The 72,089-nt window shown below is 36.4% G+C and overlaps 4 protein-coding genes across 6 annotated transcripts; 3 read left to right on the top strand and 1 right to left on the bottom strand.

The window, feature by feature from the left end:
* The first annotated feature begins 6,272 nt into the window (after positions 1 to 6,272).
* LOC140817876 (uncharacterized) lies at positions 6,273 to 7,046 on the top strand. The gene is made up of 2 exons (XM_073177670.1): positions 6,273 to 6,783; positions 6,874 to 7,046. Exons 1-2 carry the CDS (start codon positions 6,273 to 6,275, stop codon positions 7,044 to 7,046), a joined length of 684 nt encoding a protein of 227 aa, XP_073033771.1.
* A 19,502-nt stretch (positions 7,047 to 26,548) lies between these two features.
* LOC140817790 (uncharacterized) lies at positions 26,549 to 31,449 on the top strand. Of its 3 annotated transcripts, none has more exons than XM_073177576.1 (9): positions 26,549 to 26,757; positions 27,592 to 27,760; positions 28,437 to 28,489; positions 28,777 to 28,864; positions 28,974 to 29,731; positions 29,991 to 30,431; positions 30,522 to 30,578; positions 30,801 to 30,993; positions 31,088 to 31,449. In XM_073177576.1, exons 2-9 carry the CDS (start codon positions 27,595 to 27,597, stop codon positions 31,123 to 31,125), a joined length of 1,794 nt encoding a protein of 597 aa, XP_073033677.1. In that variant the 5' UTR covers positions 26,549 to 26,757; positions 27,592 to 27,594; the 3' UTR covers positions 31,126 to 31,449. The 3 variants fall into 3 exon arrangements, with proteins under 3 accessions (XP_073033677.1, XP_073033678.1, XP_073033676.1); XM_073177577.1 differs by having other exon boundaries at positions 26,549 to 26,740; positions 29,040 to 29,731; XM_073177575.1 differs by having other exon boundaries at positions 26,550 to 26,740.
* Positions 31,450 to 32,043: 594 nt separating this feature from the next.
* LOC140817877 (uncharacterized) lies at positions 32,044 to 34,395 on the bottom strand. The gene is made up of 5 exons (XM_073177672.1): positions 33,544 to 34,395; positions 32,877 to 33,423; positions 32,588 to 32,792; positions 32,368 to 32,507; positions 32,044 to 32,183 (listed from the first exon to the last, which is right to left on the bottom strand). The coding sequence occupies exons 1-5, from the start codon at positions 34,393 to 34,395 to the stop codon at positions 32,044 to 32,046; spliced, it is 1,884 nt and encodes a 627-aa protein (XP_073033773.1).
* Positions 34,396 to 63,600: 29,205 nt separating this feature from the next.
* On the top strand, positions 63,601 to 64,026 carry LOC140817878 (uncharacterized). Its single transcript, XM_073177673.1, has one exon. The coding sequence runs from the start codon at positions 63,601 to 63,603 to the stop codon at positions 64,024 to 64,026; it is 426 nt and encodes a 141-aa protein (XP_073033774.1).
* Positions 64,027 to 72,089: the final 8,063 nt, after the last annotated feature.

A 72,089-nucleotide genomic window follows, 5' to 3' on the forward strand; every position in this document is an offset into this window, starting at 1 on the left:
ATAGTACACTCTGGCTATCTGTCAGTCTGTGAATAATATATGAAAAAGGTCATGGTATATTCTGCCATAAGTACAAATTCAATCAAAATTCACAATCTGCTATAGTCTACTTCTACATTCTGGTCAATCTGACCATTTCTTTGACCTCGATCTCTGTCATCTGGTCATGTTTGTACGTCATCTTGTATAAACTAATAGGTATAGATTGAACAATCTGTCAATCACAATCATATCATATCACAATCTGGAAAGTATTACAGTGATCTTATTACGACATTCATCGAAATATACTTCCCATGTCTAGTCAACAATATACAAATTCTGTAATAAATCTTCTGATTTCTATCTTTCTGTCTTCATTTATTGGTGATTCAGAAATTTCAGTACAAATTCTGCCAACATTTCAGTATAATCCTATCATAACTGATTTAATCTGTCTATATCAAACTATCTGTTCGAATATCATACATTCACAGTCACCAACTGAAAACTGAATCCACTACTGTGCGTTTCTGACACTGTCTGTCCTTTCAAATTCAAACTATTTGATATAAACAAATCAGTTAATAATCTAAATGAAAGGAAAAAAATACATACCTGGTATTCGTTTCCGACTATCGATATCCATTTTTGCTGTACAATTCTGAAACATTTGACATCACCAGATACTCATTTTCATACAGTACGAATCACATATCTGTCACTCTGATCGATGCTCTGCTCTGATTATTGAAATCTAGTTCTGAACATTCTGATCATATTTCTGAATCACTGAAATTCTCGAATTCAACTCTGATTCGGATGGAACTATATATAATCTCAACGGTTCACAATGATCTATATCAAATACGGCTGTAGAAATATAACAATATTCAGGCAAACACAAAACAACAATCGTATATGATAATCTGTCAATTCGGACCAAAAATAAATTTCTGACATTTCTGACATTTCTGAAATTTCTGATCTTTCTGATATCGGTATCATTCTCAGCCACTGATCATAATCTCAACTGTGTCAAAATCAATCGGTATACTAACTTCAGGTATCGCATATTCTGAATACAATTTGTTTCAAGCAAAATTCATATCTGAAAAATTCATGTATACAATAATCACAGTTCTCAGAATATTCAATACAATTTTCAATTGTTTGATTCAATCGATCAGATTCTGCGAATATATCAAGATATCATAGATATAACGAGCATGAAATTATCAGAATATCTTTGAACATATTGAAACATGCCAAAGAGAAACACTAAATCATATGTAACTCCTGGTCAGTACTCTTCTACTGATCTTTCAATTCTTTTAATTCATTCTGTATCATTCTGTATATTCAATGTCATTCTGTGCTGGATTCTAAAGCACAAACAGTACCTGATCTCAATTCAATTTTGGAATCTATCTTTCTGATATAAATCAATTCTGAAATCTTATCTGGCAACATCAGCCAACTCGTATATCATTGGCAAATCTGCCAATGTTAGGCTCGATTTCAGTAGGTCTACTGAATACGTAAGGATACCATCTGTTCCTTTTTGTAACAATCGAGTTATAACCATACAGATATCAAAGGGATTCTGAATCTAGAATCCTTACCGTGGAATCTCCACTCAGCCATATCCGGTCTAAATCTTATATTATCCTGAAAGAAATCTATAATAGTTCTGTACTTGTTTAGCATATTAATATCAATGATGCGGTCAAATCTGAAAACACAAGTACATCATAATCTAACTCGATCTCATTCTTCTTTTACCGTAGTATAAAATATTTCACAACAGTATCTGATATCAACATTTCCCCCAAAAGGTAAGGAATCAATACTACAGTACAAACAGATCCACTAGATACAGCATATTTCAATGCAACTCAATTAAAGATAATCGTAAGAAATACATTAGTATATATCAATACATATACAGTCTAATCATAAAAGAACAGTAGCTGCCACTATATCATCAAGTGTCTCTTGGGTCTGTTCCTCGATCACTACCACCATATGGTCCTGTTTCCTGAACTCTTCGGGACCCTTTCTGTGGACAAACTCTAGCAAAGTGTCCCGGCTGTCGGCAGATACGACAACTACCAGTAACTCCCTGGCCTTGCTCCGTGGAATGTCTTCCTCCGCAAGTTCTGCAATACGCTCCAGTATAACTCGGACTAGAACCACTGGAGCTAGATGAACCACTCAGTCCGCTCCCCGACTTCTTAAACTGTTTCTTTCGAGTTTTCAGCAAATCTTGCTTTCCACTCGTGCTGCCGCGATCGAATCGAAGAGGGGATTGCTGTGTCTGGGGTTGCATCGCACACACCCTTTCTATTTGTCTAATCAGACTCGCCTCCGCTCTCTTCGCTCTACTCAAGGAATTAGCAAAATGGTACGGTCGCTGTATATTCATCAATGCAACTATCTCTGAATTCAATCCTCTGAAGAACTGATTCGCTATAGCTTCATCATTCCCAACTACATGAGGAGCAAAACGCAGTAAAGTAGAGAATTTAGCAACATATCCTTCAATATTCAGTTGGCCTTGGCTCAAATTCTCAAACTCTGCTTTCTTGTCCTCTAGGTACGAAACTGAGAAAAATCTTCGATAAAATTCAGTTCTGAATATTTCCCACGAAATCACCGTACCTCTCTGTTCTAACATTCTTTTACTTGTAATCCACGAACTCCTGGCGGCTTCTCGTAACTGGTTAGGCACCATTTTAACTCTCTGTTCATCTGTACAATCAAGTAAATCAAACAGTATTTCTATGTCATCAAACCAGTTCTCACAATCTTCAGACGTCTCGATACCACTCAGAATCGGCGGCTGCAATAACTGAAACTCTTTCAACTTTGTTTCCATCTGAGTCTCTGATACATCTATCTGTTCAGTCGAAGTACTACCCCTTTCTGGAATTCTCCGTGGAGGTATATCTGCTTATCAAAACATTAGTACCCAAATACTACAAATCTGTTCCAATCTTTCTCTGATCATCTTACTGCTGATCAAGAATCAAATCTGATTCATACTCAATAATACATATTACCAATCCAATTCAAATAATTAGATAACATGTATTTCAAAGCAGTAAAGCATAATCTCATGCTAGCACACACAATGTAAGTCAACATTAAAATAAATCTCATGCTTGCAATCACATGCAAGGAAAGAAAACTCAATCTACCCCGCTCATTCTCTTCTATCTCAGTCTAAAGAATCTATCGCTCTGATATCACCTGTTGTGGGGACCCGGACGCTAATCATTGCCTTAATCATCTTTGGGATTTAATTATCAATTAAGATAAACAAGGTTTAAATTTTTTTTTTTTAAAATGCGGAAGGTAATGGAATCAAATTATTATACAAACCAGTATAATAATACAAATCTTGTACAACATACATCTAGTTCAAACTAGTCTAAGGTTCAATTACTAGTTTCAAGTATTAAACCAGGTCTAAAATAAGTCCGGAATCACCACTCTAAACTCGTCTTCTCTCATCATCTTCTTGACCCCGATCTTGTCCCACCTGTTGTCATGCACACATACAAACAAGACAACAGCCGGATAACTCCGGTGAGAATAAATCCCAGTATAAACAATGTATACATGCAATTAACTGAATTAATATAAAAGCATGGATTATATCTTCGTACATGTATCAAAATCGAACATGTATCAATACTAATCTGTAAATAAAACATGAATCGTAATCTCCGAAACATAAAACAATACTGATCTGTAAATCAATTCTAGTCTCAATATCTAAGACTCGACTCAACTCTCATTCTAATCTAGGGATCCCGGTGAATAAGAATGTAACAATTCTCCCACCTATCTCTTACGTTCGCGGTGGTTGTAATTGATACGTTCCTATTTACGGACTTGGCCCTTGCTATATCGAATATCTATGATAAGAGTGACTCTACTCATAATCACATCGATATGACCAAACGTCCGGTGTCTTGGAGTATCTACCAAGACTATGCCTATTCTGACAATGTGCAATGGGTCAGTGACGGCTCTCTCCTAGTCTGGCCTCTCTGTCAGTGACTCTTACTCAATAGCTCTCTGCTTTTTACTTTCTAATTCAATAGAATAAACATAATCATTAAAACATAAAGGTATAAAAACAATACCATACAAGTATGTGGTTTAGGGAAACTCGAGTATAATCTAATTCAAGTCGATCTCCCAATAAACATCAATTTATACATTTGTATTCTCGATCTGATGAAGACGAAGTCTCGTATCCAAATCTGTCCATATCCACATCTGATAATGACAATCATATAAATACCATATAAGTATATAACTCAATTCAAGACCTGTTCTGATCAATACTCAAATCGGTATATAAACTTATCCATATCTGAACAAGGTACAATCTAATTCATATCAAAGATATCACGATACAATCGAAATCATTACTGAATCTGATCAATCTCAATCAATACTGAATCTGATCAATATCAATCTACTGATGTTTTGACAGCATAACAATACAGTCTTGATACCCCGTCAATCTCAACATCACAGATATAATACCAGAACTCATAATCAGTATCAATACAATTCATAATCTAAATAATAACACAATTCTGATATAGAATCTCAACTAAATCAACTCTGAAATTCATAACAATTTCATAAACAGTCTATTCTTTAATCTGATTTCAGTTATACAATGTCTATTGTAGCAGAAACATCATATCTGATTCATATTCAATTCTGGCAATATCATAAATTCAACTCATGTCTAAACGTAACCAAACTTACGTCCAGTTGTAGCTTGCGTCGATAGGAACTCGGTGCTGAAGTCGGATTCAAAATCAGACAGACGGATTTGGCGTAACATTCAATTTTTCCCTCGGAAGAACTTGGAGCTTCTCCCTTCGTTTCCTTTTCTTTCTCCCTTCATTCTGATGGAATTTCGCATGCTGATATATATATATATATATATATATATATATATATATATATATATATACACACACACACACATGTTGCATGATACAAGGGCAAGTGGCATTGTGCATGTTCTGCACATTGCGCGCATATGCGCCGGTAGCTCGCACCAGCATTTTGCCTGCTCGCGCATATGCGCCATTTACGTCACGCATATGCGTCGATCATTCTGTCCAACCCGTGCATGTGCGCCGATCCGATTCTTCACACATAATGTGATTTCTTCTTTCGGCTCTCCCGATCTGATCCATTTCGTTTATAATCATCTCGATTAATGCATAAATCATTTCAGATTAATCTCAGATTACCGTAACAAAATTTCGGGCCTTACAATTGTAGCCCCTACATTGCAAGGAATTGTGAATCCCCTTGCCAATGCCATACAACCACCACCTGAACCACAACCCCGTGGAATTAAGTACCATTACGAATCTCTCAGGAGGAACCTAGTTCCGACCTTCGATGGAAACCCAGACCCAGAAGTCAGTCACAACTGGCTTAAAAACGTCGAATCACAACTACACTTACTGGAGGTACCTGAAGAATTGAGAGTAGAAGTTGTAGCACAGTTTCTAGAGGATCGAGCTAGGAAGTGGTGGGAGACTGTGTCATCATCTTTGACGGAAGTGGAGGAAATCACATGGCAGATTTTTAAGAAAGAATTTCTGAAGCAATACTATCCGGCCGAGTTTCGTCTACAAACTGAATGAATTTGAAAATTTCAGACAGTCACCGGACATGACGGTAATGGAATACACGTCGAGATTTAATGATTTGGGAATTTATGTCCCCACAATTATGTCCGACGAAACCATGAAGATGCATCGTTTCAAAAATGGACTCAACAGCCGAATTCAGTCGCCACTGGCAGTATTCAAACCTAGTAGTTTTGCAGACTTCATGGGAGCCGCATTGAGCGCAGAAACTGATATCAAGAGGCGTGAGGATGAAAACAAGAACAAAAGGCCGATGATCAATCAATCTATTCAGAACGGTCCCAAGTTTAAGAAAACAAACTACTCAGAGGGTCTTTCAAAGGGAGTTCTGGCAATACTGGCAATAGAGAAGGGAAGTGGTGTGACACCTGTAAACAGTATCATATCGGAGAATGCTATCAGAAGTCAGGGGCATGTTTTAACTGCGGAAAAGTGGGCCATCGAATTAGAGATTGTCCAGACAACAAGGACAAAGTAACAAGGCCTAGAAAACAACAAGAAAACAAGACTAATGCTCGGGTCTATGCAATAACCCAAGAGGAAGCCGATAACAGCAATGAAGTGGCGGCAGGTACCAGCTTACTCAATAAAATGCCTGCATATACTTTGTTTGATTGTGGTGCCACACATTCATTTGTGTCTAGAAGATTTGCCAAAAAGTTTAAACTTGTGCATGATATTCTTGGTGAACCGTTAAGAGTAGCAACACCTGCCAGCAAAACAATTGAAACCCAAAAAGTGTATCGAAATTGTGAAATTTTTATCAATGAACAAACTTTTGAAGTGGAATTAATTCAACTCAATATGGTTGAGTTTGACATTATCCTCGGAATGGACTGGTTAGCTAAAAACCATGTCATTGTGGACTGTCAAAAGAAAGAAATTAGACTTCATACTCCTACTAAAGAAGAAGTTTTATTTCACGGGAAATCCAAAGAAAGAAAATTCCTACTGTCAGCTTCGCAAGCCTGGAAGGCTGTAAAGGGAGGAGAAGAAATTTACCTGGCAGTAATCAATGAAGTCAAAGAAGAAGAAGTCCCAAAGTTGGAAGAAATCCCAATTGTTCAAGAATTTCCAGATGTTTTTCCTGAGGAACTACCGGGTGAAATACCCGATAGAGAAATAGAATTTGAAATCAATTTGGTCCCTGGTGCTGCACCAATATCAAAGGCACCATACCGAATGGCTCCAGCTGAATTAAAGGAGTTAAAGGAGCAACTCCAAGAATTGTTGGACAAGAAGCAGATCCGCCCTAGTGCATCTCCGTGGGGAGCCCTAGTGCTTTTCATAAAGAAAAAGGACGGAAGCATGAGGCTATGTATAAGCCAAGGTCTTCTCAAAACTAGATCTGGTTACCATCAGTAGAAGGTCAAAGCGGAAGACATCCCTAAAACTGCTTTCAGGACAAGATATGGACATTACGAATTCACAGTAATGCCTTTTGGTCTAACAAATGCTCCTGCAGCATTCTTGGACCTGATGAATCGGGTATTCAAACCATACCTCGACAAGTTCGTGGTTGTCTTCATAGATGATATCCTGGTGTACTCACCAAGTGAAGAAGAGCACAAAGAACATCTGTGTCTCACTTTGCAGACACAACGGGAGAAGGAACTATATGCCGAATTCAAGAAGTGTGAATTTTGGTTGAAAAGTGTGGCGTTTCTAGGTCATATAATTTCTGAATATGGGGTGTCAGTAGACCCTAAGAAGGTGGAAGCAATCAAGGATTGGCCACAACCAAAGACAGTGACTGAAGTAAGAAGTTTTCTGGGATTAGCAGGCTACTATAGAAAATTTGTGGAAGGATTTTCTTCAATAGCCATTCCACTCACCAAAATTACTCAGAAAAATTCGAAATTCATTTGGAATGAAGCTTGTGAAAAGAGTTTTGAAACCCTGAAGACAAAACTCGCATCCACACCAGTACTCATTCTTCCCGAGGATGGTAAGAATTTCACTGTATACAGTGACGCATCAAAGGAAGGATTGGGGTGTGTGCTTATGAAAGAGGGTCAGGTAATTTCTTATGCCTCATGGCAATTGAAACCACATGATCAGAATTACCCCACTCATGACTTGGAGTTAGCCGCAGTAGTATTTGCACTTAAAATCTAGAGGTACTATCTTTATGGGGTAAAATGAGAAATTTTTACTGATCACCACAGCCTCAAGTACATTTTCACTCCAAAGGAATTAAACATGAGACAAAGAAGATGGATGGAACTTCTCAAAGACTATGACCTATCAATCAATTACCATCCGGGTAAGGCAAATAAAGTGGCAGATGCGCTGAGTCGAAGGAACCCTGGGAAGGTGAACTTAAGTTCCCTATCAGTGAAACCAAATCTCCGAGAGACCATCAAGTTGAAGCAGAGTCAAGACATTTCCATCCTGAGAATTAAAGAACAAATCCAAGGAGGAAAAGTTCCAGAATTTCAAATTGATAAAGATGGTATTCTTTGGATGAAAGGACGATTGTATGTACCAAACATCGATGGAATTCGAGAAGAGGTAATGGCCGAGGCACATAAATCAAGATTTTCAGTACACCCGAGAAGCACCAAAATGTACAGGGATCTGAAGAATAATTACTGGTGGAATGGAATGAAGAAGGACGTAGCTGTTTTCGTTGCAAAGTGTCTAACCTATCAACAAGTCAAGGCAGAGCATCAGCGGCCTGGGGGACTTCTGCAACCATTATAAATACCCGAGTGGAAGTGGGATAACATCTCTATGGACTTTGTAGTCGGGTTGCCAAGATCGAGACAGGGTCACGATGGGATTTGGGTCATCATTGACAGGCTGACCAAGTCTGCCCATTTCTTGCCAGTACGGATGAATTATAATCTGGAGAAATTAGCCGCTTTGTATATGGACAACATAGTGAGGCTACATGGAGTCCCGGCAAGTATATTGTCTGATAGAGACCCAAGATTTGTATCAAGATTTTGGAAGGGTTTCCAAAAGGCTATGGGAACCAGGATTACTCTCAGTACAGCCTATCATCCTCAGACTGATGGCCAAACTGAGAGGACAATTCAGACCCTTGAAGACATGTTGAGGGCATGTGCATTGGATTTTCATGGAAATTGGAGTGAGCAGTTACCGTTGATAGAGTTTGCATACAATAACAGCTACCACAGTAGCATCGAAATGGCTCCGTACGAGGCACTGTATGGTCGAAAATGTAGATCGCCCTTATACTGGGATGACGTCGGAGAAAAATCTTTTACCGGGCCAGAGCTCATTCAAATAACTGTTGATAAAGTGGCCATAATCAAAGAAAGACTCAAGGCAGCTCAGGACAGACAAAAGATTTGGGCTGATTTGAAAAGAAGACCATTGGAGCTCGAGATCGGAGAAAAGGCTTATGTCAAGGTCTCACCAAGGAAAAGAGTGGTACGGTTCAGTAAATCTGGGAAGTTAAATCCAAGGTATGTGGGACCGTTCGAGATACTGGAGAAGGTGGGAACTTTATCTTATCGACTGGCTTTACCACCTGAGATGTCCAGAGTACATAATGTTTTCCACATCTCACAACTACAGAAATATGTCCCGGACTCGAGCCATGTACTTAAAGTTACACCACTGATGATCGAAGGTAATCGGAATGAGGAACTCAAATATGAAGAAGTCCCTACCCGAATAGTGGACTCAAAAGACCAGGTGTTGAGAAATCGGACAATACCTTATATCAAGGTACAGTGGTCAAATCATACCGAAAGAGAGGCCACTTGGGAACTTGAAGAAAAGATGCGCTCTCAATACCCTTATTTATTCAACAATTCAAGCTGATCCAAGTTTCGAGGACGAAACTTTCAATAAGGAGGGAGGGATGTGAGAACCCGAAAATTTCGACCAAAGCAAATCAAGTAAGTAATATAAAAATTACTTAAAATAAGTTCAGCAATTCTCGTTTCAACTAAACAACTTGAATAATAACTGGGAGAAGAGAGAGACACTACTGCAGATAATGACTCAACAGGCAATGAATGCATCAAGGCAAATCGCTCAGATATGAATGTATGTGATGTACCAGTATCTATCAATACATATGCAGGATAACTAGAAATAAAACAGTTACCTACCACAACATCGTCTGGTGCTTCTTGAGCCTGCTCCTCAGTCAAAGCGAACACTCTGGCCTGCTATCTAGGAGGCTGGCTAACTGTCTGGCTTCCTCCTGGCCTCGGCTGTGACTGGGCTGGTGCTGGCTGGAAGGAGTGAACTGCAGATGGTCGTCTACCAATCTGAGCTACTGATCCAGATGACTCGTGTGGGGACCCGGACACTAATCTTTTCCTTATTCTTCTTTGGGATTTAATTATCAGTTCTGATAAACAGGGTCTAAAAATTTTTCTTTTTAAAATATAAATGCGGAAGGTGATGGAATCTAAATAATATACATCTCAGTATCAAATACATTTCAGTGTCCGGAATCACCACGCTATCTAGTCCAGCCTCTTTCTCATCTTGACCCTGATCCAGCCCCACCTGTTGTCATGCACACATACAAAACAAGACAACAGCCGGATAACTCCGGTGAGAATAAATCCCAGTATAAACCATGGTAAACATGCATATACATAAAGTAAATCATGAAATATTCTATCATGAATATAATTCAAATCAATAGATTTCATAATCTATTAAACTTAATCAAGATAAGCATGCAACTCGAATCAGATAAACATGCTACCCAAATCAAATCATAAAAACATGCTATCATGACTGAAAGCAATAACAATGGGTTCCATAATCTATGAACCCAATTCATATACGCATGCAGTTCTAATCAAATCATATCTAGACTTGACTCAACTATAACTCTAGGGATCCCGGTGTGAATAAGACGTCGCTGGCTGTCACCTACCCAACCACTCGGGGTGACTGTACGTCTTATTCCTAGACTTCGGTTTGAGCTGTATCGACGGCTGGCAATAGGAATAATGGCTACTCCTACGCTGAGATACACCGAACATCTAGAGAATTGACAATGACTGTCAAAGACTCTCCTATCTTAGCTGCAATGAATATCAATCTGTAAACAAAGCATAATCATATTCATATCTGAATATGGCAATAATCTCATACTTTTGAATAAAATGCTAAAATCAAAGCATAAACATATCAAAGTATAAAGAACAGTCTAGTATGTGATTTTGTTGGGAAACTCAAATGAAATCTGATTTGAGTTGTAGCTTCCCAAATATCACATGAATTATACCTTTGTCGTCTCGGTCTGACGAAGACGAAGTCTTTTATTCAAATCTGTCCATATCAATCTGAAATGATAATATTGAATACACTGTATCAGTGAATAACTCAATATACAATCTGTTCTGATCAATACTCAATTCAGTATACAATCTGATTAATATCTGAACCAGATACAATCTGAGTCATATCAATAATATCACAATCTAATCGAAATCATATCTGAATCTGATCAATCTAACTCAACTGATGTTTCGACAGTATACTAATACAATCTGAATAACCCCGTCAGTCTGAACATCACATATATAATACTGGAACTCATAATCTGTGTCAATACAATTCATACTCTGAATACTAACACAATCCTGATATAGAATCTCAGTCAATATCTTTCAAAAATCATAACAATTACAGAAACAATCTGTTCTTTAATCTGACTTCAATTCTATAATGTCTACGGTAGCAGAAACACCATATCTGAATCATATTCAAATCTGACAATATCATAAATTCAAATCTTGTTTAAACGTAACAAAACTTACGTCCAGATGAAGCCTGCTCTGACAGGAACACAGTACTGTGTTCGGATTCTAAAACAGACGAATGAATCTTGCTAAATCGCAATTTAAACTACAATAGAACTTGGAGGGTTTCTAAGGAATTCTCGTTCCTTTTGCTGGAATTCTGAAGAATACACTATATATATAATATATATATACATCACAAGTGGCATGCTAGAGAAACGTGGATGCTTTACAAATTGCATGCGTCGCGCATATGCGCGCATTGTCTCGGCGCATATGCGCCCAAGGTTCTGGTCTCGCCGCGCATATGCGCGCTACTCTCCCGCGCATATGCGCCCGAGCCACTGGACGTGTCGCGTATATGAGCGCAGTCAAGTCGCGCATATGCGCGAAGGGTTCGGTCTTGCTCGCGCATATCTCGCGCACCTCAACGCGCATGTGCGCCCTTCCTTCTTTACACACACAATATCAAATCGTCTTTTGACTTCCCGGTCCACTTCGTTCCGTCTACAATCATATTAATTATCATCAAGAAATTATAATAATCCTCATCAAATCATTTCGGATTAACAAGATATATTTCTCGGGCCTTACAACTCGACACCCTGTGACCTCTGAGTATCTCTCTTGAGACAAACTCGAGCAAAATGTCCCTGCTGTCTACAAATACGGCAAGTGCCAAACATTCCTCGGCACTGCTTTGTGGAATTTTTCCCTCCACAAGTGTTGCAGTAAGGTCCTGTATAACTCTGGCCCTGACCGGTCTGTCTCGAGCCACTATAACTAGATGAACCGCTTCCAGATCTCTTGAACTGTTTCCCTTTAGCTTTCAGGAATTCTTTCTTTCCACCAGTGCTGCTGCCACTCTCAAATTGGGGGAGGTGGTTGCTGTGGTCTTGGTGCTGGTGGCACAAACAAAGCTTCTCTCTGTCTCATCAGACTGGCTTCGGCTCCCTTAGCTATATCCAAAGCATCGGTAAAATTATTCGGTCTCCCGGTATTCACCAAGGTAAAGATTTACGGATTCAGGCCATTAATGAACTGATCAGCAAAGGCTTCGTCATTCTCGGCCACATGTGGAGCAAATTTTAGCAGTGTAGAGAACTTGGCCACATATTCCTCGATGTTCAGCTGACCCTGTCTCAAGTTTGCAAATTCTGCTCCCTTATCCTTCTTGTACGACATTGGAAAGAATCTCTGATAAAACTCAGTTCTAAATACATTCCAGGTAATAATTGTACCTCGATGTTCCAATGCCCGCTTTGTTGTAATCCACCAGTTCTTTGCAACATCATGAAACTGGTGCCCAATCAGTTTCACTCTCCGCTCATCAGTGTAATCCAATGAATCAAACAGCATCTCAATGTCGTCTAACCAACTCTCGCAATCAAATGAAATCTCAGTACCCTTCAGATTCGGTGGATAAAATGACTGAAATCTCTTCAACAATGTCTCCATCGAACTGATACCCTGTTCCGATACTCTTCGAGGAGGAATATCTGATTATCAAAAGGGTTAGCAACCAAATACCACAAATCTGTTTCAGTCCTCCTCCGGATCATCTTACTGCTGATCAAGAATCGGTTCTGATTCATTCTCAATAATACACATTACCATATCAAAATTAGAAATCAAGTAAACATGTATTAGAGCAGTAATTCATGCTAGAAATCAAAAGTAAGGAAAGAAAACTCAATCTACCCCGCTCACTAGCTCCTATCTCAATCTAAAGGATCTATCGCTCTGATACCACCTGTTGTGGGGACCCGGACTCTAATCATGTTCTTAATCATCATTGGGACAATTTAATCAATTATAATAAAGAGAGTTTAATTTTTTTTTTAAATACAGTATTAAATGCGGTACGTAATAGAATACATTCTAATATACATGTCAGTATTAAAGTACAAGTCTTGTACTATATACAATCATTCAAACTAAGGTTTAACAACTAAATATCAAGTGTCCAAACCCTATCTCTAATAAAGTTCTGTAGTCTCCACTTCATCTCCTCGACCCCGATCATGTCCCACTTGTTTCCATGTACGCATACAAACACGACAACAGCCGGATAACTCCGGTGAGAAATACATCCCAGTATAAATCAACGAAACATGCAATCATATAAACAATGTAAAAGCATGTAACAAATATCAGTAACATGTATCAAAATCTGAAACATAACCAATATAAAATCGTCAATCAGACTCGTGACTCCACGTCTCAGACTAGACTCAATCCTAGTCTAGGGATCCCGGTTTCCAGACGTTGGCATTCCATATCGAATATCAGTAATAGAAGAAACTCCAATTCTATTCAACATCGATATAACCAAACATCCGCTGTCTTGACCTATCCGTCACAGACCTTGGCACTTTCGCCAATTTACTATCTTGTGACAATGTGCAATGTGCCAGTGACGATTCCATCACTATCGGCACTTCTGTCACAAGATTAATCATCTAATAATCGTCTAATACATGCTTTCTATAAATCAATAGAACCAACATATCAATTCAATCAATGCACACAATAACAATAAGTATGTGATTTAGGGAAACTCAAGTATATCATACTCGAGTCGTTCTCCCGGTACCACATTGACTTATACCTTTCTTTTATTGCAGTTCTGACGCCGTTCCCGTATGGAATTCAAAGTCTGTCAATACTCAATCTGGCAATAACAATATCAATAGTACCATATCAATATACTGCTCAAATCAATACCAATCTGATCAATCTGGATTTAACTCAAACCCAAAGGCATAACGGAACAATCCCAATATCCCGGTCCATACAACATCAGCAGATAATAATTACAATCTATAACCAATATTTCATACAATCTGTAATCAATCAATAATCCAAATCTGTCCGATATCAATCGATATACTCTGAAAAATCATAACAATTCCATAATCAATATGTTTCTCAATCTGACTTCGATTCTACGATGTCTAACATGTCAAGAACATCATATATGAATCATATTCGATTCTGGTAATATCATAATTTTCAGTCATACCAAAAAAATAAGAAACTTACATCATGTTGTAGCTGTCGATGAGAGGATTACAGAAATGTGTCCGGATCGAAAATCTGATAAACGGATGCGGCACAATCAAATTTCTAAGCTACGGAGAAACTTGAGAATGTTACCCTTGATTCTCGGCTGTTTCTTCCGAAATGGCTGAATGACAATTAACAAGTTTATATATATCAAGTACATGGCCAAGTACGTGGCACAATCCTTGGTGCTGCACGTCTTGCGCATATGCACAACCAGTATCGGCACATATGCGCGAGACCTACTGTCTCGGCATTTGGCAAAATAGTCACTTCGCGCATATGCGCGTACTATCTCGGCGCATATGCTCCCAACTTTTTGTTTTGCACCTTGGACTACTAGACACCTCGCGCATGTGCGCGCCATCACTCGGCGCACATGCGCCAACTTCTCTGGAATTGTCACTTGGCTACTGCCCCCCTCGCGCATATGCGCGCCCGACCTCGCGCATATGCGTGAGATGTTCTGTTTCGCATCTTGGCCCTTCGTACAGCTCGCGCATATGCACGCCCACTCCCCGCGCATATGCGCGAGACCTTCTGTCTGCGTACATCATCGATCTTTAAACAACTCACAATCCTAAGTCCCGAAGTGTTCTGTCTAAAATTGCCTCAATACACAATTAACCAATTTCAGATCACAGTAATATAATTCTAGGCATTACAATGTCTCTATGCTGAGGAAATATATGGCTAATCCTTCGCATGTCCTGAATTTTGAACCGTTGCAACTCACTATGAACATGTCTTATGAAGAAAGACCAGTGCAGATCTTAGACAGACAGGAGAAGAAGTTTATGAACAAGCTGGTTAAGCTAGTGAAAGTCAAATGGCTTAATCATTCAGAGGAGGAAGCTACGTGGGAGTCCGAGCCAGAGATGAGGAGTCGGTATCCCGAGTTATTCGTTAATTTTTAATTTCGAGGACGAAATTTCTTTTAAGGGTGGAGAGTTGTAGAACCCGTTAAATCAGATTACGTATTAGCCATGCATAATTACTATTATTTTAAAATTAAAATGACTTCTTTTATATTTAAAGCATTTTAAATTGTATTAAGTCATGATCATTTATTTTAAATCGCAGTAGTTTAGCTTTTGTCTTTTCGGTTAAATAAGCGAGGCCGGACTGGAGTTGGAGTATTGAGATAAAATTTAATAATAAGAAAATATTCCTAGAATTTATTTAAGATAAAGAATAAGTTATTTTAATGTAAAATAATGTTTAAGGATTTATTTGATTAATTAGAGATAAGTAGTAAATAAGTTCCTTTATGTTCAATAATTTAACTAAAAGCCTACATTAAAATGTGTGACCAATTGAGATAAGTTAATCTAGGCTTATTTTATTTAAGAAATTGTAACTTAACATGTTAGTAATTTATTTTAAGAATTAGCCATGTATGCGAGAGAATTACTATATCAAATTAATTTATTAATTCACTAAATACACTAATTAAACTTTAAGGAGATAAAATTAAATAATTAAGCAATTTTTACCTCCATTTAATAGCAAGATAAAATCGGCCACCTCCTTTATAGATTTAAAAATATTTGGCAACTCTCCATCTTTAATTCATTTCCTTATCTTTTCTTGGGAGATAATCTCATCACATTTATTCATCAATAATTAATAATTAAGCAATTTTTCTACCCCTTTTTGAAAGATAATTTCGGCCATCTCACTCCTTCAAATCAAATCATTTCCTTATCTCTAAAACTCAAGGAGAGAAAGGTTTGTATCTTGCCATTCAAATACCCATTTACTTGATAACTTCCTCATTCATTTTCTAGCCTTCCTCCTCTCCTCATTTTCGAAATTTCAGAGTAAAAACCTTCAAAAAATCACGAGTTGCTCTAGGAAAAATAAGAGAGAAATAAGAGGAAAAATAAGAGAGAAATAAGAACTCTGTCTCCGCCGTGCCGTGTCGTCGTATTAATTTGTTTTCTTTTCAAACAAATTTCAGGCATGTATATGTCATTCTTTTCTCTTCAATCAAGTCATATAAGGATTTTAAACATCACATGTCCATGATTTTTATGGCAAAACCGAAATCATCATAGCACTTTTCGAAAAATCTGTGCAGAATATTTTCGGCTTCCACCTATGCCTTCACGGGTTGGCTTGTTCTTTTGATTTCATGGGTTGGCTCGGTTCCAGGCGTTCAAGGCTTATTATGGTCATGTTATATGGTGTGTTAGGAAGGGATTAGTCCATTGGTTTGAGCCCTTTCGCCCCAGCCAAACCATTTTTGACAGCAACTCTCCATGTTTCAATTTATGAGTCTCGATTTGCATGGTTTATCGCCTAAGGTGAGGGTTCGGATCTTGGCTGCCCTAGGGGCTGTAGCCATGGTTAGAACCCATACTTAGCATGTCTAGGACGTGACCAAGATGAACTTTCATGGCTTGGTTCATGGTCCCATCGGTTTTTAAAATAAACAAGACAAGTTCGGTTTCAATTTTCTGGTTTTTGTTGTGTGAGTTGGTTTTCGAATCTAGGTGTTGGGTGTATCTTGGTTGGCTTCTATCCCTTAGCCAAGACTCATACGACACCTTATCATGTCTATCATGGACCATGGTTAACCTCATATCCATTGGATCAATTATTTGACAGCAAAATAAACGCAACACCCCACGCGTGCAGTATGCGTTCTCGGGTGAAGCATTGGATTGCCTTGGGTGCTTGCTTGGATTGTGGTTGGCCTAGGGCCCTTAGCCATGGTTCAAGCCATACCTTAGGATGTTGGGAAAAGGCTCTGGTCGGTTGTTCAAGCCCCAATGACCATTAGTCTTGTAATCGAAGCGAAGCAAGCACAGCTGCTGCCGCTGGAATTTTACAGCAGCTTTTCAAATATGCTCATATTTATAATTATTCATGACACGATTTTCACGTTACGTTTTACGATACGATATTTTTACGTTAAGCCGAATTTTATGATATATTTACTTGTTATCCATGATATAAGCATGCTGAGTCCTTAGACTCACTAGACTTGATTGTTGTGGGTACTGATGAGGTCGAGGCCGAGGCCGAGGGCGGGGACCAGTGAGGTAGCTTGGGTCGGTAGTACTAGGAACCCGAGGACCTCATGTTTCAGCTTATTTATCATTTTTATGCTCAAACTCATTTTGTCTTGTTGAAATATTTTTAAGTGATTATTTTGAAACAGTATTTACTTCAGCTGTTATTTTGACATTTAAACATTTTTATCAGTTTATTTTATGAATGCGGCAAGTTATTTACTTTTAAAAGAAAATTTTAAATTATTCCGCAAATTTTCAAATACGAAATACGGGCCTCTACACATTGAGTAGAAAAGCAGCTATTATCACTCAATTATCACTCCAAAGACCGTTGCAGTCCGAGCTACAGCAGTTTGAGCTTACAGTCTATGCTAGGGGCAAGGCTCCTAATCTTGCCACATTATCAGTACATTCGACTTTGAGGGACAGAATTCGTGATGGGCAGTCTACTGATAAGCAGTTACAAAATGGAGAGCTAGAGATGAAGCCAAGGGGCAGAGATTGTATTCTGAGATTGATGGTATAGTTCGTTATCGAGATCGTTTATAAGTTCCTAGCGACGATTTTTTGAGAGATCTTATTATGAAAGAAACTCATGACACAAATTATTCCATTCATCCGGGAAGCACGAAGATGTATAAAGATTTACAGTTGTTATATTGGTGGCCAGACATATAGAGAGACATTTTGAGATTTGTATGCGAGTTTTTGACTTGTCAAAAAGTTAAAGCAGAGCATCAAAGACCAGCGGAGAAACTTAAGCCACTTCATATTCCCGAGTGGAAATGGGAAAATTACTATGGACTTTGTTGTCGGATTGCCGAAGACTGTTAAGGGATTCAATGCCATATGAGTGATAGTGGATCGTCTTACAAAATCAGCTCATTTTCTACCTATTAAGACGACCTTCACCATGATTCAGTATGCCGAGTTATATATTCGAGAGATAGTTCGTCTGCATGGGATTCATGTATCTATTGTTTTTGACAGAGATCCGAGATTCACGTCATCTTTTTTGAAGAGTCTGCATGCGGCGATGGGGACCAAGTTATTATTCAGTACAGCATTCCATCCTCAAACCGATGGTCAGTCCGAAAGAGTTATTCAAATTTTGGAAGATCTACTTCGAGCTTGTGTTATTGATTTCCAAGGCAGATGGGAACCAAAATTACCTCTAATGGAGTTCACCTACAATAATGGCTACCAATCATCAATCGAAATGGATCCTTTTGAGGCACTTTATGGAAGGAAACGTAGATCTCCCATTCATTGGGACGAGGTTGGGGAAAGAAGAGAAATTAATCCAGATGTGATTGAAGAGACTACCGAGCTTGTAGCAAAAATCCGTGAGAGAATGAGAACTGCATAAAGTCGACAGAAAAGTTATGCTGACAAGAGGCATAGAGACTTAGAATTTACAGTGGGCAACCATGTATTTGTGGAAATAACACCTATGAAAGGTGTTATGCGGTTTGGTAAGAAAGGCAACCATGTATTTGTGGAAATAACACCTATGAAAGGTTTATGCAGTTTGGTAAGAAAGACAAGCTTAGTCCAAGCTTTCTGGAGTTCACAATGTGTTCCATATTGAAGAACCTAAAGGGGGGGGGGGGGGGGGGGGGGATAGGTTCTTAAAGGCCCTTTAGCGTTTTTAAAACGAGTTTGCAAAAATTGCAAGCGGAAGACTTGAGGGACAATCACAAATAAAAATGAATGCGTAAAGTAAGTGCGTAAAATAAATGCGTAGTAAAGTAAATGCGTAAAGTAAAGAGGGATAGAGATGTTTATGGAAGTTCGACGAAGAATCGTCTACGTCTCCCCTTCTCGATGAGGATCGAGGTATCACTATGACGACTTGGCTTTAGGAGCTCCAAGCTAGCTTTTACAACCACGCCTCGATGCGTCTACTTGGCCTTGAGGGCTCCAAGGATAGCCACGAACTTTTCAACCGACTCGAGAGTATTACTTTCACTCTTTTTCTACAACTCTTTTGATATTACAATTCTTTTAATCAACGCACACAAGAGATAGTAGAAAGCTTTGTAAGAGACAAGAGAGAGTGGAGTGGGATGCTTGAGAATACATCCTCAAAGGCCTATTTATACTAGTCTTGGACGCAAAGGTTCGGATCTTCTGTTTATACTTCGGAACGTCCGATGTGATTGAAATCAATTTGCGTAATTTCTGGAATGACTTCGGATCCTCCGATCTTGACTTCGTAGGGTCCGAACATATGCTTCGGAGGGACCGATCAAACTCCGTTTCTTCCGAACAATTCTTCCAGACAGTGTATGAACAGCTTCGGAAGGTCCGAACTCCAGTTCGTACCGTCCGAACATTCCCGCGTTTCCGGAGATTTGAAATCTTCAACACTTCGTAGCTTCCGATCATGTCCATCGTAGCATCCGAAATCTACTCAATCAAATCAGTCAGATCAAATTGTCTCCGAATTGAAGTGATTTGATTGCTTGTGTTCGGAACGTCCGATCACGTCTTCGGACCGTCCGAACTCGCTCCTCGCAGCTTCCGAACAGCTTCTAATTTGCTTCTGATTTGCACAATTGCGGAACGTCCGAACCAAATTTTGGATCTTCCGGACGTAACCTTGTTCTTAATTTCCTGCATGCCTCAATATAAAACATTAGTACATTTTTAATCCAAGTTTTGGTATCATCAAAACAAAAACTTTGGGATATGTTACAGCATTAAAAACATTAATCTCATCCTCGAGATTTGTATGCGTTTAAGGCGTAACACATATTTCAATGCTGTGGAAGTACATGTCGAATCCATCACATGTGCTAAATTATGAACCTCTACAATTGACTCCAAACATGACGTATGAAGAAATTCCTGTCCAAATCTTGGCAAGGCAGAAAAGAAGTCTACGAAACAAAGTCATTCTAATGGTCAATATTAAGTGGCCGAATCACCTGGAAGAGGAAGCTACTTGGGAAACCGAGAGGACTTGAAGGGTCGCTATCCAGAATTATTCGGTAAGTTGTAATTTCGAGGAAAAAATTATTTAAAGGGAGGAGGAATTGTAAAGTCCAAAATTAAGACGACGTAATTCAACTGCATGCAAATCTAGGAAATATGTATAAAGACTACTTAAATGATTTTAATTGCTTAATTTATTATGTGACATGCATGATTATATGTTAAATAAGATTTTATGCATAAAACTGTATTTTTAAGGATTATTCGAGTTGCGATCGAGAAACGCAGACCGAGGGCTGAAAAACGTAAAATGTTTTTTATTAAATAATTGTTTTTAATCATTTAAAATATGGTCGATGGTTTTTCATATTTTTGAAAATAAGGAGTTTTGAGGTGATTTTATACGCCGGGACGTAAATTTTATCGATGTTGGTTTTTCAACAAAAATACGAATTTTTTGGCAACCCGGCTATTAAATTCACAAATTTATTTTAACAAAGCTATTTTAAATATTTTAATTAAATTCTAATTAAGCATTAATGGGCCTAAATAATGCTTAGTAGGCTTAAGACCTTGTTAATAAAATACCTAACTATATAATATGTAAAACCACCCCAAACCATTACACAAACACACGCCTCACTTTTCAGAATTTTGGCACACCAAAATTCTCTCCAACACGGCAAACACACATCACAAAATTCAAGAGAAAACTGTGAGCTTCAAAGGGAGTTTCAAGCCTAGGGTCTTGCCGCCATTCTTCGCAATCGTCAACAAGAATTCGTGCCTTTAAAACGCAAAGACACGCATATTTCTTTCCTTCAAAACATCATCACACCATAGTATTTTTATGCATGAAAAGTTTGGAAAACAAGTAACACCTTGAATTATTTCGGATTTGTGGCATATGTCAAACTTTTCGCTTGGATTTTCCTTCAAAAATCATGTGTTTGTATTGTTTAAGGGCTTCCATGATATAGGTTATGATTAAGCATGGTTTTACACGGCTTTTAGAGTCCTAAGATCACAGAAAAACGTTGCAAACAAGTTGAACATAAGCTGGAACCAAAACCTAGCAGAAAGTGAAAGTATGGTTCGGTGTTGTGTCATAGGGGCTCGGTTGGGTCTTGGCTTGGGTCAGGGCTTAGCTAAGGTACGTGAAGGGTCAGGGGTAGATTCATGTGCTGGGGAAGGAGTCCTAGCTAGGACTCCCACCCGAGAGACAAGAATTAGTGCGTGCAAAGTTCAAAGCTTGCATAGGGACAAGGGCTCGGTCTGGAGGACAACGGGCTGAGCTAGGGTGACTCCTTAGGGTCCTAGGTGAGTGCACAACATGATGGTTCAGGGGTGGCTCGGTCGGCTAGGGTCCTAGGCACTAAAAACGTAGGGTCATGCACTTGGAGATTCTCGGCCAGCTGAAGTGCTTGGTTGGGGAGCTTCAGTTCGATGCTAGAGGTCAGGTCCGTGGTTCCAAGGGTTCAAGGAGGTGCCCTAAGGAGTTGGTCAGAGTCTGGACCAACATGGTTTGAGGGTGGCTCTAGAAAATCGAAAGATGGCTCGGGGTGAACTTTCAAGGGTTAAGTTAGGGTTTTTAGAATTAAAATAAATCGAAACATGGCTCACGCGGGTCGAGTCGTGGTTCACAAGGGCTAAAATAATATAAAAATATTAAATTTTGAATTTAGGAATTTTATAGTAAAGTTTGGGATTTTTCGAGATTGAAACGCCTTCAAAACGACTAATTACAAAATAATTAAAAAGCCTAGTATTTAAACTAAATAAAATTTTGGGAAATTTAATTTAAGCTTAAATGATTATTTGGGACATATTATAGTCAATGGAATTAAGAAAAAGTTAAAAACGTTGAATTTTATGTAAACGTCATGGCAGTGTTCTAAATGTTGTTTTATGTGCTAATATGATTATTTTCAATGGTTATGGATGTTAATGAAATTTTATATGTTAAAGTAAAATTTTTAAATGTCTATGATTTTTATGATTTAAAAAATGAGCATTTAAAAGACATGTTGCATGCTTGGTTTCAAAAGAAAACGATATTATATACATGTTTTTATTAAGTGATGGAAATATGACATGTTGAAAGACATGAAGGGATTGTGACTAAATACGTGATATGTTGGATTATGGTCCCAGTGGGAGCCCGATGATCGTGTTTCCTTGGATACAGATATGAATACGAATATGAATACGAATATGTTAATACGTTGGCCAAAGCCCATTTGACCGATGAGAGTGTCGCTGATGTCCCCGCTGCCCAGTACTTTGGTTTTCTGTAGATGGATCCATCGCCCAATACGATTAAGAATATGAGTCACAATCACGATCTGAGTTCAACAAATACGAACATGAATATGAATATGTTACTATGAATATGAATATGTTGATATGAAAATGTTTATGAAAATTATTATGTTTAAATTTTATGCAATATTATGAAAATGCTATTTTAAGTACAAGTATTTTTCATTGTTGTATGTGATCTGTATTATGTATTATTTGTTATCAAGAATATGATGTGTTGAGTCTTTAGACTCACTAGGTGTGATTGATGCAGACGATATTAATAATTATGATATGAGAGGTCTTGATGGATGACCTGACTGGACTATAGGTGCACACAACCCGAGAACCAGCGCTTCTATTTTCCGCATTTAAGTTTATGATTTGCATTAAATATTTTACGACTATTTACTTATACTTTTGAGAGATTTTTGAGAGGTTTAGTATACGCTACACTTTTCATGTTTATTGTTTTTTAGGTTTGATAAAACATTTGACGATTTCATGTTTTAACTATTGCGAGTGATTTTCAAATACTAGTTGGATGTTTTATTTTAAAATGGCGCAAAAGTATTTTATGTAGATGTATTTGGCTGAATCTAGGAGAAGAAAAAAATCTTAGTATTTTTTAAGAAAACGATTAAGCAGACGTTTCAGCGGAGGCTGTGGTGGTCAGGCTAGGCTAGTCAGGACGAGTCCAGGGTGGTCCAGGAGGATAGGCTAGTGGTCTGGGCGTGGTATGGTCCAAGGTGGCTTGAGGGTGGCTCGAGAGTGTTGGTGTGACGGCTTGATTTGTGGTTTAGGGTTTGAATAGGTGCCAGGGAAAGAGATGGGGCTCAAACCATGGTTCACGAGGGCTGTTTTGTGGTTCACATGGGTAGTTTAGGTTTACAAGTTTATATTTAAAATTTGGGAAGAAAATATTAAGTTTTGAATTAATTCGGGTTCAAAACGCTTTACAATTTAGCTATTGAGTAATTACATCAAAAGGCTCGGGTTTACGTCTAAGAAAAATACTAGAAGTAAAATTTAAGCTTATGAGATGGTTTGGGATAGGTTCGAGTCAGTAAAAATTAGAAAAAATTCAAAATCGAGAAGTTCGAAATCTAGGGGTAAAATGGTCATTTTATGTCCTCGAGTAGCTTGAGAGGTCTGACAGTGTGCCGAATGATCATAATGCATTCTAAATGATATTTTAAAAGGTTTATGATGAAAATATGATATTTTTATGATATATGCATAGGCTGCACGATTTTTTCGAAATGTTATTTTTACGATTTTTGAAGGACACGATAATTTATAATAAAATGAAAAGAAAAAATATTTTGAAGGATGTGAATTGACTGTGACAGAAGATATTTGGGGATCCGTTTTAAGAAGGAACATTTAACTTACAAATGAGAATATCGTGAGGAAAAAGGCCTATAGAGAACCCGGTTACGAGAGAAGACTCTAGAAGGAGCCCAACAATCGTATTTCCATATTTTTCCAAGGCTCAGTGACGAGAGTTGCTGAACCCCTGTCCCCAGGTACTTGGTGTATTTGAACTGATCAGTCGACCAGATGATGAATGATAAAGGATAGTCACTTTCAATTATCAAATTTCACCCAAAATGATGTACGTTGATGAAAGGCTTTATGATTTAATAATTTATGATTTATTTATGCTTATAAGTTTTATTCCAACTTATTTTAACTAAAAGTATGATTTTTAAATGCATGTGCCTATGTATGTATTACTTGGTACATATGGTTTTAACGTGCTGAGTAATTAAATTCACTAGGTTTAAATGGTTGCATGTGAGAATGATATTGAGGGAGGTGCTGACACTTGAGTGGATCGGGTCCGGCTGTACACTCCCGAGGGACTAATATCTATTTTCCCCATTAACTTATGGTTTAAAGTTTTTAAATAAAGTTTGAGGATTTATTTTACAAAGATTTTATGCTTCGGTTTGAAGATTGGAGGTTGAATTTTCTTTTAAATTGACATACGATTTTATGATTGACGATTTATAGATTTTTATTAGTTTATTTATGTTCGATGGCAATGGGCCGGGGCGGGTTTGTCATCTCCATCCTCGTCCCCAAATTCACCCTCATACCCGTCCCGGTCCCTGTTTTTTCGGGTTCGAGGAATCCCCAAACCCGAAACTTTGGGGATCAACTTCCGATCCCCGCCCACATCTCCGTTTCAGAAATATTAACATGACAAGATGATGACGGATTTGGAGATTTTTCACATCAAAACTTATTATTATCTATTATTATTAGTGATAGTATTTATATTAATATCAATATTAATAATAATAACAATAGTATTATTAGTATCAATAATACTATTATTTTATTATTGATATTATTTTCAGGACGGGTTCGAGAATAGAGATAGTAATTACATACCCGCCTTAAACTATATCGAGGATTTAAAAAAATCCCCGAACCTGAAACATCTATCATTGCATTATATTGAACATTTTTGCATTATCAGAGTTCTCATTACTTCATGTCATAGCATATTGAATAATGCCAACTTATTATATTTTGTCTCTGTTTATAAATATACAAACACAGGTTATTACCCTCTCTAAGTCCTAAAAAAAAGAACATCTATTTATTTTCTCGTTATTGTAAAATCTAGATAATGGAGAACTAGAGCAACCACAAGAGGAATTAGAAAAGTGGAAATTGTTTCTTGAAATAATGTTTTTTTAAAATATATAGAAATATATCTATCTATCTATATAAATGTCTGCATTCTATAACAAAACACTTGCGTTTGGTTGAGTGGATTAACTAAGGATAGATTAATAGTCCAATATTTATCGTTAAAATTTTAAGTTGTTTTAATAATCATTTTAACCCGGTTTAAGATCCAATTTTATAGATAATTATTTGATTAATAAAATTGGAACTTAAACCGGGTCAAAATGATTATTAAAACAACTTAAAATTTTAACGATAAATATTGGACTATTAATCTATCCTTATTTAATCCACTCAACCAAACACACCCTAGATATATGTGTATAGTAATGCATAGTACCTTAGTCAATGTGGCTGGCTTGATCTTTATAATTAAATAAATTATATGTATGTGCTTCTCTCAATATTTTTATAATCAGATAAGTTATCAAACAGTTTTTACTTTAAAAATAGTTCAATCGCTCTTATTGGAAAACTGCTATATTATATAAAATAATAATATAATATAACAATAATATATTTTAAATCCTAAATATCTTAAATGAATATATATAAATAATACAATATTTACTCAAATTTTAAACCTTAAAAATATACAAATAATCAAATATAATTATATATATATTTAAAATGAAATAAATCAAAATAAGATCTAATATTGCTAAAATAATATTTTTTAAAAAATTTTAAAATCAAACTAATCATATATAGCAAGAAAAATTAATTATAAAAAATAAAAAAAGATTTTTTTTAAAAAAAATTAAAATATGAGAACTTGATGGTTCTTGAACGATATTGATTGATCAAAGGGTTTTTAACACTTTCTGCCTAGAGCTGTGTTTGATTCTTGTTTGAATCGATAGATCCAATTGAACCGATGTGTTTTTAAAAACACTGCTTCCGCTGTTCCATAAAAATTATTACGCTAAAAAAGAACGAGTTTCACATAATTTAATTATTTTTTAACAATAATTATTATGATATAATAGAAGCCAAATATTGGTTAAAAAATAAGGATACGAAATCATATTTTTCGATGATTAAACCCCTGACCTACGAGGAGGACTTGGGAGTGGGCTCTCAGTGAAGTGCCACGGCGGACGTGAAAAGCACATTCAATTGCAACTTTGTGACACCCCTTTCGATTCCGCCAAATAAATGTAGACTCTGGACCTACTTTCCCATTCTCCCATGAATCCTCCTTGTTCCTTCTCCCCCACGCACTCAGATTCACACAGTGAACCGAAGAGCTAGTTCGGGGAATCAAAAGCTTCAGGCTAGTTGTTTCTTGTTGTAATGCAATTAATGTGTCTTTTCTGTTAATAGTGCGCTTATGTTGCTGCGTCTGTGCTTCAATTGATGCGTTTTTTAAGTTTATTATTTGTCTATGCTGAATTTGTCGATTAGGAAAGGGTTTGATGTGTTTTTTGTGGGTTTTTGTTTTTATTTATGGGGGCGGAAGGGTGGGGATTGGGCATCGGATTGCCGGGCATTTAGTGCGGGAGAATAAGTATGTTCTTGGTTGTCGTTATGATGGTTGCATTTGAAAATATATTAATTTTGATTCATGTGTTTTTGTCCGTTTTGATAAAGTTTCTTTAAAGAAGAAATTTAATTCATTACCTGCATAATTGTTTCATGTGCGGTCGAGGTTTGAAGCATTGTCTGCTTAATTGTTCCATGGTGTCTAGGGGTGAATCGGACGTTTTAATTTGGGAGATGGAAGGTGACTTAATATATTTTGACGTGCAAAATGTAAGCAAAAAATGTAAAGATAATTAAAAATAAGGAATCTTGTTTTGAAAATTGAGTAGATAGTGGTAATAAACTGTAGCTTAAGCGGTATCTTGCTTTTTGTTGATGGTTGTTGAATGCCTTGGATGCAATGGATATACGTCCTTTGGTTTATTTTCTTATTTTTGGAATCGATACTTTGACTCCAAAGACTCGTATAACATGCAATGACAATTTTAATATGCAAGATTCGATGTTTTTCGTTCGGAAATTTTTGGGTTGATGCACTTATAATGTGCCATTATCACTGTAAAATTATCTTACGCTAGAATATTCTCTTCTGCAAGTAGACTTGAATAGAAAGACTTTGCCTGCTTTGAATAATATTATCAGGTCATGGAGAATGGACCTCTTGCGCTTGGATTGGAAGATGGGACTATTGACGTCGAGCGTATGCTTGTAGAACCCCGAGATGGATATATATCAATGGATGGGGTCGATTGTTTTGGCGAAAAGATCCCGAAGAATGACGTGGGCATGGAAGATTTTTCCTGCAGTTTTGGTATAGCCTAAAATATAGTAGTGTGAACTACCTTTCTCTCTCTCCTTAGATTGACTGGTAAATTGCTATCTGAATAATTATCTCTGTGATTGACTTAATGATGGTTTGAATGGAAAGATGCTGATGAAGCATTTGTATAGTTAAGCCATAGGAACAGGAGGTGACTGGATTTTTTACCAGGTAATTAATACACTAAGGATTGTATCCGGGAATCAATCACTAAGGCGTTGCCTAATAATTTTTAGCATCCCATATGGCAATGGGGTTGCATCTGTCTCATATAAGGTCTTGAATCTCGCGATACAGTGATACCCTATATCTGTATCTGTGTTACGTGCAACTGCAGCTCAATGATTTCTGCTTTTCAGTATATATTATTTTTCAGGAAGAGATAGTAACTTGTTAATTGACCTAAAATCAATTTTCTTTGACTAGATTGCAAACTATTTGTATCTACGGATAAAAAAAAATGTCACTTCAAATTTTTTCTTTCATTCTAAAAATATTCTCACTTTTTTCTATTTCTTTGTCACAATTAAAGAATTCTTTGTTGATCTCATCTTTGTACGTGTTTGACATTCATGACGTACATTTTCATTGTATTGATCTGATCTTTCAGTGTCCTGTCTACTTCGAGTGTTTGATTTCACCTGCCACTATCTATTACATTATGCAGGTGGGGCGAATTCTAGCCTTGTGCAGGAAGAGAAAAACGTTCCCAGGGTTGAAGTATGTCTGATTAGTTTTTTTTACTGTTGGGCATGACCTTTGTAATGTGTGATTGATTATTTTTAAATCTTGTTTAAAATTTTCTCCCTCAACTGTGCTTGTCATAATTAATATCTTGTTAGAATTACTGTCATATGATATTGTATGACAAAAGTCTGGAAAGGTTCTTGTCAAGCTTTGTGATTCCACATAAATGTGCCATTGATATATAGATGGACCATGCATTTTTCAGTACAAAAACAAAATTGACATTGGAGAGCGGTATCATTGATATATATCTGCTGTAGGTTCTTGATGGAATTCCTAGTGAAGATCAAGTGGGATATTTTCAATTGAAAAATGAGTTCAGTAGCATGGGAGAAGAGTATCTCCTAGGTGGGCATTTTACCCTTTGTTTTCCGTTATTTTCTTATGAATTTGTACGATATGAAGTGGCTTACCCTACCCTACCCACTCGAGGAATATTTTCTCTATGGCTGTGTAGGTGTTGACTTTGTCGAGAGTATTACAAATTTGGATTATGGTTCGAGTGAATGCTTGCTTACTTCAGTTTCAGACTGTCCAATTTTGGCTTCTAGTGCTGATACTGATACTCCCTGGAAATCAGATCAATTTAGAATTATGGAAGGACGTGAATGTCAGAGTGACCAACTTAATATATGTAGCTCTCAATTAAGTGACATTCCCAGTCGCCTCAAGCTTGAGACATTTGATGAGAATGAATCTTTGAAATCACCTGCATTATGTTCGTTAGAAAACATTGGCAATTTTTGTGACTTTTCAAGCTGCTCTTACCAAGAAGTTTTATCTGATGAGATGGATGGAAGCCCGTCCCCTTCGCCCGAGATGTACAGCAGTTTGAAGGTTGATAAAAATGATGAAATTGGTCCAGCAGATCCAGATGTTGAGACCAATAAATTGCAAGGTGAAGATGCATCAGCCGTACTAACAGCTCAAGCTAGATGCACGGAAACCCTTCCAAATCTAAAGAGATCTCGCAGGCCCACACAGAGGTATATTGACGAATTAGCAGATCCCGTATTGAGATTTTCTAAAAGAAAGCACGAGGTTTCTTCTTCCACCAGCAAGGGGAAGTGTCTGGGAGTCCAGGATAATAAGAAATGTCATACAGGATCTAAAGTAATGAAATTTCCTGTTGAGGAAACTTCTGTGATAGCTATTCAAGTACCCTTTGGTTCGATAGTGCAAAAAGAATGTCCAAAGATCCCCGAATGTGACATGGTAACTGTTATCTCATTACCTTATGTGTTACTTCTCCTGCTTTCCTGTCTATCTATATGCTTGATGTGGTCCAAGATGTTTTTTCGGTCTTTTTCTGGGATGGGAGAATCTGTTGGCATGCACAATGAAGAAGAAAAGGAAATTGCACTCATATCATTCACTGTTTCAATTAATCCCCACTGTATAACTGTTTCAGATATTTTTTGAAATTTTCCATTACAAAACGTCACAATAATTATGTGGCGCTTTGTGTGAGCAGGTGCATGGTTCAGATTGTGGAAATTCAATGACCAAGTCAAAAGCGTTCCATGTTACTCCCCAGAATAAAAAGAAATTGGATGAAGTTATCGCAACCATTCATTTAAAGAAAAGGAACGATTCTGTCATGGTAACAAGTCAGAAGAAAAGGAACGGCTTTTTCAAAGAAAGTCCTCCGAAAAAAAGGGTTGGCTGTGTCACATCAGGAAGTCAAAAGAGGGACGAGTCTTTTATAGCTGTGCATCGAAAGAAGAAGGATGACTGTTTCACTTCAGAGATCCAGGAAGAGGTTAGTGGTAGGAGGAAGCATCACAGATTGTGGACTATCTCAGAGGTTAGAAAATTAATTGACGGTGTCTCTCAATTTGGAGTTGGCAGCTGGAGTCATATCAAAAAGCTTTTCTTTTCCACATCTGCCCATCGAACCTCTGTAGATCTCAAGGTCAATACTCTTCTCAGTTCAGCTTCAGAACATTCTGTCTACTTCTAGTTTTCGTGATTGGATATTATGTGTTGCTTGTGGATTGCACAGGATAAATGGCGGAATCTTTTGAAAGCAAGTGGGATTCATGAAGAAAGCAAGCAACAGGTTAGCGATCCATAATTTTCTTGGTTTTTTTTTCAATTGTATTTTCCTGCAGTGTCATAATCTCTCTTTTTAGACTTGAGAATTGATTTATATTGGCAACTTGTACGTTTTGACATATTGATAACTTGGAAGTATTTATTCCTATTTTTGTTGTACAATATTTGTTGTCTGATCGTATTCTTTTAATTGAAAGTTTCATTGTCAATGTCCAAATTGATTAAGGGAGAGAAGAAACGTAACATGGCCTGGCGCCCTTTGCCAAAACCAATCCTGCACCGAGTTTGTGAGCTGGCCACGATGTATCCTTATCCAAAAGGTCAAAAATCCAAGATTTTACAAGTTCACAGTGATTCTCCGGATAAAAGTACAGATATAACGTTGAGTAACTACAGAAGAATCCTGCGAAGTATTGATGGTAACTAAATCGACCTTCTCTTAGATTTAGTAGGCAAGATTGTATACATGTTTCCTCTCTCCCCCTACGATTCTACCTGTGTACACTTTGGCAGGAGTTCCGGGTTTTTCAACGTTTTGGACTGAATCTTGAATACAATGTCAGCATTGTTTCGGTAAATGAGTCTCGTTCGATGCCACGGTAGGTAATATACAATCACGAGATCTCATGTGCACACAAAACCCACCGAGACTTTCATAATTCAATGCACACAGTTGTACAAGCATCGTTTGAAAAATGTTAGATTCTTGCTAATCAATCAATGCGGTACACTAGTAGGTGTGTTACTTGGCCTTCCATTGAACGTCCATGTCCTTCAAAACCGCCGTTTATGGAAAATGAGTTATCAATTTCGGCATGTAGTTCACCTGAACAATGTGACATTGGTCCACAATTGAGTTTATCTTAGTTCGTAAATTATCGATTGTATGGATCTTGTTTAATTGTGTCAGAAAAAAGTACTATTACATCGATGAGCCCTAGTTTAATAAACTTGATTATTTAGCCTTGATTGATACTCAATCTCATCTTTTGACTTGTTTATACGGTCTTGGATTGGGACCTTGTTTGATTAAATTTAACAATACAATGTTAAACCCATAGATTGCATTAGTCCATGTACGGTGACATGTATTGTTCAAAGCAGTGTTTTTATAATCGGACCGTTAATCGAACCGGTCAAGCCTTAAAAAATGGTTCAACCGGTTCCACCGAACGGTCGAACCGGATTAATAAAATTAATATTTTATTTATTTTATATAATAAATAAAATAGTAAAATATTGATTATTTATGTTTTTATAGTTTTACTTAATTTTTAAGATGAAAATTACAACAAATATCCAAATAAACATCACTTTTTAAATTCAAAAATCCAAATTACACCTAACATGTAATCAAATAGTGATGACCAAGTTTAAGTGCCTAAGAAAACATCAAGTTTAATTATACAAAAAAGTAGTAAACATCAAGTTTCTTATACAAAAAAGTATCAAACATCAAGTTTCAACTTTCAAGTTGCATCCTTTGATGCCCACACCGTATCCAATTCTTGAAATGTTCTTTCGTAGTCATTATCATCTTCATCCCCACCATCCAAAAGTTCTTCCAAGTCCAAAGAAAGTGTTTCTTGCATTTCACCAACACCTTTATCTAAATATTTTTTAAAAAATTAAAATAATACATGTTTAGCACACAGAAAGCAAAAATTTGTTAAAAAAAATTATTATTAAGACATAAACCAAGAAATAATTATTTTTTCAAACTATTTAACAAAAATAAAGGAAAGAAAATTTATTTTTTTCTTCTTGAATATTTATTGGAAGAGCTTCTTCACCATAAAGCATCTCATCCAACTCATCTATGTCTAAAATAGGTGAAGAATTTTCTTCTTCTTCTTCTTCCATAACCCAAAAGTCAGTTTTATCAATGCTCTCATAATCAATAGGATCTTGACAATTCATTTGGTTATCAAGCCTACAACAACAACAATAAACAAAACAATAATTCTAAATTTCAAGAATTCAAATTGAAAGAGTAAGTAAAAAAACCACCACCTTTCTTTTAAACGCAAGTTGTAATTGACATACACAAGATCATTTAATCTTTGATGCTCCAATCTATTCCTTTTCTTTGTATGTATTCTTTCAAACACGCTCCAATTTCTTTCACATCTCGAAGAAGAAGAAGTTTGGCTCAAAATCTTAATAGCCAAATTTTGTATGTTTGGAGCACTACATCCAAAAACTCTCCACCATTCATCTACAAGAAAATTTAAACTTTTAAACAATGAGTACAAAATATAAGAATTACCACAACAATAATATTTAAAATAATAATGCATACCTGGTTGCATACTCTTTGATGAATCAATAGCAAGTTGTCGAGCAAAACTTCCTAATCTATCTTGATAAATTGCTACTTCATCAATGCACTTTTTTTGAACAGATCTATCACTAATCAAGGTAGTGACCATCTCAACAAAACCATCCATTATCTCCTTTTTAGTGCACATATTAAACTTGTCATATGCAAAAGCATGGTTAAGGAGATATGCTGCTGCATGAATATCTCGTCGAAGTTGTTTGTCCCATCTTGTCTTGACAATACTTGTAAAAGGCTTGTAAAATTTCTTTTTATTCTTGAAGATATTTTTTATTGCTTTCTTTGCCCTATACATTCCGTCATAGACATAACCAATTGAAGGCCTTCGATCAGTATCCATTATACGCAACATACGTATTAGAGGAGCATCAACACCAACTACAACTGTGCAATCACTCCAAAATCTTGTATCAAGAACAACCGCCAGAACATCTTTGAAGTATCGAGAATCCTTAAATGTCTTACTAGTAAAAAAAGCTTGCAAATCATGTTGATGTTCAAGGATACTCTTCAATGCAATGAATGTAGTAGCAAAACGAGTTGGCCCTGGACGTACAATCTCTGTCCATCATTCTCTCTTTCTCAACCATGCCAACAGAAATGCATGATTGTAAACGAATTTTGTTACCAAAGAAGCCTTTTTTGTAAGATTACTAACAAGATCCATTTTACCGATATCACCAAGAATCAAATTCAGACAATGTGCAGCACAAGGCGACCATTTGATAGAGGGATACTTATCATGAAGCAAAACACCGGCTGCTTTATAGTTGGCCCCATTATCAGCTACCAAATGAACAATATTATTTGATCCAACCCATTCCACTAACTCAACAAATAGATTACAAAGTGTGGTTGCATTTTTCACAATATCAGAAGCATCAACAGATCTCACAAATGATGTTTCCCTCTTGCAATATACTAGAAAGTTTATAAGTTGCCTATTTGACCGATCTTGCCAACCATCAGCCATTATAGTGCGACCTCTTTCTTCCCAAACACTTCGATAACCATCAACTACTAATTGAACTTCCTTTTTCATGCTTCCTAATAAGTTTGTTCGCAACTGATTATATTTCGGTGCTTTATAACCGGGACCAATAGCAGCAATAGCATCCACCATTTGTTGAAAATAAACAGAATTCACAGCATTGATGGGAATACAAGTATCATAAAAAAGCCTAGCAATGCTCATATCAACATTAAGTAAAGCTTCTTTACTTACGAGCACACTTTTGATAGAACGTTGTGCACCGACAGTAGTTCTTGGTGCAAAAAAGTTAGGCATCTTCTCATCTCTCTTTCTCTTTCCTTTTTGAGAAGCCGCACCAAAAGAAGATTTATCTTTCCCCCTTGTTTGAGTATGTGGTGGATGCATTTCTTCTTCAAGATTTGTCATATGAGGACCATCAATATTATCATCTTCAAATGATATCGGAGCTATGCTTTTTTCTTCAAATGCCTTTAAAGATTGTTCCATTTGATATCTTACATCATATGGAACTTTTTTGCATGATGCAACATCTCATTTTCTACCTGCTAAATGTTTTTTCATCCTATTGATCCCTCCACCCCTCCACACATTATTGCAATGCAAACAAGTTCAACTTCTTTTCCCATCATACCCACATCCTCTTTAAAATGAGCCCATGCTGGATCGGTTTTGCTTCTAAACGAGGAAACAGAATTAGATGTGGAACTAGATTTCTGCCCGCCACCTGATGAATCCATCTATATTTTAAAAAATAATGAACTTTAATGCACAGTTGATGAAGTATAGTAAAAGAGGAAAAATAAACAATAATTATGAACATATGAGTAATTCAATATAATAATTGAGAGATACATCACAAAAGGAATATAAATTTGATATATTAGTTAATGATTGCTACTAACAGATCATTTTTTCTCAAAATTTAAATTGTTAGAATTTAGAAATGTTAAATATTTATAGCTACTCTCGTAGGCTTGATTTCTTGCAAAAGAAACTTTAGTTGTGATTGAGTTTGGGTAATATAGATACAAGATAATTAATTTTGAAGTTTGAACAACAATAAAATTATAATGACTAAGTTGGTATCTGTGACAAAGACTTGGCTAGTTTCAAGAAAATAAAGAAGCCACGATCCATCATTGTGGAATTGCAAAGTGTTGCTATGTAGAACACAACTCAACTACACGAAAACATGAGTACAAAATTATTTTTAAAAAATGGAATCCAACCGCTATTGCACAGTGCACTCGATGGAAAATTGGGAAAAAAGATCAAAGAAATGGAAGAGCACGTCTCAGGATTGAAAAGCTTCTGTACCAAAAAAAATTTCTATGCTTTACAGATTACACTATGAAAAGAATCACTAATCATCAACAAAATGGAAGAAATTGATTAATTTTGCAAGATAAACAATATACCAAAAAAAGTCTAAACTAACATTACTCGTTACTTTGAGATTCCTCCTTTCCAATCAAGCTAGTAATAAGCAGGCGTGGTGTGGAGATCTCTCCAAATCTTGTGTCGATTTTTAATTCTAACCAGTCAACGAGAATGAGGATAATTAAATTATTAAAATATCTGGGCAATTTTTTTATAATTTCACAGACCCGTGCGGTTCCTAAAGGCCGGCCGGTTTCCGGTTTAACCGATTTTTTCCGGTTAAACCTGTTTTCCAGGTTTGTACTTATCTCCGGACCGGTCTGGAGGACGGTTCACGGTTGAACCGGTCCGACCGGCCGGTCCGGTCCGGTTTGGAGAACAATGGTTCAAAGAAAATGGCAAAATTGTCATCATTTTAAATAATTAATATTTTTTTTAAAAAAAGAAAGTAGAAGCCCATCACTAATCTAAGGTGAAAGAGGTAAAGAATAATTTGATCAAGAGTAAAATAATAATTAACTTATATAACTATTAAAAATCACACCACATAATAAAATTTTTCAAAATAAATTACATTTTTTTTATTAATCACATATCAATCAAATTATTAATTATTTAATTATCACATCTCGAGTGGATCCTTGAATTCTATACAATCATGCCTTTTTTCTCGTTCTTCATGAGATATAATATTGACATGTTGCATTGTTATTATATCAATGTTTCGTTTATATACCTAATTTGAATTTATTCGCTCGTCAAGTCTCCAAACAATCGGGTCTCTGTCATCTTTTCTCGGAACCACACAAGTAGGAAAACTAGAAAAGTTAAATTGTCGGCTGAAATCGTATTTTGCCGATTCTCAATTGTGGAATGACATGTCAGCATGTTTGGATCGTACCTCTATAATTAAATAAGTTGTGTACATATACAACTATTGTTAAGAAAATACCATAATTATGTTACAAGTTAAATGTTTAAGTAAATGTCATGTAAGTCAACAGTTAGTTAAGTAATTTATCAACTCGTAATAAATATTTTTTATTTTAATATAATTTACATTTCAAGATTTCATTTTACTTTATCATTATTCTCATGCAATCAATATAAATAAAGTCCTTGATTATACTTTAATATAAATGAGTCGTAATTCGATCTTGAAACTCATTTGTAAACATTATATATTTTAAATTCATTCATAGTCGATTCAACCGCCTAAAATTAAGGATAAAGACCGTTTGAGCTTGAGACTAACATCTGTGATGTTTTGTACCATGTTTCATGGTAAGGGCATAGAGATGTCTAATTATGCAGATGGTAATCATGTGATGATTGTACCGAACAATCCTCTCTCGGACTTTCCAAGTGATTATCATTTATCGAGAGGAAAAGTCTTTGGTTGTGATTGTACATCATTTGTTCTTACGAATCTGGACAACACTGAGGGTCTACATACTAGGATTGTACTTTGAATCGTTTACCGACTACGCGAGGGTCACAAGATGGTGAAGTTGGGTGCAATTGCGACATGTGTGTGAGCCGGTGCATTTTACTCTGAGCCATTGATGCTCACACAAGCACCGAATCATTGATTCTCGTTGGGAAAATAAATTCAAGAAGTTGAATTTATATAAAATTATGAGATAGTAAATTCAAGGAGTTAGAGACTATCTTATTTAATGTAAATGTAATGTTTTATTGATAAGGGCATGTTGATGTCCATCATAAAGATGGGTGATCATGATATGATGATGCACTGAACATCCTCATTCGGACTGTCCAGATAGTTATCAATTATCGAGTGGAATAGTACGCGGTTATTGTTGTACACCATTAGTCCTTTGACATGTGACAATGTATAGGATCTACGTACTAGCATGCACTTTGATCCATTTAGCGACTCTATTGAGGGTCATCAGGTGTCGAGGTTGGGTGAAGTTTCGAAATACATAGTAGCATATGCATTGTAGTCGGGGATTCATCGTTTTCGTACTAGTGATGATATTCCATGTGATCTGATGAGTTAATAATGCAAGGAATTTCTGGCCTAAGTAAGACATGTGCATTTTGGAAAGGTGTTTCCTCAGTTGCACATACCGTGTCACTACTAGTAGTCAAAGATAAATCACATAATTGTAGAATTCATATGCAACTCTTGATATATCACTGGTTGCAGATACGATCAGGATATATGAGTTCAAAGGACCATAATGTACGCTAATCATGACTTAAGGTTCTTGCAAGCACTGTCAGTGATACCTAGAGGATCATTGAACGATACTACTAGACGCTCTTACCATGATCCGATGGGTTATATCAGACTTAAGTTATGACATTATTGATTAAGGGGTTGATGAAAAAAATGAGGTTAATTAGGGTAAACCAGAATAAGAATAAATGTTATTCTGAATTACAAGAAGTTGTGAACACATGGCTAGCAGTATCCTTAAACCATTGAAGGTAACACAAGTATCAGACTCTGTGTTCCCGTTGAAATAGTCAAGCTCAAGAGTTGAATTTTATTACTGTAGTTTGATTGAGATCAAACAGAATGCAGTTTTTTAATTGATTCAATAGGATGTAAGAAAGAGAAGTTATCTTAACTGCTAATTGAGTAAGGATAGTGAAAATGGATGTATGATGAAGGAGTTCACAAAACTGACAGCTGCCAAAAATGTATCAGATGAAATTTTGATATTCGAAATTTTAATTTTCTTTGTATGAACAAGTTTTATATTTTTGATACATCGACGTTGTCAGATCATCGATCGGGGTTATAATGAGTTCATAATTATTTATTTCATAAATTTAGAATTTACTAATTAAATAATAGTATTAGTAATAATGACAATTAATTTGTACAAAATTCTCATAAAAAATTTAGCATGATCTAGAATTAATTAACTAATAATTTAATCAAGAAAATTAAAAAATGGATATTTAATTTTAAATAATATGTATATGAATCTAATATATGTAAATGTATAGATGTATTAATATATATATATAATCCTATTAATTATGTTTTTAAATTAAAAAATTCGTAACACTCATTTAAAACAACTCGACCTTTAAAATATTAAATGCATAAAACAACTCCACTAGAAGTAGTTTTGGTTTCCAACTCTTTTGTAAATCGATCACGCATGCTCGAGTAGATCCTCTAAAATCTGTATGAGTCTCTCAGACTGATTGTCTGTCTGAGGATGAAATGTGGTGCTGAATAATAGCTTGGTTCCGAAGGTTGCATGCAAACTCTTTCAGAATGATAAAGTGAATCAATCTGACACTATAGAAACTGGAATTCCATGCAGTCCGACTATCTCTCGAAAATACAGCTCCGCGTACTGCGTCATGGAGAAAGTCGTCTTTACCGGTGGGAAATGTGCTGACTTAGTAAGACGGTCCACTATTACCCAAATGACATTGAATCCTTTCACCGTCTTTGGTAAACCTACCACAAAGTCCATAGTAATGTGTTCCCACTTCCACTTGGGAATGGGAAGTTGTCGGAGAATTTCCGACGATCTTCGATGTTTTGCCTTCACTTGTTGACATGTCAAGTATTCAGATACAAAATGCATAATATCACGTTTCATACTCGTCCACCAGTATAAGAGCTGCAAGTCCTTTTACATTTTTGTACTTCTAGGGTGTGTAGAATAAGGGGTACTGTGGGCTTCTGTCATAATATCAACTATAAGTGAATCTCCACTAGGAACCTATAGTTGTCCTCGATACTTGACAATGTCGTCTTTGACTGAATATAATATTCTTCCTTTTGATTCGTCTCACTCTCCATTTCTGTAGTTTCTCATCGTTAGACTATCCAACTCGAATTTTATCTCGCAGAGTAGGTTGTACTGTTAAAGTAGCAAGATTAGGGGTCTTTCCCCTAGTTTAAACTTCAAGATCAAACATCTGAATTTTCATTTGTAGAGGTTTCTGCACTAATAATTGGGCCAAGTCTGTCCATTTTCTCCTCAAAGCGTCCGTAACTACATTAGCTTTACCAGGATGATAGTTAATGTCATGGTCGTAGTCCTTTATATGTTCTAGCCATTTTCTTTGTCTCATGTTCAACTCTTTTTGGGTGAAGAAATATTTGAGAATTATGTGGTCCGTAAAGATCTTTCATTTCTTACCATATAGGTAGTGTCCCCAAATTTTAAGCAAAAATACAACTGCTGCGAGTTCAAGGTCTTGATTCAGATAATTTTTCTCGTGGAATTTCAAATGTCTAGACGGATAAGCTATAACTCAATCGTCTTGTATGAGAACTGCGCCCAATCCTAGCTTCGAAGCATCTGTATATAACACATATTCCCCTTGTTCTATCGGCATAGCTAGAACTGGTGCGGTAGTGAGTGCTAGCTTCAACTGATCAAAATTGTTTTGACACTCTGGTTCCCATACAAATTTCGCATTCTTCTTCGTCAAGGATGTCAAGGGTACTGCAATGGACAAAATACCGTTGTTGAACTTGCGATAGTAGCCAGCCAATCCCAAGAAACTGCGAATTTCCGTTACACTTTTAGGCGCTGGTCACTCTTTAACTGTCTCGACCTTAGATGGGTCGACTTTTATTCCTTCACTCAAAATGATGTGGTCTAGGAATGCCACCTTCTCTAGTCAAAACTCGTTGACTTTGCATATAATTTTATTCCTTCACTTGCTGAACTTTGCATATAATTTCCTAATACTTGCAAGATCGTCTTCAAGTGCTGATCATACTCCTCTTGGCTCTTGGAATAGATCAAAATATCATCGATGAAGACAATAATAAACTGATCAAGGTACAGTTGAAATACGCGATTTATGAGATCCATGAAGATCGTTGGGGCATTAGTCAGTACAAAAAGAATCAACAGAAACTCATAATGCCCATAACGAGTTCTGAAAGCCGTCTTATGCACATCTGCCTCCTTTACTCTCAACTGGTGATATCCCGATTGAAGATTTATCTTTGAAAATACCGAAGCTCCTTGTAGTTGATCAAACAAATCCTTGATTAGTTTGACATAATTCAGTCCATAAGTTCTCAATCATCTACAATTCGATCCCCATAGCTACTATTTTAGAAATTCAATTTCCTCAGCCTTAGAGTTTGAAACAGCAATTCTAAATCATCAAGTTCAATGCACCTCGATTGAATTTTAACATTCATGCTTATTAATTCAAGTAATATAGAAATATAAAAATTCTTAAATGGCCGGAACACCTGTAATAAGCGTAGTGTCTGGCTCCGCTTGCTTAGAATGCATCACATAATCCCTTCTAGTCGTGGGCTGCTTCTGCTTCGGGCAATCAGCAACCTTATGCCCGCTTCCTCCGCACCTAAATCGCTTGTAGGTGCCTACATACACTATCCAAAGTGATGAAGATTGCACTCCTTTCACAACAGTTTCACATCAGTCTTCGGGACAGCTTCCCTCTGTGGCTCCCTCTGTGTTTTCTGCTGCCCTGTCCGCATCAGTGGTCTCGTAAACGGCTTCTTGCTTTGCTGTGACTGCTGCTGTTAAGGGGGCCTCTTTCTTTGCATCTCCCATTCAATATCTTTCAGTGATTGCTCTACTCTGAAGGCCCTCGTGACAGCATCATTATAACTTTTCGAGTCTCCCAATAGCACATCCCGGTGCACAATAGGCCTAAGACCATCTAGGAAGTGTTTCGGCTTCTCAGCAGCATCATTTGCGATTAGGGACACAAAGTGAAAACCCCTATCGAACTTCTTGACAAACTCAACAACAGAAGAATCCCCCTATCGGAGACTCATAAACTGTAACGTACCGTACTTTTACTACTTAAAATTTGCGGAAAAATAAAAATTTTCTTAAATGTAAACATCCATACGGTCGTCACTCAACATTCATAAAAAAAATCTCAAAATCATCCGTCACCATTAAAATTTTTGCTAAGAGAAACTGTCTCAAAATATTTCGCATCCAGATATTTAAAAATCAGAGTATTTTGAAACTTTGCATAAAACGTAAGCATTGCGGTCCTCGGGTTTAGCCTCCCACTCACTCCAAGCCTGCCCCTTGGTCACCACCTCCTGTCTCCTCATCAACATACTCACCTGCATCGATCAAGTCTAGTGAGTCTAAAGACTCAACACGTATAAACTGGTAGTAACAAGTAGTACATAATAAAATCACATGCAACTTCAAAATAGGCCATACATACTTAACTTGAACTTGCGTATCAAAACTTGAACGTACGTACATACATACTTAGACGTGCCGTGAACTTCTCTTAAACGTGCTTGCATACTTGAACATACATGAACATACTTAACTTCATCATTTTTCGTAGAGGATGTTTCAAAGCAAGTGACCCATAACATAATAAATGCCTGATCAGACAAACCACAGTACTGGGCTGACAGGGACGTATCCACTGCCACATACATGAGATCCCCGTTCATAATTTAACGGGCTGGTTGGTCCCCGTTCATAATTTAACGCTTTCCAACCACGATCTAACCCGTTCATAATTTAACGGGGTGGAGAGGTCCTCGGCCACGTTCACCGACTTCCAAACCCATTCATAATTTGGTCACGAGACAATTAGCATACCTCAAAAACTTAAAATATTTTCTTTTGCACGTCAACATACTTACTTGGCGTTGAGGGATTCGTTGGACTTCGACTGGGGCCGTTGCTGCGACATACTGACATGAAATTTCATACTTAACTTGCATAACTTAGACGTAGGAATCATACATACTCTCAAGCTCAATCATTCCTTAGGACATTCTACAATTTCCCATGACTCGACCTTGTGAACCATTGTACTAAACCATGACATCAAACCTCAAAGTGTACTATAAAATTATCCCAAAACATGAAGTACACGGACCCCGGGTCCGGGTCCGTGTATGGGTCCGTGTGTGTGCGCAAAGAATGTACCAACAAAAGGAAAGTACACAGACCCCGTGCCCTGGTCCGGCTCCGGGTCCGTGTAGACTCGGTAAAAATAAACTTTGAAGGATAAAAAGGCACGGACCACGTGCTAAGATCCGGGTACAGGTCCGTGTACTCACTGTAATGGCGCACCAAGGGAAAAACAAAGACACGGGCCCCGTACCAGGGTCCGTGCTCGGGTCCGTGTACCTGCGGGACAAGCGAAGTTGCGAAAATTCTGTACATGTTTTGTTTAACGCTCTCGACTCGATTGTATGGACTATGAGTGGACACCTCGAGACCCATCCTAGCTTGCCATAACATCAAAACACATTCGTATAGACTCCCAAAGCAACGATGTTCACCCTACAACACATACAATTCAAAAAACGTGGCAATTGACAACGAAACGTTTCCTACGACTTTAATGTGGTCGAGTGCCTATCGACACTAAACGACCAATCAAATAACAACCCAACATCATACTAAGCATACCTAGACGCAGCAACGATCACCCGTCGATCCCCAACGAAGCCTGCAACCATAAAATCTCAAGAACACATCAATACATAATTTTCTGAAAACGCAGTTTGAGCAGTCCCACGAAAAACGCCATAACTCACTCAATTTTCATCCAAAAATCTAGAATTTTATATCGAATCGAAGGCATCGAAAATTTCTAAAATTTTATAGATGAAAGTTTTCTCAAAATTCCGACAGAAAAATCGCAGTTTTCAACAGAACAGTAAGTTACGAGATTTCAGATCTAAAAAGTATTTCAAAACGCATTCAAACCATTTTCCGCTCAAACGACGAATGTCACACATGAATTTTTACGCATAAAAATAACACAACACATAATATGACAAGATCGATGCAGAAAGAACAGAATATACGTGCCTATAAATCTTTAACGTTACCGAACGACGACACCGAAGCGGGGAAAGATGCGAGAGATGATCCGGGACGAACGTGGCACTAACTTCCTTGAAGAAAAGGGACGAAAATTGCTGAATCCTTGGGGGGGGGGGGGGGGGGGGGGAAGGGGCGGATACTTCTAGACCAAGAACCCTAATATTTTCTCTTTAAAAATGAAATTTTGAATTGTAATGTGTGTGTGGGTGTTTACGTGAATGTGTGTGTGTGTTAGTGGTGTGTGTGCGTGTGTTTGGGTTTACAAATAGGGTAATTAGAGCTAATTAGGTTAATTAAATACATAATAACAAATCACAAGATAATTAAAATGCTAATACCCCAAAGTAAAATAATGCACACAAGTGCTACATCTTTAAAAGTCTTAAAAATCATAAAATCACATAAATCAATAAATTAGGCTTTTAAAAATACTAAACTCTCAATAAATCATTTAGAATGCCCCTAACTTAATTTTAAATTAAATACAACATTTTAAAATTGCCAAAATCGTTGCCGGTCTCTTTCCTCGATCCCACCTCGAATAATCGTCTGAACATAAAACTCAAGAAAAACGTTTAAACGTGAATCAATTAAACATATTATAATTTAAAATAATACAAATTCATAAATCATGAATTAAAACCCAATTTAATGAAATAAACATGCATTAAAACCATTTAGAAAAATACATAAGGAATTTAATAACTTGCACGCACGTGGTCCATGTGGACCTCAAATTTCGGGACGTCACATAAACACTCTTTACAATCTCTAACGGACATCGGCAGTGAAATACTTCTCAAAGAATGCCCTCTCGAAGCCCTCCCAAGTCAATGTCGCCAGATTTACTCCTCGCTCTGCTCCCTCCCACCATAAGGAAGCTTCTCCCTTCCGCAAATAAATGGTATAGCGAACTCTGTCAGCGTCCTCCATGTCCATATACCTAAATATCACCTCCAAAGATCCAATTCATCCCTCAGCCACGAATGGATCAATAGTGCCAGAAAAGTTCTCGGGGTCCATCCTCCTAAACCGCTCATAAACTGCCTTTGGTCGAACCCTCGTAGTGTTCCCAACATGCTGCTCTAGTAATCGAGCTATACCAGTTAGCACATGAGCACTAGCATCCTGATTAGGAAGAGGCAGTATAATCTCCTCCTCCCATATTATCATCAATATCTCTGCGAAGAACTCGTCTAGGAGGCATCTTTGTTCGTCGTCCAAAACACGTAAACCAACATGCATTTAAATTTAAAATTACATCTAGCTTCTTAAATTATGTATCATATAAGAATTTAAAACTCAGCATATAAATCTTAAAGCAGTAAAACTCACAGATTTTAGGCGTGACTTCTTGAGCTTCTCGAAGTGGCAGTAACACAACCCTTTCGGGAACCTGGCTCTGATACCAACTGAAATGTCTCTTACTTTTTAACTTTAAAATTCGAATATTTTTTTTTGTAATCATAAAATTCGAAACACTCATTTAAAACAACTTAACCTTTAAAATATTAAATGCATAAAAATTCAGAAATCGTCAACTACCAAAATCATACGTCCACTTTTAAAATAATCCAAAACAAGACTTCAAAGAAAAGCACAATATCTCTAAATAAATAATCCTCAAAATCTTTACGTAAAAAATTTAAATACTAAGTAAGTGCAGAAAATAAAGTCCCTCAGGAGTGTAAAGCCGGACTCGATCCACTCAAGCGTCAGCACCTCTCTCAAAATCGTCCTCACCTGCAACTATCCAAACCTAGTGAATCTAATGACTCAGCACGTTCTAACCATAAGTAGAAAATAATACATCTACAGGCACATGTATTAAAATCAAAATTTTAATTAAAATAAGCTAGCATAATTTGTGAGCATAAATAAATCATAAATCGTTAAATCGCAAAGCTTTCTATCATCGTATACCATTTTGGGTGAAGTTTGCTCCTTGAAAGTGACTACCTGTAATCGTATCATCATGTGGTCGACTGATCATTATTAGCTTGGGGGGGGGGGGGGGGGGGATGTGCGTCAGCAACTTTCGTCACTGGGCCTAGGCCAAAAGTGAGAATACGATCGTCGGGCTCCCTCTTGGGAATTTTCCCTCACGGTATCCCCAATAATATCATATTATATTTTTCATAGTCAATTCATATCCTTCAAAATACTTTCCTTTCTTTTTACTCATAAAACGTCGTATCTTTCAAAACACATAAAATAATATTTTTCAGGAAAAATCGTACAACTTTAGCATATATCGTAAACTACCAAATTTTTATCATAGACATGTTAAAGTATCATTTTGCATGTATTATGATTCTTCGGGACACCGCCAGACCTTTCATATTACCCAGGACGTAAAAAGACCATTTTACCACTGGACTACAAAATTCATGATTTCAACTTTTTCTCACTTTTATTGACTCGAGCCTATCCCAAATCATCATATAAGCTTAAATTTGACTTCTAATATTTTTCTTAAACGTAAATCCGAGGCTTCCGATTTATTAATTAAATATCTAAATCATGAAGCCTTTTAAACCCGAACAAATTCAAAACTTAATTCTTCTTCTCAAATTTTAAACTTAAGTTGTTCATCCCTAAACTACCCTCATGAACCATGAACCAACCCCCGTGGACCCATGGTTTGAACCCTTCCCTTCTCTAAGCCACGATCGAGCCACTTCCCACCTAAACTAGCCACACACCAATTTTCTACCGAGCCACCCTCGAGCCATCTTTGAGCCGCCCTAGACCAGACCATGTCCAGACCTTATTAGACTACCATGAACTCACCCTGACAAGCCTAACCTGACCACAGCCGTCTGCTACACCCAAACCGTGCATAATCATGTGCATTGGGCTCTTAGGGCTTCGGTGGATACTACTCTGAGACAACCCATCCGAGCCGCCTTGAAACCCATCTAGGACCCTAGCCGACCCCCTTCTGGCTAGCCTCAATCCACCACACATGCCCCTGCACGCAAGCCAAGCCGCGCCCCTCTTCACCCTAAAGTTTGCGGGTTTGTTTCCTATCTGCACGCAGCAGTGTCCAGCCACCCTAGGACTCTTCCTAGCCCTTCAACACAGCCCACGCCGAGCTCTGTCCAATAGCACGTACCCTAATCCTCCTAGCCGAGACATCAAGCCCCTTAAACCCATGGATAACCCTAGAAAACCCTAGGTTTTTCTTCCCCTTAGCCTTGCTCGTTTTTAGACTACGTCCTTCCGTTAAACACATCTTCGAAACATATTCGTCTAATTTGAACTTAAATGTTTTTCATGTTAAAAACATAAATCATGTATTATATGATTTGAATGGTGCAAAAGAAAGGTTTAGAAACTTGTCTTTGCGTTTAGAACGCTCGAATATTCAATCGTCGGCATGGGTTGCGAAGAAAAACGAACGAACGACGAAAATCCTGGAATTTTTTATGACAAATTTTCGAAATTTAGTGTGTGTGTGTGTGTGTTTTTTCGGCTGCAAGGAGTCTTCAAAAGCACTAGTTTTGATTTTATAAATTTTCGAGTTTTATTGTTTAAAAGTTAGGGCCTTTTTGGCTTTAAGTTTAAGAATAATTAGGTCCAATAATCTTAGGTAAATTAAGCCCATTAAGACCTATTTAATTGTAAAACAAAAGTTTTCAAAACTTCCTTTTCAAAAATAATAATTTTTGGGCCTTAAAAAGTAATTGGTTTGACTAAAATCGACTTCCCGGATAAATTAGGGCTCGACTCATAAAATAATTTGGACTCCAGTATTCTTATAAAATTTTAATCATATTAGTCTTAAAAACATTTATTGAAAAATATTTTCATCTTGGTCGTCCTCGATCTCCTTTCTCAGGCTATTATCGAATATCCGTTTAAAATCTTTAATTCTCATGAAATCATGCAATTAAACCTTCAATCATATAATATGCATAATTCAAGCACTTAAAATAAATTAAATAATGTAATTGAGCAATTTAAATAATTTGCATGCATGTTCTTTACGTGGACTGATTTTTTTTTGACGTTACCATATATGTATACATAAACTTTATAGGGAGATATAAAGACGTGTATTTAAATTTTTACCATGATTATCAAAATTTGATTATTACATGATATATTACATGAGAATTTAATTAATGAAAATTAAGGTCCTAATGAGCCTAGAATTAGGAATCCTGGTAACATAAAAATTGTGTATTTTAATAAATAATTTATCAAAGGTTGATAACAACACATATAACACTATACACAAAAACTCTCCTCTACTCCCCCAAATTTTCGGCCAACACAATTGCTTAAAAAAAATTCTGTCGAGAGACCATCATCGTCGCCGCCCCTTTTCCACCGCATTGCACCACCTCCAGATTTCTGAAATTCGGGCGTTCCAATCAACACATAAATTTTTTGTGATATCTAGTGTGATCCATGTAAAGAACAAAGTCGCCGATCGTAGACTTGATTATACGATCAAAGGAGGGAGAACTGTTTGAAAAGATATACAAGAAGAAGTATTTCCGCTTAAAATTTGGAATAGTTTGGAGCCAGTGTTGATTACACGAAAGCTAACAATTCTAAAAACCCTTTGGATTTTTAAATTCATACGACGCTCAATGAGCGTTTCGAACGTAGAAGTTTTTTTCAATAACTTCCCTTGCACCTTGGGTGTGAAAAAAAATTAAGCTTACAATGGTATTAGAGCCAAAGTATCTCAATCGTCTTATTTAAATCGTGTTGAGTATTTAATTTATATATCGGATTCGGTGTCGGGCTTAACGGATCGGTTCCGGGTCGGTTCCGGTCTGAATCGGTCCGTTAAGCATTCCTACTTAAACTCATGGAAATACATCCCTCCATGGTCCCCTAACATGACAACCCCTTCATGCAATAATATTTTAAGTTCTGGAACAAGAAATCATGGATTATTCACATGTCAATGCATAAAAACGGAAATAAACATAGAGTAACCAATGTTTTCATGCAAACACAATTCAAAACAATAATATGGTGTGATAGATGAGAAAAAAGATATTTATGGCGTGCCTTTGTGTATATTACACACAAAAAGACGTTGAGATGCGAAGAACGACGACGAACGGAAGACCCATGTTGTTTTCCCTTCCAAAAATGTGACTTTCCCTTGCTGAATTTTCGTGTGTGCATGTGTTTTTGCTGCTAAGAGACTTCGTGCGTTGTGAGGGGAGGGGGGCGTGTGGTTTTAATGGTTTAGGTAAGGGGTTTTATGCTTATTTATTGTTAATTAAACATGTGTGCAAGCTAGGGCCCATGAGTCTAGTATAATAGGCCCTATAAGCCCATTGGTGCATTTTTAAAATATTTCGGTTAGGTAGGTTCGTGAAATTATTAGCCGAGTGGTCAAAAAGCTCATATTTTCGTCGTAAATCGAATACCGTTAAAATTTATGACTCGGCGTATAAAATAATCTCAAAACACCTCATTTTAAAAAATATCATATAGCATCAACCTTATTTTAAATACTTGAAAACAATTATTTAATAAAATTATTTTCCCTTTTTCAGCACTCGACCTCCGTTCCTCGATTGCATTTCGATTAACTTTTAAAAATACAGTTTTATACATTCTAGTAGTAAAATCGTATTTTAACATGTAATAATGCATTTCACAGTTAATTCATGCCATTAAAATCATTTAATTAGTCATTTTTTCATTTTCTTAGATTTGAATGTTGTTGGATTACGTCATCTTATTTTCCGACCTTACACAAACACAACTAACAAGGATTCGAACCAAGGTTTTTTGAGGCCATGTTGGCCATGATAATTTGGTTATGCACTAGGCTAAGAGGGCAGCACTCGGGCTTGGCTAGGGCTTGGACATGGCTTGGTGTGGGCTATATTTAGGGGCCAGTAGGAGTTCTAGGCAGGCTGGAGGGTTGGCTTGGTGAGGGGAAGCCACGCGAAAACCCTATGGAAACCTAGGGCTCGCGCGTGGCTCGACTGTAAGACAACCAGGGTGTGGCGCGTGGTTGGCCATGGTTCAGGGGTTGTGATGGTCCAGGAAGGGTAGGCTAGGGTCTGGTTCACCAGGGCTAGGGCCTGGACGCGGTGGGTGAGGAAGAAGGCCAAGGGCACGGTTGAGAAAGGGAAGGGTGGATAGTGCGGTTTGGCTTAGGGCTTGGGATAGTTTGGTGCTGGTGAGAAGTGGTTTAGGTAGGGACATGAGGGTTTGGTCAGGGTTAGGTCCAGAGCTCGAGAATGGCTCGGGTCTAGGGGAAAGTGTGGCTTGATTTGGAGAATAGGGCTCGGTTTTGGGCTAGGAAGGAAAAGTGGTTCGAACCGTGGTTCACGGGGGCAGGTTCGTGGGTTACAAGGGTAGTTTAGGTATGAAAATTCCATGGTTAAAGTTTGGGAAGAAAATGTTAAGTTTGGAATTAATTTGAGATTGAAACTCTTCTCGATTTAATTAATAAGTCAATAAATCGAAATGCTCGGGTTTATTTCTAAGAAAAATGATAGAAGTCAAATTTAAGCTTATATGATGATTTATGATAAGCTCGAGTCAATAAAAATAAGAAAAAGTTAAAATCGGGAATTTTGGAGTCTTGGGGTAAAATGCTCATTTTACGTCTCGGGTACTACAAAAGGACCGACAGTGTCTCGAAGAATCAAAATATATGATAAATGATATTTTAAAATATTTATGATTAAAACATGGAATTTTAAGGTATATGCTAAAGCTGTATGATTTTTCTTGAAAAAATGTTATTTTACAAGTTTGAAGAATACGATATTTTATAAATAAAAAGAAAGGAAAATATTTTGAAGGATTTGAATTGACTGTGACAAATATTATATGATATGATATGATTGAGAATATCATGAGAAAAAGGTCCAGAGGGAGCCTGTTTACGGGAGAAGGCCTCAGAGGGAGCTCGATGATCGTATTTCTACTTTTGTCGATGCCCAACACCCGCTCCCATATACAATGGTGAGCTAAGACTGATCAGCCGACCACATGATGATATGATTACAGCTAGTCACTTTCAAAGATCAAACTTCACCCAAAAATGATATACGATGATGGAAAGGTTTACGATTTAATGATTTATGATTGATAGTAGGTCTCGCGCATATGCATGGTGTCAGTGCGCGCATATGCGCGAGCTACTGTGAAGGATACCCGCCGAGACTTAGTGTCTCGCGCATATGCGCCGAGGAGGGTCGCGCATATGCGCGAGACGTGTTTCTTAAAGGAGCGAGCCACGTTTTCTATACATGCATGAGATATATTTATATATATATATATATATATATATATATATATATATATATATATATATATATATATATATCGCTTTCCTTCTTCAGAATTCAGAGGAAGAAAGAAGAAAATCGAGGATAGCTTCTGAGAAAATCCGTGAAAAATCCTTACGCCTTTTATTTTAGGAATTTGAAATTTTCGGAAGATCTGTCCGTCTGATTTTCAATCCGATTTCAGTACTGAGTTTTTATCGACGAGAGCTTCAACTGGACGTAAGTTTCTTACGTTTTTGATATGATTTGAAATTATGGTACTGCCAGAATCATATATGATATATGTTGTTCTTGTGATATCAGACATCGTATAATCGAAATCGGATTGAAGAACAGATACCGTATGAAATTATTATGAATTTTCAGAATTGATTTGATTGTGATTAGATCAAATTGATATCAGATTTGTGTTGTTATCGATTATGAGGTGTTGGGATTTATATCTGATTGATATTGTATTGCTGGGTATATTGATATTACTCAGATTTGGATCAGATGAGTTGTTGATTCATATATACTGATATTGTATTTCCGGTATTGCGAGATTGTACAGATTTGAGATTATTATCTGTTATTGTTAAGATTATGAGTTTTACTGATATTGATTATGAGCCGTGTTATTATATCTGTGATGTTGAAATTGACAGGGTTATTGAGATTGTATTATTATGCCGTCGAAACATCAGTAGATTGATATTAATCAAATTCGTTATTGATTGAGACTGTATCATTGTATCGTTCACATTGATCAGATTATGTCTTGATTTGCGTATTGATCAGAACAAGTCTTGAATTGAGTTGTATATTGATATTGTGCCTATTTGATATTGTCATTTCAGATTTGATATGGACATATTTGAATTCGAGACTTCGACTTCGTCAGACCGAGAAGAGAAAGGTATAAGTCAATGTCGTACCGGGAGAACGACTCGAGTATGATATACTTGAGTTTCCCTAAACCACATACTTATTGTTATTGTGTGCATTGATTTGAATTGATATGCTTGTTCTATTGATTTATAGAAATCATGTATTAGTCGAGTATTAGACGAGTGATCTTGTGACATAGGTGCCAGATAGTGATGGAATCGTCACTGGCACATTGCACATTGTCACAGGATAGTGAATTGGCGAAAGTGCCAAAGTCTGTGATAGATAGGTCAAGACACCGGATGTTTGGTTATATCGATGTTGAATAGAATTGGAGAATCTTCTATTACTGATATTCTATATGGAATACCAACGTCTGGAAATCGGGATCCCTAGACTAGGATTGAGTTTAGTCTGAGACGTTGACTCACGAGTCTGATTGACGATTTATGTTTATTATGTTTAAGATTTTGATACATGTTACTGATATCTGTTACATGCTTTTACATTATTTTTATGATTGCATGTTTCGTTGATTTATATTGGGATGTATTTCTCACCGGAGTTATCCGGCTGTTGTCGTGTTTGTATGTGTGCATGGAAACAGGTGGGACAGGTTCAAGGTCGAGGAGATAAAAAGAGATCGTGATTAGAGTGGAGACTACGGACCTTGATTAGAGATAGGGTTTGGACACTTGATATTTAGTTGTTAAACCTTAGTTTGAATGATTGTATATAGTACAAGACTTGTACTTTAATATTGACATGTATATTAGAATGTATTCCATTACGTTCCACATTTAAATACTGTATTTAAAAAAAATAAAATTTAGACCCTGCTTATTATAATTGATTAATTGTCCTAATGATGATTAAGAACATAATTAGCGTCCGGTCCAACAGGGACCATGTTTATTATAATTGATTAAATTGTCCTAATGATGATTAAGAACATGATTAGCATTCGGGTCCCCACACTATATGTGATATGGATGGGAAAGCCACCCAAATATTTTTTCTTAAGAATTTGGAGATTTCTAGCTTGTGTGAAGCAGATAGTGAAAGATAAATTGGATAGTAGAGCAAATTTGTGCTACTTTGTGAGATATAAAAGAATTTGTGCTAAGCATGCCACCTTCTTAGAGTAGTTTCCATTGTACAGAAAAGACATGATGATATTGTTAGAGTAGATGCCCTGCAAGCCAACGGTTGGCTAGGGAATTTATTGATTCAAGTGTAATAAACAATCTTTATTTTAAAATAATTTAACTTTTTATGGTCTTATTTTACTTTATCTGTATACACTTGCAATCAGCATAGATAAAGTCTTTGATTATACTTTAAGACAATGAATCGTAATTCGATGTTGAAACTCATTTGTAAACACTGATAATCTAAATTTGTTCCTAGTCGATTCAGCCACCTAAAACATGGATAAAGGTCGCTTGAGCTCGAGACTAGCATATGTGATGTTGTGTACCGCGTTTTTTGGTAAGGGCATAAAGATATCCAAACATGCAGATGGGTAGTCATATGATGATTATACCGAACTACCCTCCCTCGGACTTTCCAAGTGGTTATCATTCATCGAGATGATAAGTCTGTGGTTATGATTGTACACCATTAGACCTTACGACCCGGGACAACACTGAGGCTCTATATGCTAGGGCTGTGCTTTAACTCGTTTACCGACTCCAGGAGGGTCATCAGTAGGAGCCAATGCATTGTAGTCGGGATTCACCGCTCACCTACAGATGTGGATATCCTATGTGATTTGATAAAATAATAGTGCACGGAATCTCTGGCCAGAGTATGAGATGTACGTTAGAGAAGGAGTTCTCCAATTGTACATGCGATGCAACTATTTATTCTCAAAGATGTGTCACATAGTTATCAAATTATTATGCAACCCTCGCTAAACCAATGGTTGTAGATTCAATCGAGATATATGAGATGAAGGGACCGTACTATACGTTAATCATAATTGACTGGTTCTTGCAGGCACTATAAGTGATACCTAGGGAATCATGGGGCGATGCTACTAGACGCTCTTACCATGATTCGATGGGTTTAATCAGAAATATGATTTCTGACATTCTCATGATCAATAGTTGATACATAGAATGGGGCAAATTAGGGTAAGCTGGAATAAAGGATTATGTCCTGAATCGCAAAGAGTTGTGAACCCACGGCTAGCTGTATCTCTGAACCATTGAGGGTCACACAAGCACTGGTTTACTTATTCCCGTTGAGATAATAAATTCAATGAGTTGAATTTATAATAAATGAGTTTGATATAATCAATCGATAAGCATATAAATAAAGTTTATAAAAGCTTATAGAAATTTTGAGAGCTTGACCACTAAAGACAGTCAAAGGGAATGCACATGCGTTATTTAGACATTGGTGATCTGTGTGCATCATAATAACAAATAAGTTGAAATTGTCACATCGATGATATTTGATCACCGATCGGGATTATGATGAGATTAATGTAATGGAAGCATGGATCATGAACTTGTAAGAGTATAAGCCCATCATGCTAATTTATTAAAGTTCAAATGAACTTTAATAATTAAATTATATTTTAATTGAGTTAAAATATAGCCCATTAAGTTTTTATAAAATATGGCATTTATTTATGTAATATGAAAATATTTAAGATACCATAATTTTAGAAACTTGCACACAAACCAAAATAATGTTAATGCATGATATTCTAAAATATATGTATTAATAATCGAGATTGGCTTTTGATATGGCATGCAATTAAAATCTATAATTAACTTAATTAATTGATTAATTAAGTAAATGGTGGATTAAATAAATAATAAGGATTTTATTATTCTTATTTGCACAGGCATGCATTTTCTAAAGTTTGGTCGGTTATTTGAAAAGGAAAAGGAATTTGATTTGTCATGAAAATATTTTTTAGAATCTTTATTGACTTAATTAAGTAAATTGAAGATTAGAAATAATAAAGAGAATTTGGATTCTCATAAATGAGAAAAGGCATCCGAAAGTTTTTCATATAGAATACTTTTCGACTTTCCAAATCTTTGTGCTCTCAAAAGGTTTTAAACAAAATTGTGTTCTATCTCTACGAAAAGATCCTCTATACTTTCTAGTGCAAGTTAGAAGAGGAACAAGTAATCCGGTTGTGGACCTGATTTGAAGATTAAAGAAGGAGATTTGAAGAAAGTTCGTAGGGATTTTCAACAAGAGCTACGTTTGCTAATACCGGAGTAGTTCGAGCCAAGTGAAATTGTTCACTAAAGGATAAAAGTTTTATACATCCTTTGTATGTTTATTTTATTAAAATCATACAAGTGCTCAAACAAATATTTTGATTGTCAAAATAAAAATAAAAATTTTAAAACTTACACTGTGTTTGGGCACGAGAAAACCGAGACCCCAACAGATATAACTCAAAAAGGTTCGGGAACCACCGACTTCTGAAAGAGTAGAACTCATATCCCAACAACAAGTTAAAGAAACAAAAGCTACTAGGAGATCTAAAAGGGTCTCAAGACCGCCTAAGATAATGAGACTTGTTTTGGAAAAAGGCCAAGAAGAGCTTATTTCTGAATGTGATCCAAAAATTTCAAAGAAGCATTGTCAGATACTGATTCATTTAATTGGTTTGAAGCCATGAAGTCCAAGATAGACTCCATGTATTCGAACCAAGTATGGTCTTTAGAAGATCTACCTGAGGGAATCGTTCCCATAGAAAGCAAATGGATCTACTAAAGAAAACTTGGGGCGGATGGGAAATAATCAAAGGAAAGCTGTTGACTATGAAGAAACATTTTTTCAAGTCGCAATGTGTAACGACCCTCATTTATCATACTCTTTAAAATATGTGGAAAACAAAAATTTTCTATCTATTTAAAATCCATAATTCTTAACCTTCAAACTCAATAAAACCTTACACATCATCTTCGAAAATTCCAATAATTAAACCTAAAATTCGAAATTTTAAAAAAATACTAATTATTTGTTGTGGCATAAAAATGATCTACATCGAAATCCATAAATATTTTAAAACAACCAAAGAAATAAAATTTTTCCCCCAACCATAAATACAATAAAAAAAATCAGAGTAAAAAAATGAGTTTTAACATGCATAAAACTCATTAACTGCAAGGCCATCAGGCGTGCACTACCTACGGTCCGAGCTTGCTCATTGATCATCACCTCCAACCTCCTCAACAACGTCATCTGCATCAATCAAGTCTAGTGAGTCTAAAGACTCAGATGCATTAACCGTGAGAAACAAAAATTACATAATAATATAGAACAACGTAAATTAAACATATCTAATACGTAAAATAACTTAGGCATAAATAAACATCACGTGACTTCCTTGCACAAATAATTTAATAAACATGATTGACATAACATAAACATAATCATTTTGTGTAGAGTTCTGCTCATTGAAATGTGGCATCATAACATAATTCGTTTGATGAAACTGATACCATAGCACTTGGCCGGCAAGTATCAACATAGTCCTTGGATTCGATATCAACTACTGATCATAAGATAAGTTGGAAAGGTCCTCGGACATATTCTCCGGCTTCCAGACCCGTACATGCATAATTTGGCCACAAAACAACTTACATACCTCAAAATATCATATTTTTTTCACGTTATATTTATTTAAGAACGCCATAGACCTCGTTGGATCGACCCTACCCTCGGACACACTGCCACCACTAATAACTTAAAATTAAAACATCCCATAAACTTGCATCTTATCCATACGACTCCCGAATAAAATAAAACGATTTACCACTTACCCCCATGATTATGTACTCGACTTAACCTTGACCAACAACCTAACACACTGTCCATAACCTTAGAATCACCTCTAAAACAGCCCCAAACTATCCCGAAAATAAACAAGCAACTCTATGCTCTATTCGGTTCCTTTTACACGTTCGGGTTTTATATGGCTCCAAACATACCACGGCTCGAACCCGCCCTGAACCAAGCCCTAGAACATGACATTAGACCCTAACCATGCCACTGATATAGAGTAGTCAGCCATGACATGCCCTTGGCGTGCGTGCTTCCTTTGTTCGCCTCCAGCGATTTTCCTACCCCCGACAAGCCCATAAAAGACTAGGACCATACCCACCTTGACACATTTTAAACCCTATCACATGACTTAGCACAGCCCGAAGCTGCCCCAACTAGCCGAGCACGAAATATCCCCCACACACGTGCCGATGCTGGTGTTGTGCTCCGCCTATTCTTTGCACGACCAGACCACTTCCGCCCTTCAAGGACTGATAAACAACATCTAAACACATCCTAATACATACCTATAAATAATAGCAACAGCCTGTACGATCCACAACCTATGCATAAAAAACACATGAAATCTTGAAGTATCTTGTGCAGAAACATTTCACCATACAAATCCATGTTTTGAATCAAATCTTTCTTGTATAAAAATATTTTCATGCGTAAATATCATCAAACAATAGTATATAACAATATTGATGTGTAAAGAAAGGTTTAGAATATGTATTTGTGTACAAAAGCTCGAATAAACGAATACAGGCGCGAAGGAACGTGTAGGATTAACGAGGAATGATTGCTAAACATTTTCCTTGACTAAACTTGAAAAAATCTCATCAAAGCATGGATGTAGGAGTGGAGAAGAAGTGGTGGCTGCTAGGGAGTCAAAACCTATAATTTTCGTGTGTGCGGGGTGTGTGCGCGCGTTTATAAAATTTTCTTCGTTTTGTTTTTAAAATTTTTTGTAAATTTAATTAAATGTTAACCTAACAATTTAACTAAAGTATCAAATAATTAATAAAACATTAAACACCATGCTAAAGAATTAAATCTCTTAATTTTTGAAATTTTCTAATAAGTTCGGTATTTGTTAGAACGCTGGGTATGGAGAAATTTGTATTCAAGCCAAATGGATGTAGAAATTTGCCTCGAATGATATCATGCGTTCGGAGATGCACAAGGGATGCTAGGAATTCTTAGCAAGCATTATTTCAGACCTTGTTACCACCAGTCAGTTGACACCAAACATCCCAATTGTCAAATACTTTCCTTATGTATTTCCTGACGATGTTATGTATTCCACCAGAGCGTTAGGTGGAGTTTTTCATTGAAATTATGCTAGATATCGTGCCAACAAGGCACTATATCGGTTAGAGCCTGCATAAATAAAAGAGCTCAAACAGCAGATACAGAGGCTACTAGACAAGGATTCATATGCCTTAGTTGTTCACCTTGAGGCGCACCAGTTCTTTCGTGAAGAAGGACAGAAGCATGAGATTTTGTATAGATCACCGTGAGTTGAACAGAGTTACAGTGAAGAACAAGTACCCATTACCGAGGATCGAGGACTTATTCGAACAGTTACAGAGAGCGACTGTGTTTTCTAAAATAGATCTCCGCTCTGGGTATCATCAACTGAAGGTGAAAGACGCAGATGTTCATAAGAAAATTTTCAGAACTTGCTACTGGCATTACAAGTTTTTTATAATGCCGTTCGGGTTGACAAATGCTCCAACGATCTTCATGGATCTCATTAATTGGGTATTTCAGCCTTACTTGTATCAGTTTTTCATTCTATTCATAGATGACATCCTCATCTATTCAAAGAGCCAAGAGGAGCATAGGAAGCATTTGTGTACATCGTTGAAGGTATTGCAGACCCGAAAGTTGTATGCAAAATTCAGCAAGTGTGAGTTTTGGTTGGAGAAATTAGTAGCATTCTTGGGTCACATTATCTCAAGAAATAGTATTGAGGTTGATCCATCCAATGTAGAAGCTGTGAAGGAATGGATTGTACCTAAGAACTCATATGAGATTTGCAATTTCCTAGGCTTGGCGGGTTTTGAAAATTCATTAAGAGATTCTCTTTTATTGCAGTGCCACTTACCTCGTTGACGAAGAAGAATACTAAGTTTTGTGTTAAGCGTTGAATTCTAGAAGAGTTTCGATACTTTGACGCAAGCTCTTATAACAGCACCAGTTTTATCCATGCGATCAGGGCAAGGTAACTCTGGGTTATATACAGATTCTTCCAAGCTCGGCTTAGGCACCGTTCTGATGCAGCATGATTGAGTAATTTTGTATGCCTCTAGACAGTTGAAGGTGAATGAAAAGAATTATCTGACCCATGACCTTGAGTTAGCCGCCTTTGTCTTTGCTTGGTGAGAAATGCAAGATATTTTTTGATTACAAAAGTTTTAAATACTTTTTCACGCAGAAAGAGTTAAACATACGATAGAGACGTTGGTTAAAGTTGGTGAAGGACTACGATCGTGACATTAACTAACATTTGAGGAAAGATAACATTGTTTTAGATGCCTTGAGTATAAAAATAGCAGTTGCAACACAACTATTAGTGTAGAGACCTCTATAGTTATTTATTTTGAGGTTTAATCTTAAGATTTATTCTAGGGGAAGAGCTCCTAGGTTATCCACCCTGACACTACATTATAGTATTCATTGAAAGATCGTATTCGTAGTGAACAGTTATCCGAGGAGCAGATGCAAAAATGGAGACTGGAAGATAAATCTAAAGGCAGTAAGCTTTATACCATGGTCGGTGGAATTGTACGATACAGAGGGAGAATGTGGGTGCTTAGTGGTGATTTGATTAGAGGATATATCTTATTAGAGACACATACATCATTGTATTTCATTTATCCAAGGACTACTAAGGTGTATAGGGACTTGCAGATCAAATCAGAGCATCAGAGGCTAGCAGAGATGCTCAAACCGCTTCTTAGTCCTGAGTGGAAATGAGTGAATGTTACTATGGATTTTGCAGTTGGATTACCGAGTTCAGTAAGAGGATCTAACGACATTTGGGTAATCGTTTATTGTCTTAACAAGTCGACGTACTTCTTGCCAAGAAAGATGACCTCCTCTATGACGTTGTACGAAGAACTTTATATTCGGGAGATAGTCAGATTTCACGAGATCCCAGTTTCAATCGTTTCTGACAAAGACCCAAGATTCACATCATTCTTTTGGAAGAGTTTGGATTCCGCAATGGGGACGAAGTTTCTACTTTGTACAACCATCCTCAGACAGAAGGCTAGTCTTAGAGGGTGATACAGATTTTAGAGGATTCACTGCCCGCAAGTGCGATTGATTTCCATGGGAGTTGGAAATTGAAGCTACCTCTAGTGGATTTTACCTGTAACAACAACTTTCAGTTTTCAATACGTATGTCACTTTATGAGGCATTATATGGGAGAAAATTTATGTAGAACCCGAAAATCAAATTACGTATAAGTCGTGCATAATTTCTATTATTTAAATTTAATATGAAGTTTTAAATCATGCTTATTTATTTTAAAAGTAGATGTTTAGTTTTATCTTTTTAAGATAAATACGCGAGGTCGGACCGGAGTTTGGAGATTAGAGAGAAGATTATTAATGAGAAAATATTCCTAAATTTAATTTTAGTCAAAGAATAATTTAATTTAAAGAAATAGAATGTTTTAGGATTCATTTAAATTAATTAGAGATAAGTTGTTAAATAAGTTTTTTGGTTAATATTTAATTAAAGCTTAAATAAAAATATGTAAATAAATGGGGATGAATTAATCTAAGTATAATATATACACGAAATTAACCATAGCATTTTAAATCCTTAAATTTTAGGTTAAGTATGTTATGCAAGAGTTTATCCTAAATTAATTGATTAGTTCACTAAAATAAATATAATGGTATTTAAAAACCTTAATCATTTAAAATACAAGAATTAAACAAAAATTATACCATACAATAACATCAAATTTCGGTCAATCCATAAACAAATTGAAATGGTTAGTAACTCCCCATTCAAGACACTTCTAAAGGGACATCAAGGTGAATTCATTCCCTCATTTTAATTCTTTAATTAGTAATAAAATTCAAACACAATAATACACCTTCATCCTTCCTCAATTCAATGTGCTAGCAAATAAAAGAGAACATGCAACAAAAGTGAGAAAAGGTATCGGTTAGCAAAGGGAAGGAGAAGCCTTTCAAATTTCATTCAAAAACCTTGACTTGTAACTCCCAACTTAATGTATGTTATGGCACCTTAAACACTCACCTTTATTGTCAAGCAAACCCACACTCTCACCCTTGATAAAAATATCAGAAAGTAGCAGCCGAGAGCCATAAATTAGCAGCAAGGAGAGGAAATAAGATTGGCTACAGCTAGAGAATTGGAAGAACAATTCAAATTCCATTATATTCCTTCACTTGTAACTCTCAAATAAATGAACTTCAATACCCATTTAACACCTCCTATAATACTCATCTCTATTGTCTAGCAAACAAACTCCCTTACCTTCGAAATTACAGTAAGAACAACAGCTAAATATCGTGCACAGCAGCTGAAACAAGAAAAGAATCCTCAACTCCGATCCCGTCGCGTCGTAGTGTCGTTTTGATTTGTTTTTCTACAAAACAAATTCCAGGCATGTATATATTATTCCTTTGCTCTACAATCAAGTTATATTAGCTATTTTAAATCAGTATATGTTCATACATCAAGGGACAAAACGAATTTGACAGCAACACCCTCCAAAAATCTGCACAGCTTTTCGGGTCATGATGTGTGCTTCACGCTTCAGTGTTTTATGTTGTTGACAGGGGGTTGCTCGATTCCAGGCTTACAAGGCTTCATCTAGACATCATTTAGATTGTGTTAGTGGGTTTTGGTTCATTGGTTTCAATCCATACACGCACAAACAAATAAATGACAGCAACTTTACATTTAAGTGCAGAAATGAGGCATGAGTTCTGTCATGGAATGGTTAAGGATGGTGTTCGAATCTTGGCTGTCCTAGAGACTGTAGCCATGGTTAGAACTCTCCCTTAACATGTCTAGGACGTGACCAAGGTGTCCTTTCCAAGCTTGGTTCATGGATCCATCAAAATTTTTAAATCACAAGACAAGTGCACATTTCGAATTTTCAGTTCCTGTGTTAGTGGGTTTCGGTTTTTGGGGTGTTGTTTGGATTATGGTTGGCTCCTAGCCCATATCCATGGTTTATACAACACTCCATCATGTCTAGATCGAGCCATGGTCGCTCAAATGGCCATTGGAACGATACAAGACAACAAAACAATGCAATACATCACACTATACAGAAAGTGGCTCTCTCGGTTTTGAGTTGTGATTGTCCTAGGTGTTTGATTGGTTTTTGGTTGGCTTTTAGCCCTTAGCCATGGTCCAAGCCATGCCTTAGAATGTTGGTAAGAGTCTCTGGTTGGTGGTTCAAGCCAATGGTCATGAAATTTCGAATTTTTCCCCTCACACGCGCAATAGCAGCTGCTGTAAATTCTGTTTGTGACAGCAACTTTGAGTTCGGTTTCAGGAGGTAGGTTTGAGTTCTTGGTTGGCTTTTAGCCCATGGCCTTGGACTGGACACTACCTTAATGAGTTAGGAAAGTCGTGTTTTTGGCCGTTCGTGATTTGGTCGAGTTTAGAGGTCGTACGAGAATTTACGGCGAAAGGTGCCAAAATGACTCTCGAAAGAGCGTCTTATGTTTTTGGATTCCTTTCGCCTATTTCGTGTGTTACAATTATTATGCAAATTTTTCAGTATGTTTAGGGTATTTTTAATCATGGTTAAACGTCGGTTTAATGTTGGTTCGGGTTGGTATGAAGCCATGGTTAAAAATCAAGTTGTTGGTCCGAATAGTCTCGTTTTTTGGTTCTATTGCTAAATTTTTGTCAAAATAAGATTTATTGCATGTGTCACATATTAGTAATAAGTCGCAGCAAGCCTGGGAACGATTCAACTCATCCGGTAAAAATAAGGTTATAATTATATTACGTGCATGAAAATATAAAATGCTTATTTTTTAGATATATGCTATATGTCTTGTGGCCACCTTATGCTTATGGGTTTGGAAGTCGGTACGCGCAACCGAGGACCTCTCCGCCCGGTGACTTACGACCGGTTATGATTATGTATGGGTACGGACATCCAGTCCAAGGGCTGTGATTGATCTCTACCGCCCAGTATACTGTGGTTTAGTCTGATCAGGCGCTTACGCTATGTTATGGGCCACTTGCTTAGAAACATTATCTCTACCAGAAAATTATGATATGTTATGACAGAGCTCTATTGAGCAAAGCTTTTACGTATGATTTTTAGATATGCACGCAGTTATTATTATTCATGATACGATTTTCACCGTACGCTTTACGATACTTTATTTTTACGTTGCATGCGATTTTATGATATATTTACTTGTTATTCACGATATATACATGTTGAGTCCTTAGACTCACTAGACTTGATTGTTGTAGATATTGATGAGGCCGAGACGGAGTGCGTGGACCAAGGAGCGATCTTGGGACAGCAGTAGTAAACCCGAGGACCTCATGATGTACTTTATGCACTTTTTATTATTCTAACTCAGTTTTAATACGTTGGATTATTTTAAATGTATGTTTATGTTTGATTATTTTTAAATTGTTGGTTGAAAACGTTATTCTCTTCCGCTGTTATTTTAAATTTGAAAATTATTTACATGTTTATTTTAATTAAATGAGATAAGATAATTATTTATTTAGAAAATTTTTAATAATTTCGAAAAATTATGAATACAAAATACGGGCCTTTACAGTACCAGGATTGCTGCCAAGATCTATATAAGTCCAGGAGGTCTTGGGTTCTAATCTTGGGAAGGCAAAAGCTCCAGTGCCTGGGCTGGAGAAGTTCTATTAGTAATGGGTAATGGGATAACCGTGAGGGGACTTAAGCCCAATCGAGAATAGCCCATGTGCATTACAAAAAAAAAAGGCGCCTTTTTTTATAATGCACATGGGCTGTTCCCGGTTGGACTGATGCAACACAGTTATCCCATTATCCATTACTCATAGAACTTCTCTAGCCCAGGCACTGGAGTTTTTACCTTCCCCAGGATTAGAACCCAAGACCTCTTGGACTTATATAGATCTTGGCAGCAATCCTGGTACCAGTTGAGCTACTAGATCAACTTGTACCAGGATTACTGCCAAGATCTATATAAGTCCAGGAGGTCTTGGGTTCTAATCTTGGGGAAGGCAAAAACTCCAGTGCCTGGGCTGGAGAAGTTCTATGAGTAATGGGTAATGGGATAACCGTGTTGCATCAGTCCAACCGGGAACAGCCCATGTGCATTACAATTTAGATCGCCTATTCATTGAGACGAGGTTGGTGATAGATCAGAACTTGGTCCATTGATTGTTCAGCAGGCATCAGACATGGTAGTCAGTAATCCAGGACATGATGAAGACTACTTAAATTCGTCAAAATACTTACGCTAATAAGAGAAATAGGTACCTCAAATTTGCTATGGGAGACTATGTATTTGTAAAGATAGCACCTATGAAGGGTGTTATGAGATACAGGAAGAGAGGCAAATTGATTCCCATATTAATAGGACCATTCGAAATCCTTGACAGAGTGGGAACACTAGCTTATCGTATGGCTCTACCAACAAATCAAACAAGAGTACACAATTTGTTCCATGTGTTTATGCTGAGAAAGTACATGGCAAATCCTTCACATGTACTTAACTTTGAACTGTTACAGATTTCACTGAACCTGTCATATGAGGAAAGACCTATTCAGATTCTAGACAGACAGGAGAGGAGGTTACGGAATAAAGACATCAAGTTGGTCAAGGTTAAATGGTCGAATCATTCTGATGAGGAAGATACTTGGGAAACTGAAGCTGAGATGAGGGGTCGCCATCCAGACAAGTTTGGTAAGCTTTAATTTCGAGGACGAAATTTTCCTAAGTGGAGGAGGATTTTTAGCGCCCAAAAACTTGCATATGTAAGTCATATGCATAATTTAACAAATTAATTAATTTAAATTATTTAAATGGAATGTTTAATTTCTTTTAAATATTTATATGTGTATTTTATGGGAATTAATTGTATTTATTTAGTTGAGTTTTTCATGTGAATATTCGATGTTTGGCCAGGGACGAGAGACTAGAGATGAATAAGGTGTTAAAATTAAATGTTATATTTTTATTTTAAGCCAAGAAAGAAGTTAATCTAAATTATTTATAAATTTTGGTATTTTAAAGTCAAATATAATTATTTAGGTGAACTAAAAAATTTGAAGTATCTTATTATAAAATTTCAAAAATAGGATATATAAATCTTGAGCATGGTGTTTAATATTTTATTAATTATTTTTTGTCTTAATTAAATTGTTTAGTCAGCATTTACTTAAATTTCCAAAGGTTTTTTTTTTAAAAGATAAAAACTCATGCGCACGCGCACATGCACACATAAGAAAACCTAGGTTTCTTGGCTTTCAAGCAGCCACTACCGCTTCTCCAATCCAACCTCCATTTTTTGGTGAGTTTTTTGCAAGTTTTTTCCAGGAAAAATGTTAGAATCGGTTAACTCAGGTAAAGTTTTTAAAAGAAGGGTTGTAAAAACTTTAAGTTTTTGAGTTTTTTTCGAATGTGGTCAGTTCTTGGAGGAACTGATCTTGAAATCTTGTATATCAAAAACAATCACTTAGCTAAAAATAGTGCGAAAATAAACTGAGAGATATATTTGAATATTTTGGCTTGGATACTGTAAAAACAGAAGGTTTGAAATATATTTACGAAATAGTGAATAAGAAAAATGAACACATTAATTTTTCTGGATGTTTGGGTATTTCAAATGCTCCTACGTCACTCCTTTTATCTCAAGGATATGTTTTACTAAAAGACTTTGATTAATAAAACAAGATGTGATAATTCATTTAAATTGGAATTAAACACTATCAAATTGAAACTTTTAGTTTCCCTTAAACTTATTATTGAACAAATGACTATGTAATTTAAATACACTTGTAAGGTCTAGGAAATTCGAACTACGTAACCTGACTACATGCAATATACGATTTCATTTAAAATATGCGTTTTTTGATTTTTATGCATTTAATGCATGATTATTGCATAGCTAGGTGGTTGTTTCATTGTTTGTTAAAGTTTCATACATTAGGGTTTTAAGTTGCATTTCGCGCTCTATCGAGTAACGAAAACCGGGGATAAGCAGGAAAATTATTGTTATTGAATAATTTATTTTAATAATTTAATATGAGGTGTTTTTAATTGTGATTTTTGAACTTGGGCCTTGGTTGGGTATTTTTACTAGCCGGGTCATATTTGTAACAGATACGCAAAATTTCGCGATTTGGGGGATTGTTTTGGGGGTTCGGGCAATATTTTCAAATACATACCTAAATGAAATATTTTTTTGGAGTGTTATTGGGCTTGATGGGTTATTTTAGTGATTAATGGCCTCAAAACCCTTTTAATCCATTTAACATTTATTAAGGGCCCATTTATGCTTAAATTATTCTTCTTTAACAATACCTAATCAAACCCTAAACCTAATACACACCCTTGGCCGCCCCTCTCTCATTCAACAGCCTTCATTCTCTCAAAAAAAAAACCAGCAGCCTTGTTGGAAACTAAATTCCGGCGTTTGACAAAATATGAACCAACTGAAAATACTAACCAACTGATAGAGTAAACTGAAATCAGCAACCGATCAAGTAAACTGAACTCAACAACTAATCAAGTAAACTGAACTCAGCAACTGAATCTAGTAAACTAATCTACGCAACTGAAACGCAATTCAGTTATTCTCCTCACCAGAAAATCTGGAACACGTCAACCGACAAATAATACATTCAGCCGATCCTTCAACTAAACATGTCTTGGGAATGAACATTCAACCGACAAAGAGACATAGAAGACTGCAACTGAATATGAAACGCCGCACTTCAATCAATACAACTTAGAACAACGCATTTCTGCTAAAGCAATTAAGACGCCGCATTACAATAAATGAAGCAAACAATGCTCAATATATAATGAAGTGGCAAACAATGCCCGATATATAATACATTCAGCTGATCCTTCAACTCTTGATACGTTAATCGATCCTATCAAGTGGTATCAGAGCGGTTGAATCTTGTTCTTTAATACTTTTGATCTATAAACTTGCTAGCATGACTTCATTCAACAAAATTCCTATGTTCTCCAGAGAAGAATTTGATGATTGGAAAATCAGAATGTAGGCACATTTAGCTGCACAAGATGATGACATGTGCTATGTCATAACTGATGGACCCATGAAGATTCTAAAAACAAATACAGCAGTTGCTATAACAGAAGGGGCACCACAAAGAATAGAAAAGCCCAGAGATGAATGGACAACTAAAGATAAAAGAAAAGCAAATCTTGATAATGTGGCTAAAGACATTTTGTACAAAATGCTGGACAAAGTAACCTTCAGCAAAATAAAGATGTGTAAGACAGCCAAAGAAATTAGGTAAAAGCTGATCCAGCTGCGTGAAGGAAATGATCAAACCAAAGAAAATAAACTTTCTGTTGCTGTTAAAAAGTTTGATAACATCAAAATGAAAGCAGGAGAATCAATGCACGAGTATGATGAAAGAGTAAGCAGTATCATCAATGAGTTAAATGCACTTGGAAAAGTGTATACTAACAAAGAGATTGCACTAAAGGTAATGAGAGGTCTTCCCAAAGAATGGGATGTTAGGACCATGGCAATGAGGGAGTCCAAAGATCTGAACCAGATTGAACTTCATGATCTGTTTGCTGATTTAAAGGCTTATGAATTTGAGCTGCAGACAAGAGAAGGAGAACCATCTACCCCTGCAGCCACAACTGCTCTAGCTACTGTAAGAACAGAACCAATCAGTTCAGTCGAGAAATCAGCTGATCAGTTGAGCAGTAATGCTATGTCATTGTTCATGAAAAAATTTGGAAGGTTCATGAGAAAGAATCAAGGAAACTTCCAGAAGCCATACCAAAGGAACAACTCCAAAGATGAAACAAATGCCTGCTACAACTGTGGCAAATCAGGATCACTTTATTGCTGATTGTCCTAAACTCAAGAAGGATAGTCAAGGCTCAACTGATAGAAGAAAGAAATCATATGAGCACAAAAGAAGACCCAAAGAAGATAAGAAATCCTTCAGAAAGAAACATGAGGTACTCTTAGCAGAAGAAAACAAATCTAAATGTGCAGAAACTGACAGTGAGGAGTCAGAACCAGAAAGCTCATGCAGCTCTAGTGATGATGAGAAAGTCAAGTGCTTAATGGCTAATGATGCAGAAGAAGAATCATATAGCCAACATGTATTTGATTTCAGCTCAACTGATTTTACACGAGAAGAACTCATTCTAACACTACATGACATGGTAAATGAGTATCAAAAGCTTGCATCATCATTTGAAAAAATCAAAACAAAGCAAACTGATCCCACAGACAATAAAACCAAAACTGATGAATCAGTTGATGGGTTGAGTCTAAAAATGGAAATTGCTGAGTTAAAAGCAGAGAGAGACAAAAAGCAGTCATTAATCCAGAAGTTGATTCTTGAAAACTCAAAACAGACTGAGCTCATTCAGTCTTGGAACAAGTCATCTACTGCACTGAATGAGATGCAGAATTCACAAAAATCAGTTTCTGATAAAACTGGTTTAGGGTTCAACACTCAAGGAGAAATGTATCCAAATGATACTCAACCAAAGCTAAAAATAGACAAAGGGAAATACATTCACTTTGTCAAAGCAACAATGGTACAAGAACAAATTGAGCCCAGTAAACTGATTGAGCAACATACTAAGAATATGAGCAAGGCTAGAAAATATGGGATTGGTTATAGTAAAAAATTCTCAAATGATTCACAAAGTCAGTCATCAAAGAGGTTTCACAAGAACTATTCGAATAGATATTTCAATTACTATACCTGCAAGCCAGTTCAGAAGAGATATACACTGAACAATCAGTTGAATAAAGCTAAAACACATATTGTATGATCTGTACACTAAACACCAAGCACACAAAAGTCAAGAAAAACCATTTGGAATACAGCTACTGGAAAGTATGTCAGACTAATCCAAGTGTTGGTTCCTAAGGACTAATCAGCTCAGGACCCAAATATATATGGGTACCAAATTATATTATGTGTGTGATTACAGGTAACAGGTACAAACAAGAACTCAATATGGTATTTGGACAGTGGATGTTCGTGACATATGACAGGAGATGCAAGTGCGTTATCTCAACTGATCAAATACAGTGGTCCAAACATCAGTTTCGGGGACAATTCCAAAGGTAGAACTGTGGGTAAGGGTAAGCTTATCCATGATAACTTTACTTTTAAAGATGTTCTATTAGTAGAAAACCTGAAGTATAACTTGATTAGCATCAGTCAGTTATGCGACAGTGGATTCTTAGTACAATTTGATAAAAACTCATGTTCAGTCAAAACTTCAACTGATGAAATCATACTAACTGGCAAACGTTGTGGAAACACATATAAAGTCAGTTGGAATGATCAAACTTATGCACCAGTTTGTTTTATTGCTTCCAAATCATCTAAAAACTGGTTGTGGCATAAGATACTAAATCATTTAAACTTCAACTCCATTGCCTATCTGAGTAAACATGAACTTGTAACAGGTTTGCCCAAAATAGACTTTTCAAAAGAAAAACTTTGCTCAGCATGTCAGTATGGTAAACAAGTACGATCATCTTTTAAAAACAAGAGCTGTAAATCTTCATCCCGATGCTTAGAACTGTTGCACATGGATCTCTTTGGTCCTATACCAGTCATGATCTTAGGAGGAATGAAATACACCTTGGTAGTCGTAGATGATTTTTCAAAATTTACTTGGGTTATTTTTCTCAAATCTAAAGACCATACTGCTTTGCAACTAATAAAGCTCTTCGAAAGACTTTTAAATGAAAAATCAATCGAAATTGATCGAATCAGATCTGATCGAGGAACTGAATTCATCAATCAAACTCTTTCAAATTTCCTAGAAAATGCTGGAATTAATCATGAGCTCTCAGCAGCCAGAACTCCTCAGCAAAATGGTGTAGCTGAGAGAAGAAATCGGACTCTTAAAGAAGCTGCTAGAACAATGCTTGCTGATTCTGGTATTTCTCAAAGATTTTGAGCAGAGGCAGTAAACACTACGTGTTACACTCAGAACAGATCAATGATTAATTAAAATCATATGAAAACACCATATGAGATCTGGCATGGAAGAAAAAGTATAATTACTTATTTCAAAATATTCGGCTGCAGATGTTTTATTCTTGATAATGGTAAAAATTATTTAAAAGAGTTTGATGCTAAATCTGCCGAAGGAATATTTCTTGGATACTCATCAGTTAGTATAGCTTATAGAGTCTTCAACAAGAAAACCCTAAATGTTGAAGAATCTGCTCATGTTGATTTCGATGAAACTGAACTAACTGATAAGCCAACTGATCAAGTTGAGCTAGTTGATCGATTTACAGATATCAGTTTGGAAGATGATGACACAAATGAAAGTCATGGCAATCAAAACATACTTCAAACACCTGAACCAGAAGTACTGGACCAATCAGATGTGCATGAAGTTGTTGCTGATGATCAGTTGATAGAGCATAATGATAACATTCAAATACTAGTTGACGAAGCACCAACTGAGACTGAAAACTGTGTTCAGCTACCAACTGAAGAAATTGCTGATACAACAAATACTGAGTACAGATGGAGAAAAACACATCCACCTGAATTGGTAATAGGAAATCCATCCGATCTAGTAAGAACTCGCAATCAAATGCTAAATTTATTTATCTATTCAGCTTTTGTTTCACACCTAGAATCGAAGAAAATTGATGAAGCTCTTGCTGATCCTAACTGTGTAAATGCAATGCAAGAAGAGCTAAATCATTTCACTTATAACAATGTCTGGAACTTAGTTCCAAGACCAATTTCAAAAACTATTATAGGTAAAAAAATGGGTATACAGAAATAAACTAAACGAGGATGGTTCAGTTGGACGCAAAAAAGCAAGATTAGTGGCACAAAGATATAGGCAAGAAGAAGGAATTGACTATGATGAGACGTATGCTCCAGTTACAAGACTGGAAGCAACCAGAATTTTTCTTGATTATGCATCACACAAGAACTTCAAGGTCTATCAGATGGATGTAAAGAGTGCATTCTTAAACGGTTAACTACAAGAGGAAGTATATGTTGAACAACCCTCAGGTTTTGTAAATCACAACTTTCCTGATCATGTATATCATTTAAACAAAGCCTTATATGGTCTTAAACAAGCTCCCAGCTTGGTACGAAAATCTTTCAAAATTTCTAACTGATCATGATTTTTCTGTTGGATCAATTGATAAGACCCTGTTCAAATTTGCTAAGAATGATCACATTTTATTAGTTCAAATTTATGTTGATGATATCATATTTGGGTCAACTAATCATAAATTATGCGAAAATTTTGCTAAGCTAATGCAGGATAAGTTTGAAATGAGCATGATGGGTGAACTGACATTCTTTCTTGGACTGCAAGTGAAGCAACTGGAAACTGGTATATTCATCAGTCAAACTAAATATACAAAGGAGCTGCTGAAGAAATTTGGCATGGAATCATGTTCAGTTGCAAATCCATGAGCTCATCAGTAAAATTGGACACTGATCAAGGGGGAATATCAGTTGAGGCGACATTAAATCGAAGTTTAATAGGTTAATTGTGGTACCTAACTCCCAGTCGTTCTGATATTGTATTTGCTGTCTGTATGTGTGCTAGATTTCAAGCAAATCCTAAGCAATCACATTTCTCAGCTGCTAAAAGAATTTAAAATATGTTAAGGGTACACAAAATGTTGGGTTATGGTATTCTTAAGACTCTACTTTCAATTTAGTTGGATATTCAGATGCAGATTTTGCAGGATGTAAGCTTGATCGTAAAAGTACAAGTGGATCTTGTCAGTTTCTAGGAGACAGACTGATCTCTTGGTTCAGCAAAAAGAAAACATCCATTGCTACCTCAACAACTGAAGCAGAATACCTTGTGCTGGTAGTTGTTGTGCACAACTGATCTGGATCCAGCATGTAGAATCCGAAAATCAGATTACGTATAAGCCATGCATAATTGCTAATATTTAAAATAAAAATGAATTTTTATAAATATAGGAAGTGTTTAATTCATTTTATAATTGTTAAATCATGATTATATATTTTAAGAGTAGATGTTTAGTTTTATTTTTCAGGATAAATACGCGAGGCCGGAGCGGAGTTTGGAGATTTGAGATAAGATTAATAATAAGAAAATATTCCTAAATTTAATTTAAGTCAAGGGATAATTTAATTTAAAGGAAAAGAATGTATTAGGAGTTATTAAATTAATTAGAGCTAAGTTATTAAACAAATTCTTTTAGATTCAATATTTACTTAAAAGCTTAAATTAAAATGTGTAAACAATTGAGGATGAATTAATCTAAGCATTATATATTCAAGAAATATATGTATAACATTTAAATACTTAAATCATAAATCCATGCAAGAGTTTAGTCTAACTTAATGTGTAAATGCACTAAAGTGTATAATGAGTATTTAAAACCTCAAACAATTAAAATACAAAGTTTAAACCATAATATACCATTCAAATTTTGTAGGAAATCGGTCAACACTTTTAAACAAATGTAAATGTGGTGTAAACCCATTCAAACCATCCTCAATGACCTTTAAGGTGGATTCAATTCCACATTTTAAATCACTAATTAGTAGTAGATTCAAATACTATAATTCATATAATTTCCCTCAACCTATTAGACTATGAAATGAGTTTGAATGTTGCCATAATTTGAATGACATGCAACGGCAGCTGGGAGAGAAAGCATGCAAATGATATTCAAAGCTTTCACTTGTAACCTTCCACTTTAATGCATTTTATGGCATCCTTAAAACCTCTTGTAACCATCATTTCCCCTTACATAATA

The sequence above is a fragment of the Primulina eburnea genome, chromosome 17, assembly GCF_022965805.1.
Source record: "Primulina eburnea isolate SZY01 chromosome 17, ASM2296580v1, whole genome shotgun sequence".
Taxonomy (NCBI): domain Eukaryota; kingdom Viridiplantae; phylum Streptophyta; class Magnoliopsida; order Lamiales; family Gesneriaceae; genus Primulina; species Primulina eburnea.

Excerpts from the sequence above, each read along its gene's own strand:
- LOC140817876 (XM_073177670.1), top strand. The coding sequence starts at position 6,273 with ATGCCTGCATATACTTTGTTTGATTGTGGTGCCACACATTCATTTGTG. Across the intron at positions 6,784-6,873 it reads TTTTCCTGAGGAACTACCGG|CTGAATTAAAGGAGTTAAAG; the intron begins GTGAAATACCCG and ends GAATGGCTCCAG.
- LOC140817790 (XM_073177576.1), top strand. The coding sequence starts at position 27,595 with ATGGAGAATGGACCTCTTGCGCTTGGATTGGAAGATGGGACTATTGAC. Across the intron at positions 27,761-28,436 it reads AGATTTTTCCTGCAGTTTTG|GTGGGGCGAATTCTAGCCTT; the intron begins GTATAGCCTAAA and ends TACATTATGCAG. Across the intron at positions 30,994-31,087 it reads AATCCTGCGAAGTATTGATG|GAGTTCCGGGTTTTTCAACG; the intron begins GTAACTAAATCG and ends ACACTTTGGCAG.
- LOC140817877 (XM_073177672.1), bottom strand. The coding sequence starts at position 34,395 with ATGGAACAATCTTTAAAGGCATTTGAAGAAAAAAGCATAGCTCCGATA. Across the intron at positions 32,508-32,587 it reads AACTTGCGTTTAAAAGAAAG|GCTTGATAACCAAATGAATT; the intron begins GTGGTGGTTTTT and ends TTGTTGTTGTAG. Across the intron at positions 32,184-32,367 it reads GTTGGATGAGATGCTTTATG|ATAAAGGTGTTGGTGAAATG; the intron begins GTGAAGAAGCTC and ends AAAAATATTTAG.
- LOC140817878 (XM_073177673.1), top strand. The coding sequence starts at position 63,601 with ATGGGAGACTATGTATTTGTAAAGATAGCACCTATGAAGGGTGTTATG.